Below are 72,089 nucleotides of genomic sequence, written 5' to 3'. Positions count from 1 at the left end.
CCTTTGTTTCCTGTCTTTTAACCAGTTCATGATCCAGGAGAGGACTTTCCCTTTTATTCCATGACAGCATACTTTGTTTAAGAACCTTTGGTGAGGGACCTTGTCAAAGGCTTTTTGAAAGTAGTTGGACACCATCAAAACGATCACCGTTGTCCACATGTTTGTTGAGCCCCATCAAAGAATTCTAGTAGATTGGTGAGGCATGATTTCCCTTTACTAAAACCATGTTGTCTTTTCCCCAACAAATTGTGTTCATCTGTGTGTCTGATAATTCTGTTCTTTACTATAGTTTCAACCAATTTGCCTGGTACTGAAGTTAGGTTTACCGGCCTGTAATTGCCAGTATCACCTCTGGAGCCTTTTTTAAAAATTGCGTCACATTAGCTATCCTCCAGTCATCTGGTACAGAAGCTGATTTAAGTGCTAAGTTACATACCAGTTAGTAGTTCTGCAATTTCATATCTGATTTCCTTCAGAACTCTTGGGTGAATACCATCTGGTTCTGGTGACTTATTACTGTTTAATTTATCAATTTGTTCCAAAATCTCCTCTACTGACACCTCAGTCTGGGACAGTTCCTCAGATTTGGTACCGGAAACAAATGGCTCAGGTGTGGGAATCTCCCTCACATCCTCTTCAGTGAAGGCTGATGCAAAGAATTCATTTCACTTTTCCACAATGGCCTCATCGTCCTTCAGTTCTCATTTACCACCTCCGCTGTCCAGTGGCCCCACTAATTGTTTGGCGGACTTCCTACTGCTCAATGAAATTTGCTGATAGTTTTTGAGTCTTTGGCTAATTTCTCTTCCAATCCTTTTTCGGCCTGTCTAATTATAATTTTACACGTGATTTGCCAGAGTAGCAGGGGGAACTGTGGGTAGAGAGTGAGGGGCATTGGCCACTGTCAGAAGACAGGATACTGGGCTAGATGGACCCAATGGTCTGCCCTAGTATGGCCCCTCTTATGTTCTTACAGAGCTGGAACAGAGCTAGTAAGCCCCATCCTGACACTCTCCCAGGAGCCAATGCACAATCCCTCCCCAGGGTTCATTATCCAGGGTTTGTCCAGGCTAGATTGAAATATCCCAAGCGATGGTGCTCTCACCCATCCCATGGGAGAGATGATTCACCAGATCTCACTGTCAGGGAGTTAACCTGATAATCAGCCTCTATTTCCCCTTCTTTAACACTTTCACTTCACAGTTGGTTATGTCCCCTCATTCCACCCTAAACAATTCCTCTCCCTTCTTGTTTACAACCTTCCAAGGCCAGGGCTCTTATCCTGTCTCACATCTCCTGAGGCGCCCCTTGGTCAAGCTAGACGGGTTTCCTGGAGCTCTTTTCATCTCCCCTGATGACTCAGTCCCTCTATTTCTGTTCCCCTTCTCTGGCCAGCCTCCAGTTTGCCCTGATCTTTCTCTCTGCCTAGCCCTGGGCTCAATAATTCAGGTGCTATAAACCCAGGCTCTTGTACCAAGGCCCTGCATATTTCAGAGCAAGCCGGAGCTGATTTCCCCCCAGTCCCAGGCACTCAAGTGCAGCAGATGGAAGTGCATTTTAATTAAAAAAGCAGCAGCTTGAGGAATTCAATCTGATAATGACTAATACAATCAGTACAGTAGCTCCCTTTGCAATTCGTTCTGCAGTAAATTCCTTTCTGGGGGAAACTGAAATAGTTCAGCCAAAAACTGAACACTTTGGGGTTTTGGACATTTGGATTTTTGATGAAATATCGAAATTGGCTGCAAAATGCAGACACTTTTCTCACACACAAAAAAACTGTTCCGTCAAAAACTCAATTTTCCATCGAAAACCAACTTGGAGGGGAAATTTCTAACCTGTCCTAGCTTTCCCTTTGAGTTATCAGCTTGTATTTACAACCTGGACTCCATCTTAGTGCATTTGTTGTTTGGGGCTGGGAATTTCCTTAGTTCTTTGCTACAGACGTCAGGGAAAAAGCCTGGTTCCCACGCTGAGTCTGGCGCTCCTCTCTCCACTCCTCCGCTGATCTGTCACGGGGGTGGGAGGGACAGAGCACTCCTGCTACACACAGCAACACTTGGGGGAATTGGCCTCTCTTGACCCCTCAGAGGTCTCAAAACTGGAGAGGAGTCCGATATTGTGGTTCTACCCTGGCCTGGCAAGCCTCTCTGCCCCCTGTACTGCTTGCCATAGTCCTCAGCCTGTTCTTTCCTCTGTTGAAGATGCTAGCAGACATTTGCCTTTCTTGGGTTTGGCTGCAGAAGGAGAGCCAATTGACAACAATATTTCTTGCATTTCTTCCGTTTGCTCCTCTAATCTTTACCCCTTGCAATCCTGAAGATGCTGCTTCTGCGAGAACAGAAACGGACGGTTTCTAACGCTGAAAAGGTAGATTTGGCATCCATGCGATGCCAAATTTGTTTGTTTGTTCTTTCTCTCACTCCCAATTCTGTCAATCCGCAGAGGGAACGATTTCATGGCTGGTCGAGGGATGGCAGCTAAGCCATTTCGCCTTCCTGCTCCTTTCACCAAGATGTAAGTTACAAAGTACACGTTGGCTTGATGGTTAGACTCATAGATTTTAAGGTCAGAAAGGACCATCGTGATCACCTGGTCTGACCTAGTTCTTTTCCTGCTGGTAGATAGAACCCTCTGTTGTAATAACTGGGTCTACGAATTTACCCTGAATGTAAGCTCAACTGTAAAAGTTTATAAAATGTTACCATAACCCACAACAATAAATGTTAATGGAAAAAGGTACAAAAGGAAAACAAACAAACGAAAAAAGAGCTACTTATATAATTCAAGAACTGTGTTAAAATCATGTTAAAATCATGCCTGGTGAACAAGGGACATATGAGAGCAGAAATCAATGGACCAAAATTGGTGTGGCAAAAATGAAGCTTAATTGGTAAACCAAATAATAAGTTGATTCCATCCATCACTCCCTTCTGGGGTCCTTAAAAGAAAAGACGTTGGGGGAAAAACGAGGAGGGAAGTGAACGCAACAACTGCTGACGGAAAGAAGGGAAGGAATGAGATTAGCCATTATGGCTGCCACGCCCACCCCCCCACCCCCGGGTCCTGGGTTCTACTGTAACACCACTGGCCTTTGATCCCAAAAAATGTCCTGACCAGGCCAGGCCAAAAAAAGGGACTCAGATGACATCGCTACCTCCACCTGCTTTGACTAAATCCCAACCATCACCTGGGATGTAACATTTTGTCACCTACAGCCTCTCCTTTTTCCTTCTGTCTAATCAGAATCTGGCTTAGCCGGCCAAGACTGCCTCTCTGGTCACAGGCTTACAAGAGTGTTGCAAAATATGCAAAGAAAAGTAATGACCAAATCAACCTGATGCTAGTACAAGGTTGCCAGGTCTTGGAATGGCTGATAAGAAGGCCTGCTCTGCCTGTTTTTTTCCAACACTGAGGTTGCAAGTAAAAGTCAGCAAGAGACACAGAAGCTGCATTTTCTATCTTTGCAGTTCTTTTCTCTCCTCTCTTGTGTATGTATTGTTCTCCCTTCTAGAAAATGGGATCAGACTTTAACAGCAGCAGCAAGAATGACAGCTCCAGTCTAGTTCAACCAAAAATGTTCTTTTCCACAAAAAAACACAGTTTTTACCATTCCTAGTACCATCTAAAAGACTGTCAAATGGGGCAGGGGGGGTTCCTTTTAAAAATTTTCTCTAGCTAAAGGGAAAGGGAACAAGAGATGTTGTTAAAACACTCAAATCTCACTTAATACTTTACATTTCAAATGCTTTAACTATTTTCCTTCATTTCTGTTTCTTTCATAAAAGGTTAAAAAACAATAATGTGTTTGCCATGGTATTAAGCAGGCTGAGGTCTCTGAATACCAAACCCTGAACCTTGCATAAATCTGTTTAATGTTGGATAGTTTCAGGGTCATTTTAACACTCTTGGGGCCCATTTATTCCATTTAAATTAAAACACCACCACTACCCCTTTCAAATTGTCTCACTGCAATTTTGGCATATCCTACCCCTTGAAACAGTTCAAGAGCTAAAGGTTTTTTCCCCCATTTTTGTCTGCTTTTATTTCCCTAATCTTTTTTGTTGTATTCTTGTACAGCCCCTAGCACAATGGGGTGTTGGGACTCTAGGCGCCACTGTAATAAACATTAAAACTGCTCCATTGTCTTTATTAAAGATTATGATCCTGGAAAACTTTGGGGGAAATACTTTTTAAAAACAAAAACCTAGATTGCTTAAGCAGCAGCTTTCCCAGAATTCTTATGACATCAGAAAAACTAGAGTCAAACTCATGTGTCCCTGATTATCTAACTAGAATTCTTGAAATCCCCCCAGGAATAATAATTTGAAACAAACCAAACTATTTGCCTGTTTCCTCAGGCATATTTATGTCACAGTTTGGTTAGTTACAATGTTATCAGCCGCCACACAAACTAGACTACCCAAATACGACTATTATCTAACTCACTCCCGGAGTTTGAGCTTCACAGAATTCTAAGCCTCTTAGTGAGTCTTTGAATGGGGTCTTTATGAACACAAGGCCGGTTATTACCTTAGCTGCACTGGATATTAAGTAAACAGGAAGATTTGCAAGAATAGCCATTTTCATTCATCGACCTTGCATCTACGCAGCTTCAGGTTCATGTATAAACACAAATGACGGATCCCTAGACACGTGAGCACAATTCCCATGGACTTTAAGCATGCAATAGGAGCTGTATACATACAGGAGAAGGTAAAGTTGGGCATTATGAAATAAGCCTAAGGCCATGGACACTTCTATAAGATGATTGACAACCCTCAGGAGCAGAACTGAGCTCTCAGAGACTTAAAAATCAAGTAAAAGTTGCCAAAGACTTGGTGACTGCAGAGGGATTACAAAGATGCCTGAATTTGAACTCTCTACCAATAGAGTACAGAGCGTACAGTCATACCCCTTACTTCAAATGCCCTTCCTGAACAGATTCATGACAAAAAACATTTTTTGATACATTTCTTTTCCATCTTAAGGATGCATTTAATGCAACCTGTTTATTGTACATGTAGCCCTCCTGGCATAGGCTGAAAAGAATCAGGTCAGTAGTTTGAAAGTTAGGAACACACGAGTTCTCCCATCATGTGTATTTAGAATTGGGATAACTTTAGTAAACCGTGCAGTCTTATTACTGAAATTCTTGTTCTTCCTCTCCCCTTCCCCTAGGGTCTATGTATATTCCTCATTTGCGGTCATCTCTGAGTTTGGACGGCAATCTCTTTGGGCAGGGTCTGTAACTTTAAGTGATCAAAACTGACACCTAATAATAATATTCATAATAAAACTAGACAGAAAAAATTCTACCGCACAAGTGCCAAACTTGCCTATTTACTGATTATAGCTTTCAAACTACTTGGCTGATTTAATTCACTCTTTGCTTGAACCTTAGATCTTAATGAGAGCTACAAGACAAGGTGGACATATCTGGCTTCATTCATGTTTTAGCTGTGGGCCAAACTGAGCTCTAGTTCTAAATCCTGAGTAAGGGCTGGCATATTGTCATGCCAAGCTGGGAGGAGTCCAGAAAAGGAATAGCATAATAATAGTACCCAGCTATTATCGAATGCTTTTCCATCAGCAGATCTCAAAGTGCTTCATTTTACAGATGGGGAAACTGATGTACAGAGGGAAAGTGACATGCCCAAGGACACCCAGAGGCAGAGCCAGAAACAGAATCCATGGCTCCTGTGCCCCAGGCTAGTGCTCTGTCCGCTAGCCACATTCCTCCCAAGAGTCACTATGCTCTCCTCCTGGCAGCTTAATGCTCTCCCTCCACTAATGCTGCTGGCTCAGCTCTGCCAGCCAACACTTGGGGGTGGAGCAAGTTCTGCTCACAACCTACCCTTCTCTCTCTGTCTCACCTTGCCCATCTGTTTGGTAAAGTAGTGCAGAGGCAGCCGTTGCTGTTCCCTTTGTATCTGAACTGGGATGCAGGGAGCCCTAACATGGACAACTGCTTTACGGCCAGTCCCTCTCTTGCGCTGCATGAGCACAAATGTCCACTCAAAACATGGGGGGCAGAGGAGGCTTTATTTCTGCTTGAATAACTCCAAAATGGCTGCGCCAACTTGGCCCAAACTTTTTTAAAAACTCAACTTTGGGCTGAGTCTGAGTATAGAAAATGTCAGCCCAAGAGGTCTTTGTTCAAGAAAGTCACAGGCACCTGAAAGAAATGTGTGTGTGTGTGGGGGGAACACAATAGGAGTTGAAATTCAGCCTCAACTGCAGCATGCACCACTCACCATCTGTTAGAATTTCACTGGAAAATAAAGGGTAAGCAGAATGTGCATGATTTCTGGCCCCAGCCAGAGAGCCCAGAGATAAGGGAATGTGGCTCATCTTGGGGTGTTTCTTAATAAAGAAATGATAAATACATTTTCCCACACTCACAGCCACATGCACTGCTCCAGCTCATCCTACTCCCTCTTTCCTTGGCAAGCAGGGATTCAGATTGGCAAGCAGGGCTCAGAGCAAGGAGGCTCTGTTCCCATTGCTAAAGTAACGTGTTTAATAAATATAGGAAGCAGACAAAAGGGAGTGGGAACTGCCTCATTTCCCTAGCTCTGATCCTGCTGGCATGATGAAGAAACTTGAAGCTGGTTGTAACTGAACCAAAGCACTGCTAGGATGAAATTCTATCACTTAGACAAAGACCCCTCCTGCCTCTCTCTTTCTCTTGCATATTTTCCTAACCTTGCACAAGTTTTGAACAGTGGCATCTTTGACCTACTGCAGCAATAACTTAGGAATCTATCATCTGACTTCAACTTCAGTGGATTGGCACCTGATCACCATACCAGCAAAACAACCAATGGGAGAAGCGATTTGGCCTCCACACCCACCACCCACCCCCTCCAGAAGGGAGCTCTATCAGCAATGTCTGTGCTATTGCATTGCATTTTGAAAGCAGTGTCTGGCTGGAGGATTAGATAACTGGCAGGCAGTATCTGCAGCATGATTATTAATTAGAGCACAGTTACCAACACCGCAGTGTAAGCTATTTTAAACCCAAAGCCTGCAGTTTACTGGTGCAGGGGAGAGTTTCTCTCTATTGTCCAACTCTATTTGCTTGAATAAACAAGAGGATCCCGTTTAGCATTAAAAATAAGGTGTGTGTGTGGGGGGGGGGGGCAGGGCAGAGTGAAGTGAAACCGTTGCAGGTATTTATTGGTGACAATCACAGACAGGATGTGGGCTGCAATGGGAGACTACAAAAGGAGAAACACCGCACTGTAGCACAGTAGTAATTTGAACAATACATAATTTGAGTTTTACAGCAGCTATTTACTAAGGGCCAGATCACTCATGCAGGAAAATAATGGGACAAAAGGAGCCACGTTACTCCTGTGAGATTGTTCCCCATACTGCAGGTAGCAGTACGAGTATAAGGGGGAAAATAGATTCCTGGACTGCTACTGCCCCTATTGACAAGTGGGCAGGGAGTGGCTCTGCCCCTCATTACATGCCAGTCATCCCAATTTAGCTAGAATTTAGGATAAGTCGTGTGTGTTAGGAAAAGGGCTGGTGCAGATTACTTTCCCCATGGATCAAGGAGAGAGCTAAAGGACCACATGGATGGAATGATAATATAGTCCCTTCCTTTGCTCCTGGGGCAGGCCGAAAATGTGTTGCTCCTTACTCAGGGCAGATCACAAGGTTACAGTCCCTCTTTCCTTGGCAAGCAGGACCCAGAGCCAGGAGGCTCTGTTCTAAGAAATAGAATTTGTATGATGCTGCTGAAGTAAAACAAATTTGGTACAGAACTAGGGACTAGGCTGGTAAAAATCTTTTAGACAAACAATGGGATTTCATAAAAAAAAAGAAACATTTCAGGAAAAAAATCAATTTTAATAAAAAATTTGTTTCTGAACAAATTTCAAAAGGAAGATTTTTGATTTTTTTAAATTTAAACATTTGTCTTCAAATAGTGGGGGGAAAATTCCACTTTCTCTCCATTTTTTTTAAACTACCCCCCATCCCCCAGTGGACAAAAAGGAAAAAAGCTGGAGAAAGTGAAGAAAAACACATCTTCTCATTCATTTACTTTTTTTCTCATTAGAAAAAGTTGGGGAAAAGTTTTGTTAAAAAGTGAGAGAACGTGTGTGTATGAATGGGTGGTGGGGGTAACACATTATGACACTTTCAAAATATTTCCCCTAGAAAAGTGTGAAAATATTAAAAAGTGAGAGTGTTACTTTTTCTCAATTTCTTAAACTTCACCTTGTTAGTGTCACTGCTATCTCAGAGTACAAATGAAATATTTGAATCTGATTCTCCCCTCAGTTGCCATTGGAGTTAATGTACTTATGCCAAAGTGAGGGGTGAATACAACCCTTTTGTCTTTGGGAACCATGACATTTCTGCTGGCTTGTTTTGATGTTAACCTTCTACATTGTCTTTTGGTGCAATTAACAGCATAATTTTGCAACTCCAGTGTCTGATAAATTCCATTCCACTAGACTTTTTTTTCTTGTTAGCAATAATATTGTCTATATTTTGGAGAACTTTATTACCTTCCACCCATTTCTACATTTGCCAGTACTATAAATCAGTTTGTGTTTTATTGATTTAACTATGCTTTCCCCCATAACATTATTTACTTTAAGAGGTTCCAAGATTCAAATCTAAATAATAGTTGGACTGAGTATATTTAGATCTACATATGAAGATTCTTCTCAATCTGATGACAATTATCTGCAGCCGAAAGGAAAACTTGGAAGTACTGGGAAATGTACACATTGAGAACAGCACAACTGCAAACCATTTAGAGTTAAGGGATTCATTCTTCCTTTATCATGTCCCACATATCTCAGATTTTCTTGTAATTGGAGACTCATTTGTTCTAGTTACAAGAAGCTGGTATTCTTCCCCCTTGAATTTCACAAGCAGGAGGGGATTTTGTATAGCATTTGAGAGTCTGCATCCTCCTAAAAAAGGGCCGGGGCAGTTTGAGGGGCGACATCCTACCCTGTGCAGCTGGTATTTACAAGATGTGCAAGTGAGTGAGTGCACAAACCAGAGAGCCCCAGTACTAATTCTGTTCTGGAGATTGCTGCTTGTCTGTACAACACTTGCTGATGGTCTATAAAGAGCTGGCTCATTATGCGGTACTGGCTCCGCCTCCTCATTTCTATTTGCTAAATCATATTAAAAGGCAGCTAAAATATATTAAACACCTTCCTTTACAACACAAGTAATTGCTGGAGTCATAGATGTGAGAAGAGGTAGGTGTCCATCAGACAAGCTCTCTATTCTAGATGGAGCTGGTAGTACCACCTATGTGATGGCTGCCTGACGTTTTCCATTAGAACAACTTGTTTTAAATTCCTTATCATTTTGCTAAGCTTTACCATTTGGGCTGAAATTTTCTATGCCAGATGTCTGCCTCAGGCTGATGTTTTTTGGGGGGAAAGTTGTATCTAAAACAGTTCAGCTCTTTGCAAGAATTAGATGAGGGACAAATATATTGGTTTGCCCATATTACAAAAAACAAAAAATCTTACGATTGTTTTGCAGAGAAGCTCTAGCACCTCCTTGCCTTACAGCAGGGACTTGAAATTTGGCAGAGTGGTCACTCTGGTGCCAGGGATGTGCCTTTTGCTGTTCCTATTAAATGCCACTCAAATTTGGCCACGTTATATAAGCCTTTGAAAAATCTCAGTTCGCACATACTCAGTAGAGACTATTTAGAGTTTAACAGCTAAATTCTCAAAGACTCTGTCCACAATGAGCATGCTCCAGCCGAGGACTGCAGGGGCTGAGCAGGATTTTCCTTGCAATCGCTGTTGCAGGCTGCTGTAGTGCCAGGCACTGGAACGGAGAGCAGGGAGACTGTCTCTCCTGTGTTCTCAGGGCTCCCCCTTGGAGGAGAACCCTCATTCATTGCAGAGGGGGCAAGGAATGGAGGCAAGAAAGGGACATAGGTGCTGGAACTAGGAGAGCACCCCCTGGATTGAAGTGGTTTCCATTATATGCAGTGTTTACAGTTTGGTTCAGTGGCTCTCAGCCCCCCCACTATACAAATTGAAAGGGATGCAGACGTATCACCAGGAAAGGGGAGCAGCTTGACTGAAATGCTGAGGGGACAAGAGCTGGACCAAGAAGAGGGGACAGAGGGAGTAGATTGAGACAAGGAGCCGTAAGGGAAGACTGGTACTGGGAGCCAGGGATGGGGGTGAGACTGGAATGAGGAGCTGGAGGAGACATGGACAGAAATTTGCCAGGCTTCAAGAAAAAGAGTCTGTGTTCATGAGAGAACACTCTCCTCTGGAACCCAAAATGGAACCCAAGATTCCTGAGTCCCAGCAGTCCTCTTCTGTCAGCAAATATCTCTTGAAATGCACTGGCAAAGCGTGTCACTTTCCCCTCTGGTGCCTGGCCCACACAGAGGGTGACAACCTACCACTACCAGGGGCAGCTCCAGGCACCAGCGCAAGCGCGTGCCTGGGGCGGCAAGCCGCAGGGGGGGGCGTGCCGGTCGCTGTGAGGGTGGCAGTGAGGCAGCCTTCGGCGGCATGCCTGCGGGAGGTCCGCTGGTCCCGTGGCTTCGGCAGCAATTCGGCGGCGGGTACGGCGAAGGCGCGGGACCGGCAGATCACCCGCAGAAATGCCGCCGAATCCGCGTGAGCAGTGGACCGCCCGCAGGCATGCCGCCGAAGGTTGCCTGACTGTCGTGCTTGGGGCAGCAAAAAACATAGAGCCGCCTCTGACTACTACAATCACTCTATTAGCTCAAGGGGCAGAGGATCTAAAGATTCCAATCCTGCTGGTGGGCCAAGTGGGTATCAAAATGGTCCCACATGATGGGACTTCTGTTTTCCCAGTTTGTTTTTTAAACCTAGGAAATTACATACAGAACCCCTACATTTAAGGTTGCAAACTCAAGCACTCAGAAGTTAGAAAATGCCAGCATTGGCCTTCACTCATACTCAGAGCACGGTCCAGTCCGTGCATTGAATGAGTTAGGCATCTTGGGGGAAAACACAGTATGTGATCACGTAATTAAAGATTGTATTATAATGCACACACACAAGGAGGCTGAATAATGGTTTCACAGGCAACCTCAATTTTAACATTTCCTAACTTATGAGTCCTTGACTTTGCATCCTTAATGTTGTTTTCATGCAGTTTTGTGTGTATAAGGGCTTACCTACACATGGAGTAATTCAGGGATAGCTATTTGAAAAAGCTTTGGAAGTGGATTAAGCTAAACAGGAACAAGACACTCTTTTTCCAGAATAAGAATGTCCACATACGGCATTAATCAGGCATTATTAATCCAAATTAACTCAAGTGTAGACAAGCCCTAATTCTATATAGATTCTTATGCTGTACTGAGTGCTTTCCAGAAGCGCATGCCTGAGTTTGAGGATCCTTCTGAAAAGGTTTTTAAAACTGGGCTCTCCAGCTGACAGAAGAGCTCAATTTTACAAAATAAATGTGCCCGGGGAGTAATCACCAGTCACTACTCCTCATGCAGGAAACTCCCCAGCAAACTGCTTAAGCAAACGCATAGCAAACTGCAGCTGAACTCTCGCCTGCAAGAAGATGGGAAGCATTGAGTGTGGTTACAGAGCTAGAGGCTGAGTGCTGGTATTTGGAACTGAGCATGGGGCCCCTCCTCCGCCCTCACTTATGATTTTATAGCCAATAGGTGGTGAGGGTTATTTGCATATTTCCATTCACATAAGGAGCCTGAAGCAGTGACAGAAAGGGGTTTCTCCTACTCCAGGAGACCTGCTGGCACTTTTTGTCCTTAACTTTAGGGAAACTTTGCACTGAGCTGCAGGCTGCACAAACTGCACTCACTTGATCTCCTCTGGACACTGGAAAAGGGAGACATCTCCAGTGATGGCAAGGGGAGCACTGCTGGCAGCCCTGGGCCTGTGGATCCACTACCTCGCTGCTCTCTGCACAGCTACTGCCACGACACAAGCCACTGTCCCAAGTAAGTCTGAGTCCTTGGCGTGGGAGAAACACTGGAAGCTGCAAGACAGTATCACTTTTGCAAACATCAACTGAACTTCTGTTTGTGACTTTATACTAAAGGGAGGGGGGGGTGCTGGGGATGTGCACAGAGGAAAGGGGGGGTGCTGGGGACATGCACAGGTGAGTATCAGAGCATGCACGGGGAAGACAAGATTGAGGTGCAGGGGGCATGTACAGGTGGCTGTTGGGGATGTGCATGTCAGAAAGAGAGGAGGTGTTGGGGGCATGCATGGTGGTGCCCAAGGATATCACTAGTGAGATGCAGGGGGATGTTGGGTGCATGCACAATCATCGGGGCATGCACAGGGGAGGATGTGAGGTGGACAGGAGGGGGTGTTTGGGGCAGGCGCAGGAGGAGGCTGCGGGGGAGGCTGCGGGGCATGGGCAGGAGGAGGCTGCGGGGGAGGCTGTGGGGCATGGGCAGGGGGAGGCTGTGGGGCAGGCAGGAGGAGGCTGTGGGGGAGGCTGTGGGGCATGGGCAGGGGGAGGCTGTGGGGCATGGGCAGGGGGAGGCAGGAGGAGGCTGTGGGGCAGGCAGGAGGTTGTTTGGAGGAGAGGTGTGGGGCATGCACTGGAGAGGTTGTAGGGCAGGCCGGGCCACGCACGGGGGGAGCAGAAGAGGCGGCCTGGGCGGGCTGTGAGGCCGGCCGGCGGGCGGGCGAGGGGCGCGCCGGGGGAGTGTGCGGGGCGGGGCGGGGCGGGAGGCCCGGATGGGGACCGCGCGGCGCGGGCGCTGGAATGCCTGGCACGCGGGCCAAGGTCACCCTGGGGCGGCGCGCGGGGAAGCCCCTGCGGCTGGGCTTCTCCCCGGGCGTGGCTGTGGCCGGGGGCTGCTGGGCTGGCCGGGCGCGCGGGCCCTTTGCCCGGGGTGCCGGAGCCGCGCGGGCGAGCCAGGCCAGCAGTTGTGCGCCTCATGCCCGGGGCTGCACACACCCGGAAGGGAGACACTGGCCCCTGCCCCAAACTGCTACAGCCCCCAGCCCGGGGTCTCTTGCACCGCTGTCACTGCCCTGAGCCGCTGGAGTCCCTCCTGCTCTGCCCCAGGGAGACGAGAACCAGGCCCCTAGGCAGGGCACCTGGTTACTGGCCCCTAGTGTCTTCTCCATCATTGACATGCGGGTACTGACTGCAACGAGATGCTTCCAGTGAACAAGCAGGGGACTGGGTTATTTATCTGATTGCCCCCTGTCAGTGATACTGGCATCTCCTGTGTGCTGCTGTCAGACTACTGGCTGGCAGGAGGTGCTCAACAGGACCTCACAAGAGCTGGGCCCTAGTGTGTATTATTTATTAAGTGGGTCAAGTGGCCCGTCCAGTTGCACCACAGACACAGCTGGAACATCTTGAGCATGGTTTAAAACCAAAAACTAGTTGCAACATGTAGTAATAATGCACTGGTGGTGTAACTAATGCCTTTAAAGAAGATGAAGCAATTAGAGTAAAGTTTGAAGAGGAATATTATAATCACACAGTGGATATACATATATAGCACACAGAGAACATGGAATGGAAGAATATATCATCTAGAGAATAGTAGAATTTCACTAATTTTCACTTTGCTAATCCACAAAACTAATACACTTTCAACAAAGAAACTTTCAACCGACTTTTCATCAAAGGTGGGAGAGAGACTAATACATTTTAAAAATCTAAGCAGTTAGAAAAAAGTTTGGACATATCTGTTGCAAACCACCAAGTGAAACTAAGATAGTAACTAACTATGGCCTAGAGCCTCAGCAGTACTTAGATGCCTAACTGCCTTTGAGGATCTGGGGCTACATTTTTCTCATTGTTGACATTTCATAGGGAAACATTAAAAAGAAAATGAATGGAGTGTTAGGGTCACCAGTTAGGTGACTATATTTCCCAAAGGGAATCGCTGGCCTGAGCCCTCCCACACATCTCCTGGCCGCCAATCAAGTTGGCAAGAGCAAACGGGACGAATGTCCACTTTTGCCAAAAAAGTCGGGACGGCTGCGACAGGGCTTAAAAAAGGGACTGTCCTGGCCGAAACATGACGTATAGTCACCCTAGGCCACGGTGAAAAGGAATATATTCTGACCTTGAAGCTAATCTTATTCTATTGATGGTAATTCTAGGGCACCCATCACAATAATGGCTTAGGGGCATAAAATGAGAATTCTCTTCCCTCCCAGAGCAAACTTATAAACATCGTTTTCGTTCCTATAGCTACTTCCTTGCTTTGAAGCCTTTCTGCTTAATATGTTAGTTCTCCCTAATAATAGATGATGTGGGAACCACTTGTGAGAACATCTCAGATCTAGCCATGCCATGAGCCTGATGTAGCATTCCTTTAAACTCTCACTGAAGTCAATGGGTGTTTTAGGAGCAGGGGAACACAGGATCTGGGCCGCAGGAAATATAACGTCTGAATCCGTAAGAAACAGTACACAGAGATGTTCAAAGGAAGATTATATTTACAGAGCTAAATTCTGATCTCAGTTTAACCAGTGTAAATCTGGAATAATTCCATCTAAATCAAAGGAGTTACACCAGTTTACATTAATGTAAATGATTAAAAAAATTGGCCCCCAGCTTTTAATATTACTTATAAATGCTGCTGTATGAACTTTCCAACAGAATCTTTGGCACTTCTGAGGGGGCATATTGGAGAACTAACTGCATAGTGCAGTCATAGGATCCTGTTAGATTTATTATGTATGAGAAAAGCTCGTATTTGGGAAACTGGCCTGTACGTATACTCCCTTGGCCATCATTATAAAAAGGGCCCTTGTATTTATTATTGTAGAAGTCTGCCCACAGCTGCACTTTATCATCTTAACACTGTTTTAAAGAGTGATTCTTTACAGTGTTTTAGAATGCTAGGACCACTGAGCTTTGTGGACAGTCCTAAAATGTAGGAGAGATGCTCCAGTGTGTCTAAAGGATGGGAAAGTACTCCCAGTGTATCATTTTACAAGCATACCAAATGCACTTGAGGGACGCTGTCATTCCACAGGGAATGACAGGCTCTAAGCCAGCATGTGTTCAGACATTTGTGCCCACATGGAGTCCTGCTGAGTCCTATGGAGCTCTGTGCAAGTGCAGTAGTTAGCCCACGTAATATTTATTGCAGGATTAAGGCCACGGAGTTCTTTCCTCACGTGTGGGATAAATAAACGAAGTTGAAGCTCTTGAACAGTGTAGTTAAACAATAGCCTGCTTTATGGGTTGTTTTGTGGAGTTGTAACAAACAGTGTGATTTTATTGTATTGTTTAAACTACTCAGATCAAATCAAGCATGATTATTTCTGTAATTTAGTCCTTGCAAAAGCATTTCACTTGTCTGAGTTACAAATCTTTACTTTGTTAGTAAACATGGGCTAATATAAGAAGCTTGGTGGGTATTCAAGGTGACTGATACGTGATGTTCTATTGCGCTTCATCAGCTGTAGGACTAGTTATCTCAACAGAACTCTCACTGGTGTTTGTGTAAATATTTCAGCATGTGTGTGTTGATTTCAATGGAGCTGTGCCAGCCGAGGATCTAACCCATGATGTTTTTATGTATCTAACAATTTGAATTTCCACATCTGTGTACGTAACATGACAAATGATGAAATTCTTGTTTATCCAAGATTCCTTCCTTAATCCACAATTCAAATCCATTGATCCATAGTGAATAATTATTTAGATCTTATGATACTTTATATCCTACACCTAGATGGGGTAGTTCAACTTGCTCAAAATTCAGTTCTCAACCCACCCGACAATAGGATCAATTCAATGAAGGGCATAGTCTTGTTGCCATTGAAGTCAATGGTAATTTTGCCATTGACTTCAGTGGAATCAGGATCGGGTCCATAATGCTTGATTCTCCTCTTATTGGTACTATCCTTCCACTTGAGTCATTTCAATGTCTATAGAAGTCAATGGGAGTCTTTCCGTTGGCCTCAGTGGGCAACAGATCAGGCCATAATATCAGTGGAGTTACTGCTGATTTCATGGCTGCAGTACTGCTAACCTCACGTGGTCAAAAATCACAAGTGAAGCCTCAAAAAATCATGAGCTTGACTTAAAAATCACAAGGATTTTTTAAAAAACAATAAATATTTAATTTGCTTATGGGTGCTTATGGGCACACTTGTTTCACTTGTAGGCTCACACCCCCCCCCCCCAACCAAGAGGGCTAGAAAAGTATCCTTTTTAACAAAAGGAAAGTTAAGATTCTCTTGTAGCCTCCTGATTCCAGCACCAGGGCTTTAAGAAAAACACCAAATATTGTGAGACTTGGGCTAAAATCACGAGAATGGGCAACATTGCTAGGGCAGTATCAGAAAAGCAAGCTCTTTCTGTGCAGAGACTGTACTTGGCTTGTTATTCACAACACTTCTGCTTCCTTCAATTACAAAAATAAAATAAGAAACAAAACATTGTAGATTACGTTATTTTGACTGGCTCCCGGACAAATATTATGGTTAAAATGTGTACAGTAAAAAGCCCAGAGTGAATTTTATGGCAAGAAAATTGAGTTTCTTTATAGTGCATCATCCCTACACACATAACAAAGGCCAGAAAATTATACTTTGTATTTAAAAATATGCATCTGAAAGGTACTGCAACACTGACTACAATGATATTATTCATATCCTTAAAGCAACATACATGCTTTCATACCTTGCTGAACCAGGACCATAGCAAATATTAATTTTTAAAAAGGAATAATTTTGCTTTTAAAGAGCACTTAAGTCACCATTCCCTATAAGGCCTCGTCTAAACACAAAGTTGCACCATCTTACCTAAAATTGATTGAAAACCTTTGTGTGGATACTTTTCATTTGACTGAAACCTGACTTCTATCAATTTTAGCTTACGTCCATTCTGTGCAAAATTCAGCTAAATTAATATAAGCCATTTTAAACCAATAAAAGATTGGAGGGGCGATGCATTAGTTTCACTAAATTGTTTTTAAAACCCACTGTTAGTTAAACTGACGTGAGTTTGTGTATAGACAACCCTACATTTCTTTGGCTCTGTGTAAGAACTCAGTGGTTAAAACCCTGCATCAGAAGTCCCTTGCAGCTAGTTTACAAATATTAAACTAAAGTTGTGTGATGAGATTTTCTTCTCTTTATGGCCCCTACATCATTATGCCTTCAAGAAAAGGTATTATTATTCTTCAAACTAATTTGTGCTGGTACGACAAGACATTGCTTTTATCCTTTGAACAGGGGCACAAATTGATCTGGCAAATTTTAGTTTTCTGAGTGGCTGTACATGGCTGTTTAATAATGTGTCTTAGCTGGGCCTACTTTTAGCCCATAGTCCCTCTTTGTTATTTTAAAGCAGTATGTAGTCCATATGTATGTAAGCACTGTTCAGCAAGGGAGATTTAGGTTAGATATTAGAAAAGATTTTCCTAACTATAAGGATAGTCAAGCACTGGAATAGGTCACCAAGGAAGGTTGGAGAATTCCTCTTCATTGGAAGTTTTTAAGGATAGGTTAGAGCAGTGGTTCTCAAACTTTTGTCCTGGTGACCCATTTCACACAGCAAGCCTCTGAATGTGCCCCCCCCCCTTATAAAATAAAAATATTTTTATATATTTAACACGATTATAAATGCTGGAGGCAAAGCGGGGTTTGGGGTGGAGGCTGACAGCTCGTGATCCCCCCCATGTAATAACCTCATGACCCCTAGTTTGAGAACCCCTGGGTTAGACAAACACTTGTCAGATGACCTCTTGAGGTCCTTTGCAGCCTATATTCAGTGTGTGTGTGTGGTGTATATGAATGAATATGTGTACACACACACGTATGCACACTGAAATTGCAGATTCTAAATGGTCAGAAGGGGGAAAGAATTGTAATGAATTCTAGTTTTAAGATGTGAGATGCAGCCAAATCATCTTATGCTGTGATCGAATCAGATTTTGCATGCCAAACAAAGGGAGGTCAGGACAGTACTTGAGGAAGACCTCCAATGAACACCTCAGAACAGCAGGAAGTAATTATTGGTGACTTGCACATACATAATGTACTCTGAGTAAGTAATTACCTGGTGTACTTTGCTGCTGGAGATGCTGCCCTTCAGCTGAGTCCCTGACCATTTGTGGCCACTGAAGAGTCCATTGCAATTATTGCAAGTACAGGGTTGCTAATCCTGGCAGTCTAGATGAATCGCTATTCACCTGCAATTTCAGCTGGACACAGTAACCACCTTCACCTCCTCTAACCAATGGCACGTGGCTTTGCATGGTTTCATGGTTGATGTGGTCGCAGAGGTGACTGCATTTCAGTGGTGGATGAAATAGTCCCTATATATAAAGGTGTTTTATGAGGCTGAATTAATGAATATTGGTAAAGCACTTCGAGCTCCTCCAATGCAAGGTGCTATAGAAATGCAAGCTCTTCTCGTTAATAATCACATACATGTCAACGTAAGAGCATTCCTGGGAGTTAAATGTATTACAAACTAGAGGGTCTATTCCATGCAGTGTGGTAGCTGTGTCAGCCCCAGGATATTAGAGAGAAGGTGGATGAGGTAATATCTTTCTTTTAGAGGGGATACTCTCAGCTACTCCGAAATAATAGTCTATGTATTGGAATGGACACACTATTAAGCAGATGCTAGTTTAGTCTATATTTTGGATGATTATCAAATAGTCTTAATGCAGTGGGGAATTGCCATGTAGTACCTAAATACAAAGAAAATAGTATAAAGGGAATGCAGGTGGAGTATTCTTGTTTGCCTTCCTGTATGAAACAGGAACTTACACATGCAAAGTCTTTATGAGGTTCTGTGCATTTCATAGTTGAAAGCTGCTTTTATTCCTTTTTAAGACTTTATTGAGTCATCACTGCATGGAAAGTTAAACAGTTTGATGTTTAACTAAGAACTATTCAGCCTTCAGGGCTTTCTCTTTCTGGGTTGAAGAAAAATGATCCTAGTTACTCTAAGGCCGTTTTTAAGGAGAGAGGGTAATGGATTGAAGAGATAATTAACATTTGTGGTGAGAGGGAGAAGTTCTGAATGGGCTGTAGATGCAAAAAAAAAAAAAAAAAAAAAATCCCCAAAGCGGGCAATGTATAAGGAATAGATAAAGCCAGGTCTACACTAGAAACTTTTACTGGTATTGCAATGTCATTTAGGGGGTGTGACTTTTATTTCTTTATTTATTGCCAGTATAGAAATATCAAGTGCCCTAATGTAGACAGTTCTGCTGGCATGAAAGTGCTTTTGCCCGTATAGCTAATATTGCTGTATCACTGTTTATTTGTGATGCTGGATGCTAACACCCACAGTAACAGTAATGTTTTGTTTGCAGGACTTCAGGGCACATGCAAATACTAACAGTTTAGGCCTCAGTTCAAGAAGGTAATTTAAGCATGGGTATAACTTTAAGCACGTGAGGAATCCCATTAACTTCAGTGCATCTACTCAAGTGCTTAAAGTTAGGCACTTGCTTAATTACCTTGCTGAATAAGGCAATTTAACTGAACACAAAAGGTTGGGTTTTAAATCAATAAAGCATATATAATACATGGAATTACATCTATAATACATGAAATTTACAGAATGAAAATACTGAAAAATATAGATACCAGGCAGGAAATATTCTCATACTCTTAACATCTTTCTTCCAGAAAATCAACTTTCTGTCATGGAAAAAAATCAAGCAAAAATGGCCATTATTTGTGTGTGTCTTGCAAAATGCCATACTTTGTATCTTTGTGTTCCCTGCTCTGGGTCTGAGCATTTAATGATTATATTCCCAGAACTCTGTGAAATCGTGCTGCAAATGGCGCCAATAAACAAACCAGTAAACAGAACTGAGCTTTTGCTGGGTTGAGAAGAGGAGAAATCAATATTTGCTAAAAGGAAATCTGCCAACTAAGGCCCCAGTTCAGCAAAGCATTTATGCACATGTCTAGATACATCTCTGTTCAGCAAAGCCTGTAGTTAATCACAAGCTGAAGTGCTTTGCTGAGAATAAGGATGGCCTGGATACATCAGGGCCTAAAAAGGGGCAGAAATATTGGTTTCCAGTTTTTAGGAGAGTATTCCAAACAACAGAGGAAATACTATTATAAAAGTGTATGATTTTTATACTGCACTGAGTGTGAAATCCAAATAGCACTCACTTTCCTCCTTCCTCTTGTCATAAAAATGAAAAGCAATTTATATTTTTATTCTGAAAGCAGAGGAATTTCTCCAAGAAAGAACTGCTCATTGCAGGCATAGCATACCACATGCTGTGTCATTACTAATATGCCCTTTCTCCTTCCCTAGGATGGATAGAAAGCAGCTTTTCTTAGAAAGTTGGTTATCAGATTGTTTGAAACATGGGCTTTTGTTTTGTTAGCTCAGTTTTAATCCCCAAGGCTGCCTTTTGACCTTCCCACTTTTTTAGTCAGAACAAACCCAGACACCCACATTGAATAAAAGCATGGATGAGTTTGCTGCTACTAATTAATTACTGAATAATCAGTTTGTTATTGCTTAAGTGATTTTCATTAAAGCTGAAATTATGGGGAAGACACATCATCAATACTATGAAGCTTATTAGGAAATCAGTGATTTCTCCCTCTTCCCCCACCCCACAATTTGAAACCCGTGGGCATTTCTCCACAATGAAGTGCTAATTGCTTTTCAGATGCACCAGTTTTATATCTTTTCCATTACCGGATTAAAATAAAACCCTAAAATAAACACATACTCCTATAATTGGCCAGTTTCTACTGTCCTTGTTCTGGCAGGGAAATGGGCCTTAGAATAGGGTGAAATTGATTTTACCTTGTCTTCTGACATCTTTAGATCTGTGACGATCAAAATGTTTGTTTGTTTTATTATGCATCTTCCTAAACCTGTTTTAATACCTGTTTCCAATATGCTGTCTCTATTATAGGAAGCACCATAGAAACAAAGAGAGACTTTGAGGGGATCGAGAGCAAATTTTCTTTAAGGACAGCTGACGAACCTGATGATGACATCTGCTACTTGGTCCCTGGTCAAGAAGACACCGTGGCACGCTGCAACTTCAACCATACCAGTAAAACCTTTGTGGTGATCCATGGATGGACGGTAAGAGGAAACTTCTGGAGCTGAGCTACAGTCAAAACTTCTACTGATGTCAGTGGGAGCTCCACACACACAGAGCAATTGCAGTGTCAGGCCCTGTAGTGAGTTACTTGCATTACTGAAACTTTAGTCCGTGACAAAAGTATGTTTACAGTAAAAAAAGGTTTTACTTTCCCCATTGTACGTCTCCTTCAGCATTTGGGGGCGGCGACTCTCTCTCACTATGTGTATGTGCAGCATCTAACCCAGTGAGGCGCCAATCCCAGCTGAGGCTTCTGGGTGCTACTGCGATACAAATAATAATGTGAAATCTCTTTTCAGGTAACTGGAATGTACGAGAGCTGGGTCCCAAAGCTGGTGGACGCTCTGTATAAGAGAGAACCCGACTCTAATGTTGTCGTTGTAGATTGGCTAAGTCGTGCCCAGCAGCATTATCCAGTATCTGCTGCCTACACTAAACTGGTTGGAAAGGATGTAGCTGTATTTATTGACTGGATGGAGGTAAGCACTTGTACAGAGGGCTAGATCACATGGATTGTGTAGGTGCTAGGAGTTAGACTAGTTTAACGGTACAGTTTAGTTTGTTCTATCTCCATTCTAGATTTCTTTCAAGAGGAATTTCAGGCCATTCAGAAAGGGGGTGTGATTTTTCTAGCCAAAGATTTAATAATAGAGGCAAAACTAGGTACATGTTCTATGTGGCACGCGCACACACGTCTGAACTGCTTTGGAGAGATCACAACTGTAAGAGTGTGTGTTCATTTGTAGTCGTTTCAATAGTAGAAAGATTCTGATGAACCAGAGGGAATTCAGAGAGGAATGGAAAGGGATGGAGGGGTTGAATTATCAGGAAAAGTTAAAAGAATTGAAGTATAGCTTTCCTAGAAGACAATGAAGGCAGGGCACATGGTAAGAGGAACTGACATTGGAGCAGACCAATGGTCTAAAGGCAGGCGCCTAAATCTATACTTAGGACTGATTTCATAGTTGCTGAGCAACCCCAATACACAATGAAGTCCACAAAGTGCGACTGGGGCAAGAAGGAGAATGCCGTCCCTCGGGGGGTGCGGGGCCCGGGACAAGTCAGCCTCCCCACTAGTCTCCTCAGCGTTCGTCCGGCACGCCCCCACCATCTGCCACTCTCTTCCTCGCCGTCTGCCCGCCTCCTCACCCCCTCCCTCCTGCTCGCCTCCCCGTTCGCCTCCTCATCCCGCTTGTCCTCCCGCCTCCCCTCGCCGCCCGCCTCCTCACCCTCTCCCGCCTGCTCACCTCCCCGTTCGCCTCCTCATCCCGCTTGCCCTCCCGCCTCCCCTCGCCGCCCGCCTCCTCACCCTCTCCCGCCTGCTCACCTCCCCGTTCGCCTCCTCATCCCGCTTGCCCTCCCGCCTCCCCTCGCCGCCCGCTTCCTCGCCTGAATATCAGGACAAATATCGGGACCGATCGTACATTGGTCGGAACGCGGGACAAAGGGCTAGATATTGGGACAGTCCTGATTTTTATCGAAGCACGGGGCCTGCCAAAGCCCAGGGCAGCCGCCCCGATTTGCCCTACCCAAGGGACGGCTCTGAATGGGGCATATTGATTCCCTGAGCAATACTGAGCTACGGCCCAGCATCTTGTTTGATGGAGGCCAATACCACATGTCTCGGGAGAAGTTGCAAGAAACCCCATAGTTGGATAATTAAGAAATAACATGCCCTTAGGAAAATCTCTTCCTAAGTCCCATCTGTCAGTGATGAGCTTATGTCCTGAAGCATAAGTGTTTATATACATAAAATGTCTTAATCCTCTTTGCAACTTTGGACGTTCTCATTATCTATCTGTCTAAGGCCATGGCTTCACTGGGGAAAAGGGGTGTTCTTAAATCACGTTCACTAACACAAGATAAAATCCTAGTAAAAAGGCAGTTCGGAGTCTTCACACGAGTTAGCAGGTCAGGTTCAGAACCCCGCTACCCCGTAGGCTAATTCCACTCCTTGGGGGAGGGGTTTCAGAAGCACTCAGTGCTCAAAAGCTGGCCTGCTCTCCTCCCATTGATGTTGTGGCCAATGCCGAGTGCTTTTGAAAATCCCCCCCCTACACCTTTTTTAAACCCCATTCAGATCTTTAGACTCGGCAATCCATTGTTCTTGTATTATAACAATAGTCTACCAATATCGGAATGGCAGAAGGAGGGGGGAGGGGGTTTATTGTAGGGTGCTACTAGGGGACAAGGCTAAGAAAAGGAAGATCTAGGATAAATAGCAGGAGACATTTCTTAGTGGTGAAATCTCTTAAACGGTGGAATAGCCTCCCAAGTGCCAAGTGGAAACCCCTCACCTGGGAGAGGTTAAACTAGACTGGACAAAGCACCAGAAAATATAGCATAGGGAACAATGCTGCTATGGTAGCAGGGTAGTGCTGTGATTCGTATGAAACTCAGTTATGGGATATGTGCACAGCTCACCCCTCTCTGAGCTGGGCAGTGATGAGAGCAGCATATATGTGGTCAGGCTTGCTTGACATTAATTTTCTTTAGGAGAAGATTTTCAAAAGCACAAATGGGAGTGAAGTGCCCAACTCCCAATGGCTTTCAGTGGGAGTCTATCTGCCCTTTGTGCCTTTGAACTATAGAACCACAGGGTTAGGAGGGACCGCAAGGGTCATCTTGTCTAGCCCCCCAAATCTGCCCTTAATCTTTTACATGGCACCTAATCCTGTCCCCACTGAAATAAACATCAAACCATATTGTCTTCAGTCAGGGACTGAGTAGGTTTACAGTAAATTGCAATTTTTCAGATACTTTTTCTGTCTTAATTGTTTTGGTTTTGCACCCTTGGAATTTAAACTTTTTTTTTTTTAATCTTCCATAGGAACAATTCAATTACCCACTCGACAACCTCCATTTGCTGGGCTATAGTCTTGGTGCCCATGCTGCTGGGATTGCTGGAAGTCTGACCAAAAAGAAGATTAACAGGATCACTGGTAAGAAAAACCCTGCTGTTTATCGGTTTGTGTGCTCACAAAGAGAGAATGGGGGACCCTGTTTCTCCCCTGGCTTGAATATTACCTTCTTCTTGAAATGTGGTTTGCTTTTAGCTAGGGCTGTTGATTGATCACAGTTAACTCATGCGATTAACTCAAAAAATTAATCGTGATTAATCGCACTGTTAAACAATAGACTACCAATTGAAATTTATTAAATATTTTGGATGTTTTTCTACATTTTCATATGTATTGTATTCTGTGTTGAAAATGAAATCAGTGTATATTATTTTTGATTACAAATATTTGCACTGTAAAAAACAAAAGAAATAGTATTTTTCAATTCACCTCATATAAGTACTGTAGTGCAATCTCTTTGTCGTGAAAGTGCAATTTACAAATGTAGATTTTTTTTCTGTTACATAACTGCACTCAAAAACATAACAATGTAAAACTTCAAAGCCTACAAGTCCACTCAGTCCTACTTCTTGTTCAGCCAATTGCTCAGACAAACAAGTTTGTTTACATTTACAGGAGATAATACTGCCCTCTTCTTATTTACAATGTCATCAGAAAGTGAGAACAGGCATTTTCATGGCACTTTTGTAGCCGGTGTTGCAAGGTATTTATGTGCCAGATATGGTAAACATTTGTATGCCCCTTTATCCTTTGGCCACCATTCCAGAGGACATGCTTCCATGCTGATGACACTCGTTAAAAAATAATTTGTTAATTAAATTTGTGACTGAACTCCTCGTGGAAGAATTGTAAGTCTCCTGCTCTGTTTTACTCACATTCTGCTATATATTTCATGTTATAGCAGGCTCAGATGATGACCAGCACATGTTCATTTTAAGAACACTTTCACTGCAGATTTGACAAAATGCAAAGAAGGTACCAATGTGAGATTTCTAAAGATAGCTACAGAACCCAAACCACCAAAAAAAGAAAATCAACCTTCTGTTGGTAGCGTCTGACTCAGATAATGAAAATGAACATGCGTCAATCTGCACTGCTTGGGATTGTTATCGAGCAGAATCTGTCATCAGCATGGAGGCATGTCCCCTGGAATGGTGGTTGAAGCATGAAGTGACATATGACTCTTTAGGTCATCTGGCACGTAAATATTTTGCGACGCCGGCTACAACAGTGCCATGAGAACACCTGTTCTCACTTTCAGGTGACACTGTAAACAAGAAGCAGGCAGCATTATCTCCTGCAAAAGTAAACAAACTTGTTTGTCTGTCAAGTATCAAAGGGGTAGCCATGTTAGTCTGGATCTGTAAAAGCAGCAAAGAGTCCTGTGGCACCTTATAGACTAACAGACGTATTGGAGGATGAGCTTTCGTGGGTGAATACCCACTTCTTTGTATGAATACCCATGAAAGCTCATGCTCCAATATGTCTGTTAGTCTATAAGGTGCCACAGGACTCTTTGCTGCTTTGTCTGTGTGATTGGCTGAACAAGAAGTACGACTGAGTGAACTTGGAGGGTCTAAAATTTTACATTGTTTTATTTTCAAATGCAGTTATTTTTTGTATATAATTCTACATTTGTAAGTTCAACTTGCATGATAAAGAGACTGCATTACAGTACTTGTATTAGGTGACTTGAAAAATACTATTTCTTTTGTTTTTTACAGTGCAAATACTTGTAATCAAAAATAAATATAAATTGACCGCTGTACACTTTGTATTCTGTGTTGTAATTGAAGTCCATATATTTGAAACTGTAGAAAACATCCAAAAATATTTAAATAAATGTATTCTATTATTTAACACTGCGATTAATCACATGCTTAATTGTTTTAATCGCTCGATAGCCCTAGTTTTAGCGATAGTGATTGTGCCTACGTTTTATGCCTTTTATTGTTGAGTTGCTAGGCCTATAGTGATTATTGATTGTGTGATGATAGGCCTTACAGGCCTGAGCCCCACTGTGCTAGGCACGGTACTTTGACCTATACAGCCAGGAAAACCCCCAGTTTGTCTGTGGGTCTGTCTTCACTGCAGAGCTGTTACTCTGATATTGCCTCTAACCTCCTTCCTGTCCACCCGCAGAGTTTTGTGTTGCTTTAAACCCAGGTTGGTTGGCCCTGCTGGGGCTATTGGCTAGATCACAAGTGCTGCTTTGACTTGGGTTGGTAACCCATCCACTTTGCAGTGAGGACACAGGCTAACTCACTCGAGTGCTGATAGTCCTCCAGTGCCTTCCCACAATTCCATTCCCCTCCTCCCCCACTTATGCCTAGAAAGACAGAACACACGTCTCACAAGTCACTAGGAGAGAATTGTAGAGCAGCTCAATTCACTACAACACAAAGAATCATGGGATATGCCCCCAGAACCCCTAGTGCCCCCCCCCCCCCCAGGTGAGTGCAGCACTATACCGGTGAGGACACAGTAACTCGGGTAGGGAATTGCAGTGTTGATGCTCACACCAAGGTGAAGCTAACCCAGGTGTTCAGTCCCAGGTCCCCTGAGTTAAACTTAGAACTGTCCTAGCAAGGTTAACCATCTGTTTAAGACACGTTTGCTATTATGTTATGGGAATTTGCACAGTAAGGGAAGTGGATGTATGTTGTTTGTGTAAGTGTCACAATTGAGGCTTTTATTTACTGTTAGAGCAGGTCACTTTTTTGACTTTTGAAATTGATGCAATTTTAAAATTTCTTTAAAAATCAGGAACACTGACAATGATTTTTTTCATTATTCGTCCCCTCCCCCCATACACACCTGTTTTCGTACCAGCAGGTGAGCTGGTTGAAATATTTCAATTTTTTGGACATTTTGAATTTTTAAAACTTCAATTTTTCAAAATGTGGAAAAAATGTGAAAACATTTTGAGAAGTCATTATTTTTTTCACTAGCCATAAATACTGCAAACCTGTAAGAGTTAAACTGCCTTATTTCTTTACGCATCTTTTATATACACCATATTCTGTGTAATAATAATAATAATGAAGCTTTAATGTCTGTATTTAATACTTTAGCATACATGAATGTGTGCTTTCATTAATGTATTTAAGGAGCTGACAATGCAAACAAAACAACTTTTAAACTAAGGCTCCCCAAACTTGGGGACTGTAACACAGATTACATCAATTTCATCCATTGGTTTGGATTTTTTTACTCCCATGAAGGTTTAGATCCAGCTGGACCTAACTTTGAATATGCTGAAGCAACCACGCGCCTCTCCCCGGATGATGCTGATTTTGTTGATGTCCTACACACCTACACCAGGGGGTCTCCGGATCGCAGCATTGGGATACAGAAGCCCGTTGGGCATATTGACATCTACCCAAATGGAGGGGGCTTTCAGCCAGGCTGTAATCTAGGTGAAGCGCTGCGTCTGATTGCAGAAAAAGGCCTTGCAGGTAAGGCTAGTTTGGAAAGAGAAGGCTAACACTTGTCCAAGTGATCTTAGGGTGGGAGGAATTTTCAACAGCACCTAAGGGCCGGGCTACACTGCAGCTGGAAGTGTGAGTTCCAGCTCGGGTAGACATACGTATGCCAGCGTTGATTGAGCTAGCATGCTCAAAGTAGCCGTGTAGCCATGTCTATGTGGGCGCTGGGATGGTCTCGCTGGCCCAGGTAAGTACCTAGGGTCCTGGATGGGACTCGTCTGTCCCGCCACCTGTGCCGCTGCAGCTCTGCTCCTCTTTTTATTGAGCAAGCTTAATCAAAGCTAGCATGCTACATCTACCCGAGCTGCTAATTGCTCTTCCAGCTCCAGCCTAGATGGACCCTTCGCTACTTAGGAGCCTCAATCGTATTGAAAGTCAATGGGACTGGTGCTCCACAGGCACTTGTGACCATCCCCCCATAAGGCCCTCATCTCAAATAGATTGTTTTCTCACTGATAACTCTGACCGGGTAACCTGATTCTCTTCCTTCAAAGATGTGGATCAACTGGTGAAGTGCTCTCACGAACGCTCAATCCACCTCTTCATCGACTCCCTCTTGTACGAAGACAAGCCAAGCCTGGCCTACCGCTGCAACACCAAGGAGACCTTTGAGAAGGGTCTGTGTCTGAGCTGCAGGAAGAACCGCTGCAACAATCTGGGCTATACGGTCAGCAAAGTGAGAGCCAAGAGAAACAGCAAAATGTATTTGAAGACTCGCTCTCAGATGCCCTATAAAGGTAGGTGGCAGCCATTTCATTGTGGGGAAAAGTGATTTTTGTTCACGCTGCGTTGTGTGGGAGGAGAATGATGATCTTGCTTCTTTGCAAACTGACATCAGGATACGCTGAGCTATTGAAGCTCTTAGAGTTTTTCCCTTAAGGAGAAGAGGGTGGGGAAGTTAATGTAACACAATGTTAAGGGATCCAAAGGGAAAAGGACCTGTCTTGTCCAGTGTAGTCAGTAACTCTGCTTGGAACAGTCTGACTCTCTGAATTTTTCCATCGCTTTCTTTTCCAAACCAATTCTTACTGTTGCTGGAAAAACTAAAAGCAAACCAAAGCGTGGCGAGTGACTTATTCTGAGACGTGCAGACATCAAACTCAAACGCTATATAGTAATGCCTGTGCCAAAGCCTGCCACTGCAAGACATACACTTTTTTTTTTTTCTGATTGCCACAGTGGCTGGTCTAAAATGGAAATTGCTGGAAAGAATCGGAAAGCTTTCAGCTACGGGGGGAACTAGCTAGGTCAGCCTTGTAGCATTGACAGTAACATATGAAGGACCCAAGTATGGCTGTGCCACAAGCACTGAGTAAGGAGCAGCAAGAAGCTCACTACTCCAGAAGTAAACCAAGGGCAAGCGGTACTCCGAGTTTCTCTGGTGCTGCCAGTGTTGGAACAGTGGCCGGACTGGAATTTGTGGGTGTTTACAGTGTAGTGGTGATTCGCTGAACCAGTTACAACAAACTTCATAGGGCCTTTTTGCACGAGAAAGAACTACTCCTTTGAGTCTGGGTGTGCAGGGTTAGCCCAGCACTGAGACACATGAACCTTCCCCATGAAACGACACCAAGCCAGTACTGAAGCCCCAGCGAACAGTTTATATAGCCATTCCAATGCCAAGCGGTAAATAACCCTGAAGTAGTTGATTCTGCCATCCGTGCTCCTGTTAAGTAATCCTTAACACAAGAAAGTCCTCTTGATGCCTGTGGAACTACTCACATAACAAAGGGCTAGTCAGCTTGAGCAAGGGTAGCAGATCCACACCAGGGTTTGGCCAAGTTGTCAGGTTTGCTAGTCTCTCTCTCTCTCTCTCTCTCTCTGCCTCTGCAGGCTGTTTTTAACGATGAATTTTCCTTTCCTGTTCCTTCCTCCACCCAGTCTTTCATTACCAGGTCAAGGTCCATTTTTTTGGAAAGGAGAATGTGACCAAGACAAATCAGCCGTTCCTGGTCTCTTTGTATGGCACTGCCGATGAGAGCAAGAACATTGCTTTGATACTGTGAGTATCAACGGAAATCCAGACAAGCACAAGTACAACCCACTGCTCAGGCTGTCTCCTGCTAGGCCTGAACCACAGAGGGTATGACTCTATTGCAGCCCCAACTAAAGAACCTGGCTCTCTAGCACAAGCAGTAGAGACTTATGCTTTGAGCTCTTGTGGTTCAGATCTGGCTCAGATAGCAGCTGTCAGCCATGCAGTACTGAGGCTTAGCATATAGTCTCCATAAGGGCCACTTTGATCAGAGATTTGAAAAAGAAACGTCAAGTCAGGCTTGTGGCTCGTCATAATCAAAAATTCTCCAAGCCAAAGAAATTCAAGACCTTATTGTGTCATCAGTCTTCAAGCAGAGCTCCCTGTTGAAAGCAGTGGAGAGTTCTGCTTACACTACACTAGCTTGGATTTGCTGTTACGCAAGAGTGGTCCCCTCCCCCCCCCCCCCGTAGAGCCTTAATGTCATGTTCCCACTGAGTTAAAGGCAAAGACTTACATGTAACTTAACACAGTTTTGTTGTCCAACATGGGTCTGCCACAAGCCGCACAGATGGGGGTGCGTAGGAGCTGACCAGCAACAGATTGACTCAGAGATGGGAGCTAGGGTGGGTTGTAAGGGCCTGAGCTGAAGTCAGTGGAAAGATGCCCATTGACTACAGAGCACATTGGATCAGGCCCAAAGTGAGACAGCGCACACTTGCCCATCTCTGAAAATACACAAAGGCCTACTCACAGATTGTAACTTATTTTTTTCCACAGACCTGAAATTTCCACAAACAAGACCTACTCCTTCCTGGTTTACACCGAGGTCAGTATTGGAGACCTCCTCATGCTGACATTGCAGTGGGAGAAGGAATCCATTTTCAGTTGGTCGGACTGGTGGACCGCCTACGCTTTTGACATCCAGAGGGTCAGAGTGAAGGCAGGAGAAACTCAGAAAAAGTAATTACAGTAAAAATTGAATATTGGATTTAATTGCCAGTGTGTCAGGACTCTCAAGATACCTGGTGGGGGTAGAAAGAGATTAGGAGCATTTGTTTGAATAAAAGCCAGGGGTCAGATTCACAGGTACAGATGTTGTTTTTTGTGCTGCAACCTGGCTCAAGCAGCTAATTAGGTTAGGTTTACAGATGTTTCACATCACTGTAGCAGCTAGAGCATCTCAGTTATTCTGGTCCCATAAATTCCACTCCGCACCATTCAGCCATGCACTTAAGTATGTGGCTAACATTAAGGATATGAGTAATCATGTGGACTTCAATGGAACTATTCATGTGCTTAAGAACCTTGCTGAATCAGCGACTTTGATGGTATTTGCAGACCATCTCACCTGCCTCCTTCTGAGCATTTGTGTAAATAACACTTTCATCACAAAGAAGGGAGGGACTCCTGAACACCCTTCCACATTTGTATTCCCACAGGAAGTGTGTGTGTGTGTGTGCGTGTGTGTGTGTGGCCATCTTGGAAACGCTTTATTCGCTTGGGAATCCTTCAATCAGGAGGGCAGCAACAACAGCATGTGACTTTGTTGTGAATGAATACCGCATACCCAAAGCAGCACTCATGAGTAGTTCCGAAGCAGAAATACATTCACATAAACCAAATTTTGAACAGTGACCATATTCATAAAGCTTGAAATCTGTTGGCAGAAAATCTGAACTGAAAAAGGGACTTAAATGTGTCCAATTGTTTGTAGTGTAATACATCCAGCTCTGAATTTTGTACAGTAGTAAGTTTTTCAAAATACACAGTAATGAGAGCTGGAGAAATATGGAAAAAATAATCAACAAGTAGCTTTGGCCAATAAAAGCAGCTGCTGGGTTTGGGTGAAATTGGCAACATACTTCATTCACAAAGGTTCAGGGGAGCAAGGTTTTTAACCAAGAATGTTCAGAGAAAGCAAAAGTCACATGAATATTAATGTGTGTAAACTCCTGGGCCAGAATTTGCACGGAAGTGAGGTTCTTACAGCCATTTAAAAACATTGCACAGAGTTTCACCCTTTGTGATTAATGACGAGGGCCTGCAAAAAGTCCAATTTACCTCCTTTCCCAAATTTGTTTCTGCATGTATAGAAGTGCTTTCCTGAATCAGGTCCCAAGAGCCGGATTGCTCAGCACCTTGCACTGACCCTTTAGGAGTTGAGGTCATTCAGCACTTTGCAGAATTGGGCCAATAAATGACACAATTTGGCTGCATGCAGTTTTCACTCTAAGTGGAGTAGCCATTTGTCCATAACAATGCATTGAAACAAGTCAGTGTCTTTTTAAAATCTCTTACCAATGAAGTTTCATTGTACCTAAGTTCACTAGAAACTGCCTGTGCTGTTTGAAATTGTACAGAATTTTTACAAATGACATTACTGGAATGTTTAAAAACAAATATTGTTTTTATTTTTCAAATAGGATATCTTAATGTTATTTTTAGCACCGTGTAAATAGATTTTTTTGGTTTGTTGGCATTTTTAAAGTTTTTTAATTTGGACAAAAATGTTTTGTCTTGGTAAAATAGTTTGTTTAGACTTTTTTAAATGTTTTTGGATTAAGTAAAATTTAAAGGAAATTTTGAAATGGAAAGTCGTTGCAAACCAAAATTTAAACATTTTGTTAAGAAAGTGTCAAAATAAATTTTCAGTGGTTTTGGCGGGGGGAGATAGAGGGGAGAGTAGGGTTGAAACTAAAAACTTGGCAAAATTGGCACAAATTGGTGAAATGTTTGTGTTGCCAAATCTACCGTACTCTTTTTGCTGAAAAAATTTTCAGCTGAAAAATTTCTCCCAGTTCTAGCCATTCCTTAACCGATTGCTCATGCATTTAAGAAACAAATGATCCCATCCTTGACAAAGGCACATTGTTTCTGGACATTGGTTGCATTTTAAGAGCTAAAAGGGTTGTCTCTGCTCAGCTGTGTGAAAACTCTTATGTTTGATCTGCAGGATGGTGTTCTGCTCTCGCGATGGCATCTCTCACCTCAAAAAAGGGAAGGAGGCTGTGGTATTTGTGAAATGCGCTTATAAGCCCAACAACACAGATACAGGGTAAGAGCTCTACTGCAACATATGATGCCACACAGACAAATCAATGAATGTAGAACATTACTTTAAGGATGTTCTCAGTATTGGCTGAAACCAGGCAGTGCCGAAAGTCTTGTGAGAAAACAGTCTCATGAGATTGCCACATTGACTTCCATGGTAACGCTGGTCAGTGCTAGATGAGCTTTGGGGAAGCATCTGAACTTTCCCGAGGTTATCAAAACTTAAGTGACTGAATATTTGGTCCTGGTTCTCTGCTATCCTGTATAGCCATAGACCCCTATGCAAAGGGAAGACACAGGGGGTGTAAAGCCCTACTAGGCTTACATCCACGCTTTGCACAGGAGGGGCCAAGTAGGGTATAAGGTGATGCCTTCTAACTCAGCAGGAAACAAGCACACTTTTGTCTTCAGGACCATTTGTGGTTTCTTTTAAAACATGTCCATCTTCGTTTGGGCTTTACAGCTAGGTTTCAGGCTGTCAGTGGTGGGGCAGTGTTTGATACAGTAGCTATTTTTAGGTCTCATGGGTGCACCTGCCTATTCAGGTCTCAGTTCTCCATAACGATGCACTAGACTCTCGCTCCAGGGCTAAGTCCCATTGAAGTCAATACGAACTGCTGGCGCTCAGCACTCCTCTAAAAATCAGGTGTGTGTCATAATTAGTGACCAACAACCATCAAAGAGTTGAGCAGCTAACGTATTGTCACACAAAACAATTGTTTAGACTTGAAAAAATCCTACAAATAAGGCTAAGGTAGGTTATAAACTGCTCCTATTTCTCTTTTAGAGACCAGTCAAGACCTTAAAGAAAGATCAGCTCTTGAATTTTCTGAAGAATGAAGTGGATGAAACATTTCTGCTTTGGATGGAAAAATAATCCCCATTATGTTGGGTGTTGAGAAATGAATGTATTGAAATATTTAGCAGCTGTAATACTGCTGGCCTTTTAGTCTGCTATTCCTAGTTATTCTAGTAGACTCTTTTGTACGGAGTCTCAGAACACACAAAGTGGTTACTTAACTATAAAGAACATATTAGCCAAGTAGTTTAAAATACATCTACAGAAAGTGTAACATCTTGATTACCGGGAAGAATTAAGAGTTATTTTGCCTCAAAATACCACCTTGTAACAAGGTTTCTTGATATAATGTACTGTATAGCAAATTCTTAGTATTTATTGAAAAGTCTCATTTCTGGGCCTGTATTTTGGCTTTTTAAACTTGATTTGTTACTTTTAAAGATTTTTCTAAAACTGGACAGATGTCTGTTTTTGTGGTTGGGCAACATCCATTCAGCTAATTAATGAGTTTAAAGACCCTTCGCTGACCCTTGCTCAAGGTGGTCAAATATATATTTAGCATTCGGGAAAGCATACACCTGCTCTTGCTAAGGCTGGTACTCAAAAGATGCCCAGAACTGAATGAATATGGAAAGAGAAAATTCTGGATAATAATGCATTGTACTTGAGGTAAACTCCAGTGCTAGGAGTACTGATTTATCCTTAGGGTGACCTGTTAATCTCTACTCTGTTAAATAGTTCATCCTGCAATAAATTTCCAATCATAGGAGATGCTAGCATTTTCATTGTCCTATGATGATATTTTAACATTAATGGGTAACATCTTTTTCAAATAAAGCCATCTAAACTCTCACATTGCTCTAAGTTAGGGGCTTTGAAAGAAGCAACAAACTGGAAACTGCAGGAAATTTATTTTCATCACCTGTTTACGACACCAATGCAAAATGAGGTGAAAACCAGGCCATTCTGCTCTGACACTTAAGTTTCAGTCATTCGAGCCACAGCTGTGCTAGCCTTGTGTTCTCCTGTATTTTCCAGACATGAAAATGGACAGGCTGCATGATCATCCTTCCCTTTGCTGATATTCTTGTTTCCAAAGACTACTCTCTATTTATTTCTTGCCTATGACATAGGGGTAGAAGCTGTGAGCTGCAAGATTGTCTGAAATGTCACAAATTTCAGTAAGGTGCAGGATCTAGGCCATTCAAGGAGCCTGAGTGTATTGTTCACATAACACAATGCTCTGAGATCACTTGAATTAAAAGTGCCACAAACAAACACACAAGTACTGTAAAACTGAAGGGTTGGGTTTTTTTAATAATAAATAATGTATATTTATTCGAATGCCATGAAAAATTCAGTAGCCTTCTTTTATTAAACCATAAATCAAAAATTGGGGAGGAAATACGAGCTAGAATATGATTACATATCCGTTTTTTGTAATCCTTGCATTTATTACAAAGCATATGGTGAAGGTGGCATTTATGCTAAGTCACCCAGAACAAAAACCGACGCCTGTCTGTATGTTATTTTTCAATCAACGTACCATTAGCAGATCAGGTGAACAAAGAGCTAACCCAGTGCAATATGTTGGAATGCCAACAACTCAAAAGGTGCTAAAAATTTGATGTCTTAACCCAATGAATTATGGCTGAGAGAGGATGAGAGTGTTGCTTGGGTATTGGAGCATGTCACTCAAGGCCTCTAAAAGTGATAAAACAAAGTGATTCATGTTTCCGGTTGACATTGCTTTTACTTGCATTTTCCTGAAAGATGAGCTCTTTGGAAAGAAGACATGTGAGGACTTTTAATACAGGATCTAATAAAACACCTACATACTTGAATGCTCAATGGTGAAAGGTTTCTATACGTGTGGACACATGATTTAGCTTGAAATGTTATTTATTACCTGTAAATATATATATTTTATGTGTGTAAAGGTAGTTTGTATATATTGCTGAGATTATCAAGACTATCTTCATTTATACAGTTATGTGCTATTAATCCTGTATATAGCTTTCAAAAAGCTACTTAACCATGCTTATGAAATAATGCAGTGTAATGCGCATTTTCTAAAGAAAGCATCTCAATTTTGTACAGAATGGAAACCTGAGGTTTTAATAAAATTGTCAAATTAATTCCCTAGCTAGACTAGTTTTGTTTTGCAGAAATAAGCATTGAAACATTAGTGGTATTTTAAAACTGACAAAATTTGCTGGACTCTGGGAACAGATAGAGGGAGACATTTTCAAAAGTGACCAGTGCTTTCAGTTTTGGTTGTCCTGCTTGAGATGCCTTAAAGGGGCCTGATTTTAAGAAAATGGTGGAAAAAATCAGACCCTTCTAAGATACTTCAAGGTGGGCACCCCCAAATCAAGGCACCACAAATTACTAGCCACTCCTGAAAATCTTGGCCCCAAGGAAAAAAGTAGTTAATCGAATGTTGGGCCTTCCAAACTTGACACTGTCCATTGCTATAATGTTGAAAGTCTTGTTTCTTTTTTTTTTTGCATATGGCATAATTACATTTCTAGGGCTACCAAACACATGACTAGAAACTTGCTCATGGCTGAGGTGTGCTTGGTGCAGCCAGAGGGATGGGCGGCTGAGTGGAGGACAAAGATAGATGTAATCCACTTCACATTTATATCACTACCCCCTGCTTTTGGGGTCATTCTGCACCATAATAATTCACCCGGCACAAGCTAGAGCAGTCCACAGGCTGCTGTAATTTATGACATATTGTACCACAATAGACAGGGATAACTCAGAAAGCAGAGGAGCCCTGGCCCCACTTGCCAAGTGAAGACCGAAGGGGTGATCTAGGAGCCATTAAAGCAGCCCTGGTTTAGCTGAGGCTCTCCTTGCACAGGGCAAGGCTTGAGTGACTGCTGAGCTGGGACACTGGTGAGGAATGAAGCTAGGCTTATGGCTGTAGAGGTAGGTGAACTTTTTCACCAATAGTTTATTCAATTAAAAATGCAGTTTTGGTGTAACTGAAGCTATTTGTGAATTCAGGTCAAATTCAGGCCTTGTCTACACCTGTAGGTTGGAGCACATTAAATCAGCCCCGGGCGCCCTAACTCCTGAGGTGTCCACACTGGCAAGGCACGTAGAGCGCCCGGACTCCGCGGCTGGAGCGTTCCTGGTACTCCACCTCCACGAGAAGCATAACGCTTGCTGCGCCCTGGCTGGAGCACCGCGGCGCCAGTGTGGACGCCCTGGTCTGTTAATGCACTCTGATCAGCCTCCAGGAGTGTCCCACAATGCCTGTTCTAGCTACTCTGGTCATCAGTTTGAACTCTACTGCCCTGCCCTCGGGTGACCAACCGTCAGACCCGCCCTTTAAATTCTCTCAGAATTTTGAAATTCCCCTTCCTGTTTGCTCAGCCAGGCGTGGAGTGCTCTCAGCGCATCTTTCCAGGTGACCATTCCTCCACCCGCCAGGCGATCCCCAGTATGGAGCAATGGCAAGGTGCTGGACCTCATCAGTGGGGAGGAAGCTGTCAAGTCCCAGCTGCGCTCCAGCCGTAGGAATTACGATACCTACGGGCAGATATCAAGGGACATGATGGAAAGGGGCCATGACCGGGACGCAGTGCAGAGCAGGGTTAAAGTGAAGGAGCTGCGGAACGCCTACCACAAAGCATGGGAGGCAAACCACCGCTCCAGTGCTGCCCCCACAACCTGCCGGTTCTACAAAGAGCTGGATGTGATACTGGGGGGCGACCCCACCTCCACTCCGAGTACCACCATGGACACTTCAGAGGCTGTAGCAGCCCAGAGTGCAACAAGGCAGGAGGAGGAAAGTGGGAGCAAGGGTGCTGAGGAGGAGGGGGGCCCAGAGCCAGAGGACAGCCCGGCATCCCTAGACGCATGCAGCCAGGAGCTATTCTCAAGCCAGGATGAAGGTAGCCAGTCGCAGCGGACGGTGCTTGGGGAAGAACAAACAGCAGAGGAGGTGCCCAGTAAGCGGCTTTTATTTTGGGAAGGGAGTTGTTCTGTGCGGGCTGTTGGAGCGAGGAGGGTTGCAGAAAGAAAGGTTAGGGCTGCATTCATGCCTAGATGCGGAATAGGGCGTTGATGTGCTCTCTCACATTGCGGTAATTGGCCTCAGTGATCTCATGGAAGGTCTCATGCAGAAGTTGGGAAATCTGCTTGCGCAGGTTCCTTGGCAGAGCTACTGTGCTCCTTGTCCCAGTCAGACTAACATGTCCGCGCCACTGTGCCGTGAGGGGCGGGGGGACCATTGCTGCACACAGGCAAGCCGCATATGGGCCAGGGCGGAAGCCGCATTGTTGCAGAAGACCCTTCCTTGCTTCCCAGGTCACCCTCAGCAGCGAGATATCTTCCAGGACGAACCCATCCTGTAGAAAATGTGGGGACAGTATTGAGTATAGGGGCCCCTTGCAGCTATTGGCTCTCCCCAAGGCACAGGACCCCAGAGGACAGTACAGTCCAGGAACAATCAGTCCCCCACATCCCTGTGGTTACTCAAAATTTTGGGGCTCTTGTGGGTTATGTGCACTCTCCTTGGGACAGGCTGTTTGTGCTATTGTGTGCACTGTGCTTGTCTTTAAGTTCGGCCGAATCATTGCTCTGTCTGGGGTGAACAATGCTACCCCTGTTAAATGTTGCATTTTGGCTTTACAGATGCAACCTTGAAATCCCAGCCGTCCTTGTTATCAACGGCCGAAAGGCTGCAAAGACTCAGGAAGTGGCCGCGAAAAAGCAAGGAGGACCTTCTGCGTGATGTCATGCAGCAGTCCCTTACTGAAAATCAAAAAGTACAGGAGTGGTGGGAGACTGAAAGGAGGCTCCGCCAGCAGAGTGCGGATCACCGGCAACAAGCCACGGAGCAGCTCCTAAGCATCATGGAGCGCCAAGCGGACTCGATGCAGGTGCTCATAGCACTGCATACGGAGCAGATCCGCGCCCGCCTCCCCCCACAGCCCTTGTCCCAAAACTCTTTCCCTTGCGCCTCCTTGTCACTACCAACCCACCTTACCCACTGCATTCAACCCCCATCACCATGCATTTTAGCCAGCCTGAAGTGCAGCACTCATTGTGTGGCACTCCAGCCAGGAAGGCTGAATATGATAACAGGACATACGCACATCTGTGATTGTCCCGTTCCCCACCCTGCCCCCTTCCCTCCTCCCACACAGCACAGATGTGTCATGCCACGTCTATTTCTCCAGCAGTTCTGTTTCTTTTAAATAAATGAGTTTTTTGGTTTTGGAAACATTCTTTATTGCATTAAGTAAAAGATAGCATAGCCCAGGAAAGCAACAGGCACTACTAGTCAATGCATCATATGTAGCAAACACAGATGCCTACTAGCATTGGAACCACTGCACTTCACTCCCATGCAGGGCACCAAACATTACTGGTGGCTTTTGGCATCAAATTGCTCCCTCAAGGCATCCCTAATCCTTACAGTCTGGGCCCCTCTAATAGCCCTGGTCTCTGGCTGTTCAAATTCAGCCTCCAGGCGTTGAACCTCCGAGGTCCACACCTGAGTGAAGCTTTCACCCTTCCCTTCACAAATGTTATGGAGGGTACAGCACGCAGCTATAACCGTGGGGATGTTGTCATCGGCCAGGCCCAGCTTCCCATACAGAGAGCGCCAGCGGCCCTTTAAACGGCCAAAACCACACTCAACAGTCATTCTGCACCGACTCAGCCTGTTGTTGAACTGCTCCTTGCTGCTGTCAAGGCTCCCTGTGTAGGGTTTCATGAGCCATGGCATGAAAGGGTAAGCGGGGTCTCCAAGGATCACAATGGGCATTTTGACTTCCCCTATGGTGATCTTCTGGTCCGGGAAGAAAGTCCCAGCTTGCAGCTTCCTGAACAGGCCAGTTTTCCGAAAGATGCGTGTGTCGTGCACCTTTCCAGACCAGCCTGTGTTAATGCCCATGAAATGCTCACAGTGATCCACAAGCGCCTGGAGAACCATAAAGAAATACCCCTTCCGATTTATGTACTTGGAGGCTAGGTGGGCTGGTGCCAGAATTGGAATATGCGTCCCATCTATCGCCCCTCTGCAGTTAGGGAAACCCATTTGTGCAAAGCCATCCACAATGTCACGCACGTTGCCCAGAGTCATGGTTCTTCTGAGCAGGATGCGATTAATGGCCCTGCACACGTGCATCAACACAATTCCAACGGTCGACTTTCCCACTCCAAAGTGGTTCGCAACCGATCAGTAGCTGTCTGGAGTTGCCAGCTTCCAGATTGCAATAGCCACCCGCTTCTCCACCAGCAGGGCAGCTCTCAATCTCATGTCCTTGTGCTTCAGGGTGGGGGCGAGCTCCTCACACAGTCCCATGAATGTGGCTTTCCTCATCCGAAAGTTCTGCAGCCACTGCTCATCATCCCAGACTCGCATGACAATGTGATCCCACCACTCAGTGCTTGTTTCCCAAGCCCAAAAGAGGCGTTCCACGGTGGTGAGCATGTCCGTGAATGCCACAAGCAATCTCGTGTCGTATGCATTATGTGAGTCGACATCATCGTCGGACTCATCGCTGTCACTTTGTAGCATAAGGAATAACTCGACTGCAATTTGTGACGTGCTGGTGAGACCCATCAACATATTCCTCAGCACTTCGGGATCCATTCCCACAGACCAAAAAGGAAGACAGAGCGCGCAGTACAAAAACCGTTGAAAGATGGCGCCAAATGTGGACGGAAGCACAGGGATTGCTGGGATGCGAAGCGATGCATCACGGGGCATTGGGACAGGATGCAGGATGCCCTGCGCCCTCCCTACCCCTTCCCACAAGCCACAGTGCCAGAATGGGAAGAGGTGCTCTGTGGGATAGCTGCCCATAATGCACCGCTCCAAAAGCCACAAATGTGGCCATGCCAGTGCGCTTGCAACTGACAGTGTGAACACACGGCAGGGCTTTCTCTGCTGTGGTCTCCGAGGGCTGGTTTAACATCTGCAAGTGTAGCCAAGCCCTCAGTGAATAGTTTCAGCCACATGCACAAGGGGGAAAAAAATCAAAAGTTTAAATCAATGTCAACTTTCCATTTTGAAACAATATTTCATTCTGAAATTTAGCTAGATTTGTTTAAAAAAATTAAGGGCGAAAATCCCCTGAAAATATGACAACTCTCCACAACAAAACTTCAAGTCGAACAAAATGTTTTGTTCAAACCAAAACTATATTTTTTTTCAGTTTGGCCAGTGAAGTGAAAAAACAATTATTCTCTCAACTCTAGATGGATGGTCAGAGGCACAAATTTAGGAACCAGGTCTGGAGTCCTGAGATGAGCCATAAGAGAGGTTTGGTTTGAGGGATGGGATAAAGCTGACCTCACTCTTATTGTAGCTGACCCAGTTCTCCTTTCTTTATATGGAAGAGGCTGCGTTGGCTGTTCTTATCGAACTTTTGCCATTTCATAGGAAAGTTACAGCAGGGCATGTCTCCCTAATCATAGAATCATAGAAGATTAGGGTTGGAAGAGACCTCAGGAGGTCATCTAGTCCAACCCCCTACTCAAAGCAGGACCAACCCCAACTAATCCCACAGAAATGCTTATCTGACCCTGTAATGCTCTCCAGAATATTGCAAGAACGAAAGGAGACAAGAGATTTCCAAAGAAAAGGGTGGAAGGGAAGATGAGAGAGGGTGGGTCAGCTGGGAAAGTGAAATGGGAGGTAGAGGAGGGGCAGGAGAGAAGGAGCATTTGATGTGAATATAGGATGCAAGAGGAAGGGTGACCTCTACATTTTTGTTGTAGTCCCTCTGTTGGATGTTTGTTTTTCCACCAGCACTAAGAGAATCTCACCAAATAAGAGCCAGGGGAGATTCTCCTGCCCATGTGTCATACTTCTCCTCTCCCCCATTGAAGGAACTCAGAGCTGCCAGCTTTCACTATAATTATGTAACCCTTCTGCCCATCTAAGTTGGCAGCAACAAGGGCCGGGTTCTGTATCTAGGGGTTCCGTTTCAATAACGCAATGCAAAACCGGCTCGAGCCCCCACCCAGTGACCTGGGACAATTACATACCACCCCCTGGGCGCCTCTAAGAGGCAATACTTCCCCTCTCGCAAGCACAGAGTCTGAGTGTAGTAGAAAATGTTTAATAACATGAGGTAAACGACATCAGCATTAAATTGGAAAAACACCACAAACAGGATTCATAACACAAACCATCAGCAAAAGACCCACCCAGCAAATTGGGCCGTGTCCTTTCCCTTTGGTTCTTGAATCCAGCAACCCCCAAATCACCCAGAGTCCCCAAAGTCCAACACCCCCACAGTCTCTTGGGTCCAACAACCCCCAAAGTCTCTGTCCCTGGTCAGTGCAGCCCCAAAGTAAAAGGGGGGCATGCAGGATGTTAAGGGGCACCTTACGTGATCCGAGGCCGACCGGCCGTCTCTCCGTGGGGTTCCGCCGCAGCCTTCACCACGACCCAGTCCACTTCCTGCCATCCCACAAACTGCTCTGCTCTACGAGCTGCTCCGCTCCACTCACCGACCTGTGAGCCACTCCAGCCGTCCCCGCAAATGGCTCCGCTCGCCATTCCTTGGGCCGCTCCAACCATCCCCGCAAGGATCCGCACCGCTCGCTGCTCCTCCAGCCGTCCCCGCAAACCGCTCCACCAGCCGCTTAGCAATATAGCTTCAGGCTCCCCCACTAGTTAACACAGCACTCAGTGATCACAGCTCTTAATAACTTTAGCTCTTTTGTGATTTCAGCTCATAGTAGGGGAGCCCCAGGGCTGACGCACCATTGACCCAAAGTGAATTCAGCTCAGCAGCCTGTAACTAGACTCCTAATGGAATCAAAGTTAGCTCTAACATTCAACAGCAGAGAGAGAAGATGGTGCAATTGGTGTTTCAAGCCCTCAAAGGGGGCCCATCCTATCAGGCACAAATAGCTGCCCCCATCCTCTCTCAATTCACTGGGCGGTGGAACCCATGTCCCTTGTCTAGCGAGTGCTACTTAGGTGATGGTGAGACCCTCTGTCATAAAACAGTTTCATTGTCCTTGATTCACATAATCAGGGTAACAACACTTTATTCCTCCTGCCCCAATAACAGAGAAACTGGGGATCCCACCCCATCCAAAGTAACCACTATCAGTTGCTGTTGTCTCATGCCAGGCGGGTGGGTGTGCCTATGCAAACTAGATCAGCCCCTGGAGTTCTTTTCCACACTCTCCATAATTCACCACCAGATGTCAGGGTAGAGCTCATCCTGACTCTGCTTACATCTACATGAAGTCTCACAATATTTGGTGTAGTCTTAAAGCACCCAGGTCCTGGAGTAATGGATTAAGTGAGGCTCTGATACCAAAATTAGTATGTAGCCCTCAGTGTTGCAGAGAAAAGCTCGTGAACGTGACACTGAAAGACTTAAAATCCCAAACCCACAATTTTTAAAAAATGCACAATTTTAAGCCAATTTCATGAATTTTTGAGGTTCTCACTCTTGATTTCTGAATGTTTGGGACAGGCAATACTGAGAACTGAAATACCAGGAAAACCACAGGGCCAAATTCTGCCCTCTGATCCTATCCCTCTAGCATCTGAGCACTTCACTGTAGCACGAGTGGAAATGGATTTCAACCAACTTGGAGAAATAGTAGACAAGGTCCCACGGAGAGACCAATTAGAAAGAAAAGGAGTCAAAGGGGGCTGGCAGTTCCTAAAAGATGTAATACTAGAGGCTCAAAAATCAATCTATTCCGATGCAGAAGAAAGATAAGAGCTGCCACGGGAGACCAATGGGGCTGCATGAGGAGCTTTTTAGCCATCTAAAACCCAAAAGGAATACATAGAGGAAATGGAAGGAGGGGCATGTCACTAAGGAAATATACATGGAAACAGCACGAGCGTGTAGCGACAAAGTCAGGAAAGTCAAGGCAAGGAATGAGTTACAACTGGCAAGAAATGTTAGAAACAAAAAGAAGGGGTTCTACAAATATGTCAGACAAAAAAGAAAGATCAAGGACGGTGCGGGTCCGCTGCTCAATGGAGAAGATGAGCTGATAACGAAAGATAAGAAGGCAGAGCTGCTCAATGCCCACTTTGCTTCAGTCTACGCACAAAAAATAACATGTGACCGGATGACTAGTGAGTTTATAGACAAAGGGGAGGGATGCAGATGAGGATAAATAGAGAAAATGTCAGAGATCTTGTGACTAATTTGAATGAATTCAAATCAGCGGGGCCTGATGCTAATTCACCAAAGGATACTGAAGGAATTAGCTGTAGAAATCTCAGAGCCACCGGCAATAATATTTGCAAACTCATGGATGACAGGAGAAGTCCTAGAAGACTGGAGAAGGGCTAACGTAGTGATCATCTTTACAAAGGGGCAAAAAGGAGAAAAAAGCAACATATAAAATATTCAATTTGCAAATACCTGGGAGGATGAAGGGGTAATCACTAGCAGCCAAGAATTTACCAAGAACAAGTCATGCCAAACCAGCACCCTTCTTTGACAGGGTAACCGGTTGGTGGATGGGGGAGTGCAGTGGATATAATATACCTGGACTTGAGCAAGGCTTTTGACACAGTCCTACATGACAGTCTTATAAGTAAGCTGGAGAAATGCAGGCTCGGTAGAACTATCATTAAGTGGATACATAATTGGTCTTGTGAAATACTGCAGGCATTCTGCTGCTTTGGGTGAATGAGGCATCATCTGAACGGTATTGTTTCTGTAGACATGGATGCCATCCAAAAATGTGGTCCAAATGTATTTTTAATAAAAAGAAAGACTGAAGAATGAAGATTAAATAAAATATTTATGCTTTTACATTTTAAATAGAGACACCTCTCCGAGGCTTTAGATGCCCTAACATCATTAATTAACTAAACTAAACCTCAGCAGCATTAAAAATCATCGCTGCTACAGGAACTCAGCCAGCCACCTACATCTTCATCCTCTAGGAAGCTCGCCCACAGCCCTCTTCCCAAAACCCTCCAAACAGATGCCTTTTGCAGCATGCCCAGAAAGTCACAAATAAATGAAGGAGGGATTTGAGTTCACAAGGTGCACAAAGGGAACATGGGATTGGGAAGTGGCAGGGGAGGGAGAATGACTTTTGGCAGGGTGCAGTTCAGCAATGCACTCAAGAACATGCTTAACTTTGAGAACGTGCTTCTCACTATTCAGCAAAGCTCACTTCCCTGAACGGAGGTGCTTTCAAAGTTAACCCAGCTAGAACAATGTGTACAAATCAGGAGAGCAGATGCTCCAGGACTGGATACAAACTGTGTCAGCTCCTTTAGATAATATAATCCAAAAGTCATTTGTGTCACATAAACTCTGTGTTCTTAGTCACAGGAACTTCTCATGTAACATGCAATTGTAACTTGACACCTTTTTCTTCCTTTACTCAGATTTACTTTGGATCAATTATCATCACTAGGGCCCTATCAAATTCACGGTCCATTTTGGTCAATTTCATGGCCATAGGATTTTAAAAATAATAAATTTCACGATTTCAGATATTTAAATCGGAAATTTCACAGTGTTGTAACCATGAGGTTCCTGACCCAAAAGGGAATCCTGGCAGGGTTTGTGGTATTGCCACCCTTAATTCTGCACTGCTGCTGGTGGCAGTGCTGTCTTCAGAGCTGGGCTCCTAGCCAGCAGCTGCGGAACTACCTGCAGCTGGGGGAAGTTACCGAAGATGGGTCTGACATGGAGTGCCCCTTGCAGGCGAAGAGGAAGTCCCGTCCCTCCCCAGCCCAGCTGGGACTAGCATCTGGAGACTGACGCATGGTAAGAGCCCCCAGCGCTGCCCCTTCCCTACACTAGCCAGATTTCATGGATGAGACCAGATTTCATGGTCCGTGACACGTTTTTCATCGCTGTGAATTTGGTTGGGCCCTAACTATCACCAATCCACCAAATCAGACCTGTAGCTGAGCAGCGAGGCAGCCTGGCTGGCATGTGTGGCCATTCTCAACAAGCCACAGGATGTCAGGAAGCAGCACCCCTGCTAAAGATATTTACCCACAATTATCCTAGAACACGAAACGCTCTAAATAGGGGAGCTATGAAAACCACAAATGACGTTGCTTAATGACAACCTTATTTCTACAAATGCAACCTGCCCAGAAGCTTCTAACGAGATTTAACTAACTGGAAAGCATTAAAAAGGCTAACGCAGTCCTGGGGTGCATCAGGTGAGGTATTTCCAGTAGAGACAGGGAAGTGTTAGTACCATTGTACATGGCATGGGTGAGACCTCATCTGGAATACTGTGTGCAGTTCTGGCCTCCCACGTTTAACAAAGATGAACTCAAACTGGAACTAGTGCAGAGAGGAGATACTAGGATGGAATGGAGGAATGGAGAACCTGCATTAAGGAGCTTGGTTTGTTCACCTTAACCAAACAAAGGCTGAGAGGAGATAGGATTGCTCTCTATAAATACATCAGGAGGATAAACAGCAGGGAGGGAGAGGAGGTCGTTACGGACCAATGCTGGCCCAAGAACAAACAGATATAAATTGGCCATCAACAAGTTTAGGCTTGAAATTAGATAAAGGTTTCTAACCATCAGAGGAGTGAAGTTGTTGAACAGCCTTCCAAGGGGAGCAGTGGGGGCAAAAAGCCTAACTGGTTTCAAGACTGAACTTGATCATTTTCTGGAGGGGATGGGATGAGGCCATATTTTAGGCAATCCGCAACTGCTATTGGCAAATATCTCCAATGGCCGGTGATGGGACACAGATGGGGAGAGCTCTGAGTTACTACAGAGAATTCTATCCCAAGTGTCTGGCTGGTGGGTCTTGTACACATGCTTGGGGTCTAATGATTGCCATATTTGGGGTCGGAAAGGAATTTCCCCCAGGTCAGATCGCCAAAGACTTGGGGAGGGGGTTTCACCTTCCCCTGCAGCATTGGGCACAGGTCACTTGCTGGTTTGAACTGGAGAATAAATAGTCGATTCTCTGTAACTTGAAATCTTTAAATCAAGCTTTGAGGACTTCTGTAACTCAGCCAGAGGTTATGGATAAGGCTCCGAGTTTGTGGATAAGACTCCGAGTTTCCGTGACTTTCCGTGACCTCCGTGACTTCTGCAGCAGCCCGTGCAGCTGGCCCCAGAGCCGCCTGAGCAGCTCAGGCAACCCCTGGGTCTGTCACACCAGCTGCTGCTGGAGCAGTATTGGGTCCCCCTGGCCCCCAGCAGCAGGAGTTTGGGTGTCGGGGGGCTCAGGGCTAGGGATTGGGGTGCAGGGCAGTGCTTACCTGGCAGCGGGGGAGGGGTGTCGCCGGAAGGGCAACAGGAACTCCCCTCCCTCAGCTTCTAGCTCCACATGCTGGCTCCACTCTCAGGCACCACCCCCGCAGCTCCCATTGGCCAGTGGGAGCTGCAGAACCAGGGCTTGGGGCGGAGTGGAGGCAGCACATGGCGCTAGGAGCTGGAGGTTGCCGCTTCCCAGAAGCCGGGTAGGGAACCTGCCCCAGCCCCGCCAATCCTCTCCCCCCCAGCACCCAGGGTACACCCCCTTGGGCCGCAACCCCCCCAAGCACCCAGGGCGCCCCCCAAGCACCCGCAACCCCCCCGAGCACCCGTGGCACCCCCGGGCCGCCCCTCCCCCCGCACCTCCGGGCCATTCCCACCCCCTAGGGTTTAGTCAGGTATATATATTAAAAGACATGGACAAGTCACGAGCCATGAATTTTTGTTTACTGCCCATGACCTGTCCATGACTTTTACTAAAAATACCCATGACTGAAATGTAGCCTTAGTTATGGGCCTACTACAGAAGTGGGTGGGTGAAGTTCTGCAGCCTGCGATGTATAGAAGGTCAGACTAGATCAGTGGTTCCCAAACTTTAACAACCTGTGAACCCCTTGTGATGTTGCATTCCATAAGGTCTCTTGTAAGGTATCATTACAAAGCTTATAATCTACTGAGTGTGGTCATCCTATTTGTATAAATGTATCATTCTTGTATCTGAAACTAGAAATATGAAATATAACTCTGAGGTCCTATTGTAATTATGCAAAGTGTGGGCCATTAATGGTGATTTGGACTCTCGATAGCTCCCATTAACCAGGACAATTGACTGTAGATGGCTCTGTTTATGCATCCGAAGAAGTGGGCTGTAGCCCACGAAAGCTTATGCTCTAATAAATTTGTTAGTCTCTAAGGTGCCACAAGTACTCCTGTTCTGTTTACTTGTAAACTTTCCTGTGAGTCAGGCTGGGAAGAATGAATGCTTGGGGTCTCACAGGACATGTGACTATGTCACCTGGTACTGGAATCCATCTTAAACCTGGTGCTTTTCCATTCAGAAGGAGAGGTGGGGACCCAGAGAGACAAAAGATTCCCACCTTATGCCAAAGCTATAAAAGGGGGTGGAACAGAACAAAGGAGGCAGCAGTCATGAGAAATCCCCTAGTTACCACCTGAGCTGGAACAAGGGCTGTACCAGGGGAAAGGATTGGGCCCAGATGAGGAAGGAGTCTAGTCTGTGAAGGAAGCTTATTGGAACATCTCTGAGGGTGAGATTTCATCTGTAATCAGTTTCTTAATGTATTAAGCTTAGATTTACATGTTTTTGTTTTATTTTGCTTGGTAATTTACTTTTTTCTGTCTGTTATTACTTGGAGCCACTTAAATCCTACTTTTTATATTTAATAAAATCACCTTTTGCTTATAAATTAACCCAGAGTAAATAAGTAATACCTGGGGGAGCAAATAGCTGTGCATATCTCTCTATCAGTGTTACAGAGGGCAGACAATTTATGAGTTTACCCTGCATAAGCTTTATACAGAGTAAAACGGATTCATTTGGGGTTTGGATCCCACTGGAAACTGGGTACCTGGGTGCTAGAGACAGGAGCACTTTCTAAGCCGTTTTCAGTTAAGTCTGCAGTTTTGGGGGACATGGTTCAGACCCTGGGTCTGTGTTGGAGCAGACTGGCGTGTCTGGCTCAACAAGGCAGAGTTCTGAAGTCCCAACCTGCCAGGGAAAATGGGCTCAGAGGTAGTCTCAGCACATCAGGTGACAGTCCCAAGGGGGTCTCTGTGACCCAACCCGTCACACCCCTTTCACTAAAATGTCAAGTTTCATGAACCCCCTCCTAAAAATGAATATTTCAAGGGATTTTCTCCTTTACCTGAGTATAAATTATAAAAGCCGTGACCTTGGAAATATAAAATTTGTTTTTATGACATGCTTATTCCACACTATTTATTAATTATTTATAATTACAGTATTTTTATTAAATTATGAAAACGGCAACACTCATCCAAGATCTCACTTTCGTAGCTTGTATCACTTTGAATAAGCCTGTTATAAGACAAGGCTCCTATGTTTCATCAAGGAGTATCAGATGTGAAACAGCATGAAAGTATTTAAGAAGCCAACTCAAAGAGTTCCTCCTACACAAGCATTCAGGTCTTGAGCAGTCCAGGCAAACAACGCACGTTACAACAAAGCTTAAACTTGTTCTTCACAATAATTTTAAAAACAACACTAGCAGCCTATTTAATTTTAAAAATAGCAAAAAATATCCACCTCCCTTTCCATTTCTTATAAGGGAGTCTTGAAGTTTAAATCTCCTCAGTGTGATAGATATGCTTGCTTTGATCTGCTTAGCTCTTGGAAGTCCAGGGGCTCTGGGCTGCTGGCCCCGTACTGCCTGGTGTCCCTAGGGACAGCTCTGTCTGCCATTAGGGAATTTTTTCCCGAGAACCCCCTGTAACATTTCACGAACCCCCAGGCGTTCACAAATCCCAGTTTGGGAACCACTGGACTAGATGATCCTGATGCTCACTTCCGGCCTTAAAGTCTAGGAGCCTATTTCAGAACTAGTAATGAGCTATTTTGGAGCTAGAGAGAGCCCTGAAGAAATGTTAAGAGAACCCATCCATTTTTAAAAGAAGCAATTTTAATTCTTTAGAGCTCCTAGATATTTTGAAGTATTTCCTTGTAACTTTCCCCGAAATTCCATCTCTACCCTACCAGTGAACATGTGAATTTCTATTAGGCTGGGAGGTGGGGGGATTCCTTACTGAGGAGGTCAGTGGGAGTCTTTCCATTGATTTCAATGGATCAGGCCATAACAGAGAACGATACCCCACTTCAACAGGAAAACTCAACTCACCCTTACCTATGGCAGAAAAAAGGAGGCAGCTACTGAATTTGCTTCTCTCACGTACAGGTGTATTTTAGCCGACTCACTGCAGGAAGTGGTTGTGAATGCTGTGGGACACCCACCCCTTAGGGCCTAGATTCACAAATGTATTTAGGCACCAAACTCCCATTCAGAGGCCATGGAGCTGGGGACTACCTGGGCCATGGACTGATCACTTTTTGGCCGGGTCAAACCTGAGTGGCATTACAACCTCGTGTGCCAAGTTGCAATGCCACTCACTCAGATTTGGAGGGGGTGGGTGTAGGGGGAGGGCTGATGGGGGGGGGGGGGGGGATGCCTGAGAGGGGGAAGAGGAGGGTCAGGCGGGGGGGGAGAAAATCTATAGTGCCCCTCTTTAAATGGTGCTCTGCAGCCCCCAGTCCCATTTAAAGTCAAGGAAGTTAACTTTAAACACATGCTTAAGTTCCACTGACTTCAATGGTATTTAAGTCCACACTTAAACCCATGCTTAAGTGCTTTGCCAGATGGGGCCATATTGTGGTGAATTTTATTAAAAATTGCAAAGCAAATAAATATAAATAAATACTAAGGAAAAGTGATGAGTCAAACTATTGTATAAAGATCATCCAGATTACACAATAACAGAGTAAAATACACATCAGATAGAAATACAGAATAAATGAGTAGAGGCTACATTTGCAGTTGGTTAATTATTACGTGTGTGAAATGTAGGTATGGGAAAGTAGAGAAGGAGTGTTTTGGATGAAATATTTTGCTAAGCAGAACACCCACCCACATATTTTGGAATTTAATCACAATTATTGTTTATAGATCCACTAATTTTTAAAAAATAATATTTAGAGGCCAGACACAAAATTAAGCCAGATTTCCTCATTAATTTTGGCAAAGTTCTGCTTACAGTTTAAAGGAGTTTGGCTTATTTTCTTTGCCTGGCAATCTTAATTTCTTTGAAAAAGAGGACACAGGCCAAAGCTGGGCCCAGGAAAAGCATGGCCCCATATCAATCCTATTTTAAGTTTTCAGAGCAGAGAGAAGTCATGGAATATGGTGGATGTAAAAATGTAAGCACAATGACTTGCTCAGGACTTGGGAGATGGCTTGCTTTTTCATTACGCAACTTGGGCTGTATTTCTTTGTTTCTCTTTTTAACTTCAGCACCTTAAAAGACCCACTGACACCTCATGAAGAACTTTGAAAAGATTTTACATAACATTTTTATATATTAATCATTTCAATTTAAATTTGAAAAAAGGGAGACTTTTTTGAAGCTGGCATTTAAAGAAGCTCTGCACCCAAATCCCACTGAAATTCAATAAAAGTTGAGGGCCTGCTCTTTAGAAAACCCCACTCTGAATTTCCACGATGTACTTCAGAACTGTTAGGTGATACTCCTTTCTCACCAAGGTTTAACTAGTGTGGTGCACACCCTCATGTCCAGTATAGGATGACTACTATGTGAAAAAGTTCCTCCTTTTTCATTATATTTTTGTTGTCTGAGCAAATAGGAGATACCTTGTAGTCAGAATCTTTTCTGCATTATTGGATGGCATTTTCAGCAACTTTGACACAATGAATGTCCTGTGGTTTTCTTGTCTGACATCTTACTTAATGCTATTGAGTGTAACACATTTTCCCCTGTATAGATGTATGCAGCTATTATTGGGTCATGTCTCTTATCTGACCAACCATCATAATCAGGGTAGATACTTTTAGTTCTTCCTTAAATTTTTCCTCTCTTCCTTCATTTTTACCACCTAGAAATGGGCTTGTGAGATAGGCTATGTCCCTCCAGACAGATTCAGAGTGCTTCAATTGTTCCTTTAAATCACTCAGTGTGTGCTACATTGAAGGTAAGGTTGTTTGCAGAACAGAAGATTGCAATTTGTTCATCAAGTTCATGTCTCCCTTTCCGTTGTTTTCATGGTTTCATTGCAGACTGGTTGTTGCCATTTTTTGGATGTTGAAGATGAATGGACTGTTTCCAAATGAAAATGATATGGAAGAGCAACTAGATGGCCTGGAACAGGGATTTAAGTCATCATGGCTTGATTAGATGATGATTGAAAATATCTCACTAACAGCATACTAGTCATCAGACTTATCAGTATTCTGCTCCTTCCATTTCAATGGACAAGGCTTCATTCAATGGCACATTTGATCTTGAAGAACCCAAAGAAATCAATTTTCTACATAAATCCTTTGCATATCATTGCTTAAATACATTTCACTTCAGAGGAATTATCTACTTTCATTTCTCCAGACCCTTTGAGTTTGTCTCCTACCACTTCCTTCAGTGTCAGCTATGTTGGGTCTCAGGTTCACACACCGAGTGTCAGTGATCTGTAAATATTAATCACCCATTTGCAGTATTTATTAATCACACATTTGTGGTATTTATCATCAGCTTTTACAGAAAAGAAGGAGGTAAAAAAGCCTCCTAGTGAATTCAACATTCTGAAGATTGAAACCTAAACATAAGCTAGTCATCTTCAAATATAACCAGGATATCACATGTCCTACTCACTTTCTAGGGACGATTCCACAGTCTAGCCAATCAAGTCCTATTTATCACTTCATGACTCCACCCACTCTCCTCTCCAACTACCAATGACAGTTCATACCACCTACCAGCCACACCCTTCTCTCCAATCACCAGCGTCTCCAACCATTCCCCTTCCCCTCTAGGCTTCCAGAACCGTCTCATTTCCTCACAGGCCTGAAGGGAATAACAAGAACCTCAGTGGTCTCATCCTCTCCTGTTTAACTTTTCAGTTTTCATTCACAAACTGAAATCCTTGTTTCATTCACAAACTGAAATCCGAGCTGAATGTTTCTAGCCTCGGAAACTTTTCATCTCTTCGTTGAAGTTCATTGTGAATACTACAGAACAACTTGGGAACTAAAAATTGAACAGACCTGGAAAAATCCTAAAATATCTTTAAAAAAATACAAAATACGATGTTGTTTTCTGTTCTGGAAAAAAGAAAAAAAACAGGCAGAGGGCAAGAGGTCATTTCACAACCCTGATTGCAACTGTGAGTGAGCCATCCTAAAAGACAACCTGTTAAGTAAGAGCTGGGAGGTGGTGAAACACACTGGCTCTTACCCACAGTACAGAGAGGACAACCCTTCTTAGAAATCAGGAAAGCTGGCACTCACTCTTTCTTCCCTCCCTATTCATTTGAGGGGAAATCTTGATTTATAGATTGCAGGCTCATAGCCTTTTGCTGACCATCCTGTATGCAGGGACTAGCTTTACAGGTTTGCCCACTGCATCTCTACTGATTTTATTATAATTATTATTTTCTACCAGCTGTTTAATAGCAGTCTACACATTCTGCTGCAGCCCGAGCTCTGGGACCCTCCCACCTTGCAGGGTCCTACAGCCTGGTCTCCAACCCGAGTGTCTACACTGCAATTAAACAGCCCCATAGCCCTGCAAGCCTGAGTCAGCTGGCATGAGCCAGCCGTGGGTTTTTAATCACAGGATAGACTGAGGGGGCTAATGGAGTGACCCAGGAGCCTTTGGTTGGTTTTGAGGGACGGCGTGGCTTCCTCCTATATTGTTCACATGGAGCAAAGCAGGCTTTGAGTGGCCCTGTTATTTTCACCGGCAGGGTGTGGGGAGAGGAACAGCACCTCAGGCTGCTAGGCATCATGCCCGACCCCACCAGATGTTAAACATGCAGTGGCTCTGCTCCCATCTCCAGAACGCACTGCAGCTCCTAGGCCACAGACAGCTGGGTGGCTGAGGGCCTTCTGGGAACCCTGAGGAGATCCGGGACGGGACAGCAGCGAAGAAGCCCTGCAATGGTACAGCCAATAGTAAACGATTTGAGGGGAGAAGGCATTTACTGTAACTTTGGGGGGTGGGGGGAGAGCAGCATACATTGCATTTTTGGGGGGAGGGGGAGCATTTTAACCTTTTCGTAAAAATTTTAGATGACTTCTTCCACAACCACCTCTGGTGGAACAGGGCTACTGCGCTGCGTGGTACATTCCTATACATGTCTGAGGTCCCCATTTCTGCCAGCCTCAAATGTTCAAAATCAATGAGTCAGCTGCCTGCCTCCCCCCGCCCTCATGACATTTTAAGTAGTAATACATTGTTGTTTGCTTCTAGTTCCAGAGCCTTTAGGATGCCAGCAGGCAGGGAGGCAGGGGCAGGGAGTGAGTGGAATTTTGATTCCAGGGCTTAATTGGTAATGAAAGAGGTGCCAGGGCTCAGGCAATGTTTTTACTTTCATAACTGACGCAGCAAGCCCAGGGGTGCCAGGGCTGTGAGCTGCCAAGCCTAGAGGTGCCGGGACTCAGCCCTGGCAAGCCCTGGAACAAATTAAGTACTGCTTGACTCCATCTTTCCAGTCCATTAGCCAGTGGAGCTGAGCGGCTGTAAAAGGGGATGCAGATTACATCCCACTGGAACAAGGTGGGAGAACTGGGAAATGAACTCTCAGTGCCCCAACTCATTCCTTGCCCTCTCTGTGCCACCCCTGTGATAAATCACAAACTAGCCCTTTAACTTTCCAAGGCTGCAGCGTGGAGAGCAATCCCATTTCCAGGGGAGCTTTCACAAAACAGAGGGCATGGTCAGGGGCGTGCACAAGGGGGGAAGCAGGGGCACACATCCCAATAATCAGTGCAGGCACAGAGCTCCTCCGGCCCTAGGGCTGTGGAGGAGGCACAGAACGTGCCCCTCCAAAAGCAGTGAGATTTAAATTCCTGCACACGCCCCTGGGCATGGTAAATAGCAGAGAGAGGTATATGAAAGTGTACACCAAGGAACCCCATTCAAGTCAACTCCGTAAAGAAAATTAAGGCTTCTGCTGCCTTAAGGAGAAATCTGTGGCTGGTTAGTGTGAAGCACTATTGATTTCTGAAAAAGGAATAAAATAAACTTCCCTTACAAAAATAAATTAAGTTGTGTTGAAATACTGAGTTCCTTTTCCTACTTGATTTTCACTCGGGAATGGTCTGTCCTGACAGCTCACCGTGATGTTAACTTTGAGAACTACATTAAAACAATCCGACTGCTTCAGGGAAGAGAGGTTACTATCGGGCAAATTCCTGCTGAGGCTGCAGGACTGTTACTCCCATGTGACTATTGCTGGCATGGGAACAAACATAAGGTCTGACATTCGGAAGGACTCTGTGTACTTCTTTTTGCTATTTTCTTTAAAGTGCACAGAGCCAGAAGTGCAGTGGATAGGCATAAAGAGTAGACATCTTGAAAGACTGAATGACTGAGATCTGAAACTATTTTGTCTCCAAGAAAATACCAACAAGCATGGCTTAGAACTGGCACACTTAAAAAAACCATGATTATTATCTAGGTATTACATGGCACTTATCACCTGGCAGTCACTCATGGGTGGTGGCTTGAGAACACACTGTGAGGTAAGGGATATTATTCATGCTCTTTTTCCCTCCTTAAGGGCTTCATACTTTCAGCCTAATTAAGTGCAGACGGGAGCCTGGTGGATCAAGGTGCAACGAAATTATGCCCTTCTCATAATGAGAGAGCAAGCACATGATCTAACAATTCATTAAGCAAGTATATTCCCAACTACACAGCCACCACAAACTAGAGTCCTGAGCCACAGATTAGCAAAGGCTGAGATCCTCAGTCCCTGGGTTGGAGCCTTAGTGACACAGGCCCAGATCTTCAAAGGTATTTAGGCACCCAACTCCCATTGATAGAGGTGCCTAAATGCCTTTGAGAATGTGGGCCACAGTCCATTGGCGCATGAACTTTGGAGGTCCAGTGCACATCCTGAAGCTGCAGCTGGGCCCTTCCAGTGAGAGCCCGACATCTTGAGGCACCAGACTGGTCTGCTAGACCTGTGATCAGCGCTATAAAGCAGAACAGGTAGTTAGACTACTCCTTGCTCATGCCTGGCGTTCCTCCATACGGGATTCTGAGCCTTCTAGACTGCTAGGCTAATGGGAGAGCCAGGGCCGGCTCCAGGCACCAGCTTAACAAGCAGGTGCTTGGGGCGGCCAAGGGAGAGGGGCGGCACCTGCGGCAATTCGGGGGCGGCAGGTCCCTCACTCCCTCTAGGAGCGAAGGACCTGCCGCCGAACTGCCGCCGCCGATCGCGGCTTTCCCCCCCCCCCCCCCTAATTTCCGCCGCCGGTCGCGATTGTGATCGCGGCTTTTTTTTTTTTTTTTGCTTGGGGCGGCAGAAATGCTGGAGCCGGCCCTGGGTAGAGCTCACTGACACCAACCCTGTGGGGGATGGCTTTCCCAGCCTTTCCCTGGCCCATGTGGGGCGCTCAGCTTCTAACTCCGGCCAAGGTGGGGAGAGCAGGGGCTGCTCACTCATGTGCCCAAGTGGGTAGGGATGGGGCACAGAGAGGAGGGGAGCCCAGGCTCTAAAGCTAAATTGGTCTCATCATCCCGGGATGGGGATATGAGAGACAGATGCTTTCTAAGGGCTTTGGAATGCCTCGGTAGTCACAGCAATGTGACGTAAAATGAAGATCCTGAGGTTTCACGGCTTGCGCCTGAGTGGGAGGACTTTGCCAGCGTGTCTGTCTGCGTCAGGCTTGGAGAGGATGCCATGAGAAATGTCAATTGCTCCTGAGGCAAATCCAACTTTGCATGAAAGCCTGGAAATAGCTGGCAAAGAAGAAGTGGGTTGTAGCCCACGAAAGCTTATGCTCTAATAAATTTGTTAGTCTCTAAGGTGCCACAAGTACTCCTGTTATTTTTTAAAGAAAAAAAAAATACTTCCAGAGCCAAATGATAGGTGCTGTAACGGGAAAGGAGCCACCAACTTTGGGGGCTAGATTATAGAGTTGCCAATAGTCCCGAGTAAAGGCCAGTATATAGCTATGCTAGCCCAGCCGCAGGTCAGGGACTGAACTGTGCCCTGGCTCCCGAGGGGCAGTAATCTGTACCAAAGCTTTTCCCAGGTGCAGATTGCTGCCGGTGACCGGACATATCCGATGCATGCACAGACAGCTTGGAGACGCACTGCTTGTAAACCCCAGGGTGACAGCATTCCCCCCTCACCGTCACAGCATTGCTCAGCACCTTGCTGACAATGACAGCACAGAGTTCCTCAGCCCTGTGTACCCAGGATGGGAGGGGGAGGAGATTTCTCATGGCTCTGGCTCACAAAGCCTGGTTCGCTCTCTCTACCCCCCTTCCACTTCCTTCCTTCTACTCCCTGCCTCACGGGCTAATTAGTGCTTCCATGCTGCCCAGGCCCTTCTAATCTGCCCACTAGGCCCAGCTTTGTCCCACAGCTATTTAGTTGGCCATACAGAGTGCTGGTACAGCTGCTGATGCCCGGCATCCTGGCCCCGTAGCTAATGCATTGTGTGGGTGAGGAGTCAAGGCTGCCCCCACTCCTCACCCACCTGTGCGGGATGGAGAGTGGCAGCCCTGCAGAGAGCACTCTCTCCTGGATTGTGACTCATGATATGGGTAGCCGGATAAGAGGGCACCCAACACCCCCCCTCTCCCCTGAACGGGCACGCAGGCCAAGCCGCAGTCTTGTCCATAATTAGCAACTATAGTGTGGAGTGCTGCTTGCTGCTATCCCAGAGGGGGCACGTTAGTGCAAGCACATACCAGCAAATGCTGGCAGGGGTGCAAAGGCTACACCCACGTGGGGGGGGGGCAGCCAGAGGCACCGCTTAGTGTGCTCCCCCTAAGGCCCTTGGAGACATCACCTGGGTACTTCAGCTACTCCCTGCAAGCGTTCCAGAGAGGCTGCATTTGCAGAAGCCAGAGAAAGCTGTCATAGAGCAAGTCAGAGAAAAGCTGCATGTTACTACATGGTTAACAGGGTTAAGGGAGCTGCCTGGGGAGGGAATTGCACCACCTCCTCCTGCAGGGTGAGTTAGATTTCTAATGTACTCATTAGCCTTTCAGCCAGTGCTGCGCTTTGAGAGTTATACGCTGCAGGGACCCAATTCTGGCCCCTGCCAATCAGGAGTCACTCCACTGAAATCAATGGAGTTCCAGCTAGGGTCAATAAGAGGAGAACCAGGCACCCTCATACCAGATCCACAAATGCCTCAGGGGAACCAAACAGTGGAAGTGAATAGGAATATGTCTCAGACGACATTAGGGATGAGAGACTTGGGCTGTATATGCACGTCATAAAAGCCACCGTGATGACCTCCAACAAGCTGCTGCTTGTTCAAGTCATCTGGTCAAAGGTCCCTGGGTTCAGAGCAGTCCCGATGATTACTACTGTTACGTGTGTGACTGTGTACAAAAGAGGAGCGTGGGCACTTTGTTTTCTTTTTGCTCTCTCATACGTTTCTCTTGGTGAGTTTTCGGATGTTTTTCCTTCCAATGGGTAAGGTGGTAAACGAGAAATTACTGCCTCTGGCAAAACTAATATAAGAGCTGACAAGGAGAGAAAGCGGTGGCTTATATGTCCTTTTCTGTCTGGCTCCAGCAACCACATTCTGAACTAATGTTTTCTCAGTGCAGTGATGCTATGGCAGATGAGTGACCATATCAGCAAATATTTGCTTTGCTGATTGCAGGATCCTGGAACTGATTTGCAACAGAAGGCCAAGTAGGAGCAATGGTGATCTGCGAGAAAAACAGACAGATTGCTTTGTCAGCCATCTGCTTTAGACTCAGACAGTCCCTTTCTTATCGTTTCTATCTCATTAGACGCTGACCTGGATCACTATTTGTCCATAACGGTTGTTGCCTCTTTCCCACTGTGTCAGATGCTGCACCATTATTTCATTCCTCCCTGACCTCAGGCTGCCCTCTCTCATTGGCTGCGATTTCAAGACATCTATGAAATGGGTGAAGACTCGGTTCGTTGTCTGAACACGGCCTGTGAGCAGAGCGAACCGCAGCGTCACAGCCTCTCTGAGCAGAAGCCCGGAAGAATGCGAGGGCGACTGGTGGTTTGTACCCCACCCACCTCAGAGGTTTGGCTGCGAGAGGTCACTAATCCTTCGGACAGTTCGGAGCAGAGAAGCTGGGAGATGGAGGCCGCCTGCGTCGCTCCCGATCTGCAGATTCCAGCCCGTAAAATCGGTTCGCGGGCCAGTGGCACTGAGACAGCAAAGGGGGAAAGAGTCAGCGACGCCTTGACGCTTTTCTATTGCCAATCTAATCACTGTGGCAGGTGCTCAAAGCTCTGAGGGCCAGATTGTGAGGCCCTTCCTTCTTACTCCAGGGGCACGCTCCTTGACCTGAATGGGGCTAGCTGTGGTGCGGTGCCGCTTGCTGGCAGTTCGGCTCCGAATCAAACAGAGGCTGACAGCACACTCAGGGGTAGTCTGTAGTCCCCTCTCCCCACCCTCCACTCAGTCTTCAGCACGTTTTCCCTTGGCTGCTGGTCCCATCACACAGAGAGCAGCCCTGGAAACAGGAGCCCTCCGTGGCTGCCAGCAGGGGTAGTTTCCATGCCAAATGCGGACGAGGGATGGCTGGTGTTAACCCAGCTCGCTGCGCCCTCCCAAGCATGCCCACACAGACCTCCCAGAGACCTGGGTCCGTGGGGAGGGGACAGAAGGACCCATGGGGAAAGGTGAGGCTCTTGCCAAGTGACGCTAATGCCCCCAAAGCGCTTTCCATGCAGCAGGGGCGGGCTGTGCCAGCTTTCTGTCTGTCAGAATGGGTTGAAATGCGTCCCTCCCGCACCCAGGCAGAGCGATTTGAACAGCACCGTCAGTCAGAGTTCCCGCTAGCGGAGCAGAGGCACAAGTTCCCTAGTCCGGCCAGAGCCGTGGTTCGGCACGGCTGACAGCAGCGCACGGGACGAGGCACAAGCGCTAACGGCCGGGCGGGGCGGCACGTGGAGCGGGGACGCCGTTGGAGTCCCTCAGCAGCGGCGGTACAAAGTAATACCTCTCGGCAAAAGGAGAAACAGAACATGATCCTTCAATTAGCACAATCCACATACTGTACTGATTATTAATAGCACAGCTGAGATCATGACATCATTGCATTAGGCACTGTACAGACACAGGGAGAGGCAGGCCCTCCCACAAAGCGTTTACCATCTAAATAGCCAGAGGCTGGGAGTGGAAACAGAGGCACGCAGAGGTGAAGTGACTTGCCTAGGGTCACACAGCAGGTCAGTGGCATGAACAGAACCCAGGTATGCCAGGGACCAGTCCAGTCCAGTATCCACTAGCCAAGTGTCAAGTGTCAATGTATAAAGAGGTGTATGCTACTATGTAAAGGCTGGAATACTATAAAATGCCTCTTATTTACTCACTTCTCCCTCAGATTCCTAACTCCGATGGAAAGCTCTGACAGCAGAAGGTCTGTCATTCCTGCTGACAAGCACGAATGTTGCCTGTCTCAGGAATAGGTGTCAAGAAATCTCGACTCCCTAAACCAAAGGATTAAAATTGTCTGTAAAAACGCACATGCACAAATACAGTGGGGACACTGAGCACACTAATAGACTAGGTAGGGGGACCTAGAGGGCAATCAATACAAGAATGGGAGGAGAAGGAATATTCCTAAAGGAATTTAACGTTGTGACAGACTGGTTTACACAAAAACTGGGATTTAAAGAGCCCAAGGGAGTTAGGTGCCAAAATCCCATTTAGTGCCTTTGAAAATTTCAGCCTTTTTTTAAAGCAAGTTAAACTTCAGAGTCTTCCCCCATGTGAAAATACCTGAAGTATAATAACTTCCATTCACATAGTGCTTTTCACACACCTCCCCAAATATAGCACTTTAAAAATATGGGTAAACGTTATGGGGAAACTGAGGCAAAAAGAGATGAAGGGTAACATTGTCAAAAGTGCTGAAAGCACTTCACTGCTTTCAAAGATTTCACTCTTAGTAACTTGCCCAGGGCCAAACAACATATCCAGGGCAGATCTGGGACTAGAATGCTATTGTGTTTGTATGATAAAGAAATGTTAATACATACACAGTATAGAGAAAAAGAGACCCACCAAAAAGAGAACTTCTGTTTCAGAACTTAAACAAAAAAGTCAGTGGAAAATGTGAGACTTCACAGGAAGCTCTTGAAGGATGATATTCAGGAATCCCTGGGAATGAAATAAGTAATGTTTTCCAATTCCAGACAACTTATGACATTAAATATTAAATGCTAAGATCATAATTTAAAATAAATTTATAAAAGTTAGCAACATTATAAATGTTTAGCTAATCGTTCTAGGTCTGCCTCTTGAAGTAAAGTGTCTGCTAGTTCTATATTGCCACTACTGGCATGGCAGAGTCTTTTGTAGTACTTCTTTATTCCCACCACTGGACAAAAAAGAGAATGAATAGGAGTGGGGAAGGCAGGGTTCAGAAACATTCAGCACTGGCCTAACTCTGCTCCCATTGAAGCCAATGGTAAAACTCCCATTGACTTCAAACTATGATCTCCATATATACCGTTGCTGTACAAAATTGTGCTATATCTGCAGGAAAAATTGGGATATCAGCTATGATTCACTGAAAAGGATGGCTCTGGGAGCTTTCAACACATCACTCTACTAGAAGATCCAGCCGCATGTAGAGCCCAGATGACCTTTCAGTCTGTTTATCAAAGTGCTTCCAGCTCCCTTGTCAAGGCAGGTGAAACAATAATAGATATGAAAGTGAAGACAGCTCAGCTGCACCCAGAACACTTTGTTACATTAAAAACACTCTCAAAAGGTCAACATGGACCTGATGGCTCTTGTTAACTCTTATTTGTTGTGGCTGTGAGTGCAGAACAGTGATAACCAATTCATGAATTAAGATAAGACGTTACAGTAACACCAGAACCTGCCCCATCCAATCTGGGTTTTGGTGAATCAGTTCTAAGTGGTATTTAATTCCCTTACATAGAAAAGGAAAATATAAGGCAAGGTTGATCCTGACAATGAAAAGAGGATGAGAAAGCTGGTTAAGACCCTGGTCTGGGCCTTATGAGATCTAGGTTCAGCTTTCTGCTCTGCTACAGACACTCCTTATGACCTTGGGCAAACCTTTGAATTTCTCTGTGCCTCAGGAAAAACAGGGTCAAATCTTGCCCCACTGGAGTGTGGTGAGGGTAAATTAATTCCTGGGAGGTGCTCAGATGTAATGACAACAGGGGCAATATAAAATCTAGCTAGAGAGAAAAGCCAAATACTGTGATTCTAAGCACAAAAAGGCCTCAGAAAAAAATGAATGCAAAATTATAACATCGGGCCAACTTCTTAGCTGATGTAAATGGTGTAGCTCCACTAACTTCAGTGGTGCACTGTCTAGTTACACCAGGTGAGGATCTGGCCCACTCTTTTCCTCTTGCTCAATACTATTACCTCTATAGAATATATTTCATACTAGGCCAATTTACTGTTAAATTAGACAGTGAAGATCTTAAGAGATAATAATATTTGCAACAAAGCCCACCCCTGTCTTACTCTAATACATCAAATTTATATTGTACATGCCAAAGAAATCCTTCCTGTCTGGAGTACTCTAGTATTGTGAGCCTATGCACAAAATTAGGATGTTGCTAAGAAACCTGTTACTTTAGCAACATTATCCCTAGAATGATGGGAAAATGGCTAATTGTGAGAAACAAACATGTTTCAGTCTATTGTATGTGGTTGAATTATTACTGTTGGATTGATCGGTTAGACTAATCGTGGAAAATACTTAATATTTCATATTGTTTCACTGTATTTGTCTACTTCTCCATGATTTCTTCCATGCTCCCCCTTATACATGAGAAAAGCTCCCCATCAAAGTAGCCACTTTATGTTTTAAATCCATCCTTAAAGCCTACTTCTGCCTTGACTTCTGTCTGGTATTTGTTAGGCAAGTGGTGAATTCTGATTTCTGCTTTTATGTGAAATATGTTTTTGCATTACATCCTTCTGCTAACATTCCACCTCTGTTTCTCTATTTTTTCCTCCTGTTGCATTCTGTCTAAAACCTATATTGTGATCTCTCTGGGGCAGGGGCTGTCATCTTTGTTACTTGTTTGTACAGCACCTACCACAATGGGGCTCAGATCCTTAGTTTGGGTTCCTACATGCTACCCTAATAAACAGTTATTTATCGTTATTGCCCCTTCTTTCAATGCCAGAGCTCTGTTATGACGTCAGCGATGCTTGTGTCCAGGGCCTTTGCAAGTAACCTCCCAGTGTGGGAGAAATCAGTGAGGTGGGGTCTAAGTATGCTCTAAGTTTAACTTGTTTTACTTACATGTGTTCACTAGACCTGGAGAGAAGGGCAATCCCTTCTCTCAGGAACCTCAGTGCAACACCAATGGTGGGTCCCAGCAGGGAGCAACTCTGCCTCAAGAACTGACTCCAATCAGAGCCCAAGGCAGAGAGCAAACCCTCCTGTTGCTTGCACAACTCCCTTTCAAGGACCACTGCCTCTACCAGAATACATCAAAACTCACAACACAGCATGTCTTCCCTAGGCTCAACATTTGCTGGCATGCCACGAATTTGGAAGATGCTGTAGCAGCACCACCTGGCAATGCCTGTCATAATGTATTGAATGCCTGTCATAACTAAATGATTTTTTTTTTTGCATCGGTCTTCACTGCAGAGGATGTGAGGGAGATTCCCACATCTGAGCCATTCTTTTTAGGTGACAGATCTGAGGAATTATCCCAGATTGAGGTGTCAAGAGAGGAGGTTTTGGAACAAATTGATAAACTAAACAGTAATAAGTCACCAGGACCAGATGGTATTCACCTAAGAGTTCTGAAGGAACTCAAATGTGATATTGCAGAACTACTAACTGTGGTAGGTAACCTATCATTTAAATCAGCTTCTGTACCAGATGATTGGAGGATAGCTAATGTGACACCAGTTGTTTTTAAAAGGCCCCAGAGGTGATCCTGGCAATTACAGGCCAGTGAGCCTAACTTGAGTACCGGGCAAATTGGTTGAAACGATCATAAATAATAGAATTCTCAGACACAGATGAACACTATTTGTTGGGAGAAGAGTCAACATGGCTTTTGTAAAGGAAATCATGCCTCACCAATCTACTAGAATTCCTTGAGGGGGACAACAAACGTGAACAAGGGTGATCCGGTGGATATAGTGTACTTGGACTTTCAGAAAGCCTTTGATGATGTCCCTCACCAAAAGCTCTTAAGCAAAGTAAGCAATCATGGGATAAGAGGGAAGGTCTTCTCATGGATCAGTAACTGGTTAAAAGATAGGAAACAAAGGACAAGAATAAACGGTCAGTTTTAAGAGAGAGGTAAATAGTGGAGTCCCCCAGGGGTCTGTACTGGGACCAGTCCTATTCAACATATTCATACATGATCTGGAAAAAGGGGTACACATTGAGATGGCAAAATTTGCAGATGATACAAAACTATCCAAGATCGTTAAGTCCAAAGCAGACTGTGAAGAGTTACAAAAGGGATCTCACAAAATTAGGTGACAGGGCAACAAAATGCAGATGAAATTCAATTTTGATAAATGCAAAGTAATCCACATTGGAAAACATAATAGCAGCTACACATAGAAAATGATGGGATCTAAATTAGCTGTTACCTCTCAAGAAAGAGATCTTGGCTTTATTATGGATAGTACTCTGAAAATATCCACTCTATGGGTAGTGAAAGTAAAAAAAATCTTACAATGTTAGGAACCATTAGGAAAAGGATAGATAACAAGACAGAAAATATCAAAATGCCACTATATAAATCCATGGTACACCCACACCTTGAATACTGTGTGCAGTATACCCCATCTCAAAAAAATGTATTAGAATTGGAAAAAATACAGAGAAAGGCAACACAAATGATTAGGGGTATGGAACAACTTCCATATGAGGAGAGATTCCATATGACGTGGATATTTGCTCTTCGAAAAGAGATGACTTTGGGGGGATATGATAGAGGTCTATAAATCATGAATGGTGGGGAGAAAGTGAATAAGGAAGTGTTTATTTACTACTTCACATACCACAAGAACCAAGGGTCATCCAATGAAATTAATAGGCAGCAGATTTAAAACAAAACAAAATGAAGTATTACTTCACACAACACACAGTCAACCTGTGGAACTCATTGCCAGGGAATGTTGTGAAGGCTAAAACTATAACTGGGTTCAAAAAAGGATAGGAGAATAGCTCCATCAATGGCTATTAGCCAAGATGGTCAGGGATGCAACCCCATGCTCTGAGTGTCCCTAGTCTCGGACAGCTATTAGTGGACAACAGGGGATGGATCCCTTAACGATTGCCTGTTCATTCCCTTTGAAGCATCTGCATTGGTCACTGTTGGAAGACAGGATACTGAGCTACATGGACCATTGGTCTGACCCAGTGTGGCCGTTCTCATGTTCTTATTATTATATTTACATAAAAAAAGATACCTATACAAGAGCTCCAGGAGCCTTGACATAACAAGAGGGGAGTGAGGACTGAGCTGTGCGGATTTCACAAGTGTGTGAGAGCCTGTGTATGAAAAGGAACTGCCTGTTCGAAGTGCCACAGAGTTCGAAGCTTTCCGAACGCGGCAAGAGCCCCAAACTGGGCAGGACTCGGAGGACATATATCTGAAGACTCTCCAGTGAGTAATGTGAGAGTGTCAAGGGAGACTGAATCAGCAGGAAGTGGGATGATGGGGGGCTGGGGAAAGGATGAGATTTGCTGGACAGTAAACAAAACAAAGCGAAAAACAAGTACTGTAGAACTTCAGACTTACGAACACCTCAGGAATGGAGCTTGTTCGTAACTCTGAACAAAACAATTACGGTTGTTCTTTCAAAAAAGTTTACAACTGAACTTAATACAGCTTTGAAACTTTACTATGCAGAAGAAAAATGCTGCTTTTAACCATCTTAACTGAAATGAAACAAGCACAGACACAGTTTCCTTACCTTGACAAATCTTTTTTTTTAACCTTCACCCCTTGTTTTAGTAGTTTACATTTAACACAGTACTGTACTGGATTTACTTTTCCCCCCTTCATCTCTGCTGCTGCCTGATTGTGCACTTCCGATTCTAAATGAGGTGTGTGGTTGACCGGTCAGTTCATAACTCTGGTGTTCGTAACTCTGAGGTTCTACTGTATCCTGCTCTCCAACAAAGCACATATGACCATGGAATAGCTTGCTTGGACATTTCCCAGAATTTTGGAGGTTTCCATTCTTAGACAATGACTTAACAAAAATTAGGTGAGGTGTTTTTGTTTTTAAGTTACAAAACTTAAGCATTGGGTCTTAACTACTTCCCAGGGTACCTCTTATTTACTGCAAACAATCATTTGAAATTGAATCAGCCTCTCCCCCCACCCCCTTTTCCAAGCACTATAAAAACGAATGATTAAAAGCATGTTGTAACAAGCTGTGCTGACGTCCTAGCTGACAAAGCTTGGTCCAGTCAGGTTTCTGCCGCCTGAGAAAGGAGAGACTGGAGAATCCTGAGGGATACTTCAGTTCAGCCCCCTCACTTAGTGCAAATGAGGTTTGGGTTCCTCTCCCAGCGTGTGCTGCAGAAGCCCCTTGGAGGCTGACTTATTGCTTCTCAGCCCCTTCTTCCACACTGTGGAATGATTCCCTCTTGCGGGCACATCCCACCTGCTTCTGGGCAATGGCAGTACCTTCTGGGCCGCCGGCCTCAGGCTTTGAGCAAGAGGCATGTGTCTAGCAGATAGAGGTTACTTGGCTACAGGAACCTTTTCCTCTGATTTCATTGATGCCACAAAAGCCACACTCTTACCCGTAGCCCTGGGGCCATTTTGGAAGCAGTAGATGGCCACAAGGGAAGGCGCACTGAAGGCTTCTTGTTTGGCAGCCATTACTTTGGCCTTGGCAGTAGCTCCTCTTATAATACAATCCCCAGGCAAGGTGTTTTTTACACCTCACCCCAAATCCCTGTGTCACCTTTTCATCTCAAAGTGAGAACCAGGCTGTTTAAGAAAGTCCAGCATGCTATTTTGGGAGAAACATGGAGAGGTCAAGCCAGCTCATCTCACAAACTCAAGACCAGGTCCTCAGCTGGTTAAATTGACGGAACTGTGTTAGAGTCAACAGGGGAGCGCAGCCCCTGCGGCTTGTTCTCACCAGCCGAATGGGTGGCTATAAGAGCATGCATCCAGTCCAGTTATGAACTACTGATATTCCTGTGGCTGAACGCCTCTCAGAAAGGGTGTAACGGTAGCCTCTAAGGCCTATTTCTGCACTACACCAGTATCTGGAATCCGTAGGGACGTTTAGTGGCGCTCCCCCTCACAAAGAAACCCTTACATTAGAAAGCAAGGAAACATCTTAAAAGAGAGAGAAAGAGAGAGAGAGCAGATGCAATGGCACAAAGGAGCCAGTAAGCTCAGAATACACACAGCCTATGAAACAATCCCCCCCGCCCCACCGTCCCCACCCTGTTTGTCCTACAGAAAGTCAGCCAGCGAGTCAGCTTTTCTTTTTTCAGTCTTTTCCCCATAAGCCCCCGCGGGGAGTGTTCTCTGCTACGAGGTCGCAGAGCAAAGAGTGCCCTTGATTCACTGCATTTCTAAAAGCAAGCCACATTTGCAGCTCCAGATTTGCTGTGTCGATATTCAGCCTTCATTCTGAATGCAAGCTTTCCAATCCTACACCCAGCTCACTTGCTGATATGACTCAGCCGCCATCCTGCTTCCAGGGAGAGGATTTTGCACTGAAGGGGTCCCTCAGAAAAAAACAATTCCTCCGGATGCGGAATCAATGGCACTGCATGCAGGGGCAGCAGCTTCCGGCCCTATGCATTGAGGTGCAGGATGGGGACCTTGCAAGGACAGAGAGCAATCATTCATTCATCGATAATTTGCCACTTTGGTATGGGTTTTGTAAAGCACCTAAGGTATAGATGAGGCATAATAAATGCCATGAGCTTGGTTCTCATTGACAATGTACAGGGGCCCTGAAATGTGTCTACATTTAATTCCTCTATGCATACATTTACACTCTCTTCAAGGGTCCTGTCCAGAGTGGGGTAAAGGGGCCTTAGCATCAACAACAATCAGACCTCACATCTTTTCCTCTTTTGAAATAAAGACCTGCATGTATATTTAATCCCAGGAATGCAAGGGAAGACATTCATGGTTTTTTTACAAGAGTTTTCTAGTCTTCGCTGTCAAGTTTCTCCTAACATAACCTTTTCCTGTGCTGGGCAGTGCAGAGGCATGCCCAGTCACCGCTAATGTTGAATTGCAGCAAGGAGCTGTGGGAATGCAAAGTTAAGGCCCACCAGCGCTTCCTCCAAAGAGGCACATGTTCAGAAGGGTGAAAAACTGGCACCCAAAACTGGAAAAAATAAGAAGCAAAATGGACAGGTTTTATTATTGAAATGCAAACGCCCAGTCTCACAACACGCCTTTGTACAGTGCTGTTTTCCGAGCAGAGCAGAGACCCCATTTACTATCATTTCACGACCAAGAAACTAGATTAATATTTGGCTCTAAGAGTGCTGATTTGGATAGATGTCAGTGCCTATTAAAGAACAGTGGAGGATTCTTATTTTAAACTACAATTTTTCAATAATTTGATCTCTTCTCTCTCATTCGCTCAAATCTACGGTGGCCTCGTGTCCGGTTTTCGACAAGAAAGTCCAGTCAAAAAGGGGGCCTGACAGTGTCTGGTCAGATTTAGTGACCGGACACCCAAAGTCCAGGTGGAGGAGGCAGAGAGGCGCTGGGTCATCATCACTTGCACCAGCCCCTAGTCAGCCTCCTACCTGTGCTGGGCGGCTGCAGCTCCAGCCCCGGCTCCGCAGGCAAGTCCCTCCTGAGCTGGGCAGGGGCAGTGGGGGTGGAGGGAGAAGGGAAAAAGCAGTGAGTGACAGGAGGCGGGGGAAGAGGTGGGGTTGGGGCGGGGAGGTTCCGGCACTCCTGCTGGAGTGTCCGTTTTTGAAATATTACAAAGTTGGCAACCCTAAAAATCCAGTGTATTAATTCTGATTTAAAACAAGTCCAGGAAGATATCTGAAGAATGTCTAGTGAAATCTTAATGGTTCCGCCCCTCACCAACCCAACTTCCAATCCAGACAATGCTGACCCTTACATTTCCTCAACATCAAGAATTTTCAGAAATAAAGAGAGCAGATTTTTCTTTTTATTATATGGATTTTAACATTAACACTTCAGTAACTTTTTTGTCAACAGTAGTAGTTTTGATTGTCCTGGCCACCAAGGCTGGGATTTTTCAAAGGCGTCTAAAGCAGTTAAGTGCCACAAATCTCACCCTGAATAGATATAATCTCTAATTACTTCTTGACCAGAAGCAAAAGAGAAATATAATTTGGTTCCTATGCTGCATTCGGATAGTTCCATTCCCCAAACTGTAATTCCCCCTAGATAGTAGAACACCCAGGTCACACTTTAAAACAAAATCTGATTTTGTTGCATTTATTGTTCAAAGATTGAAAAAAATCAACGTTTCCTGATCTTTTTTATTCTCTCGTGAATCTCACTGCATCTCACTTCTGCTTAATTCAAACCCTAATAAGTGGAAATTAACCAGGGCCAGGGCCCCGTTGTGCTAGGCACAGTATAAACACACAGTAAGAGAGTCCCTACCCCAAAGTGCTCACAATCTACAAAGATAAGACAGACAAAAGGTGTTAAGAGAAACAGTTGCACAATGAAGGGGAGTGAGTTGGTCAAGGTTACACAGTAGGTCAGTGGCAGAGGTAGGAACAAAATCCATGTCCCCTGAGCCATGCCTTATCCACTGGACCACACTGCCTCTGAAGAATTATAGCGCTAATGTGTGAGCTAAGCAATATCTAGGTTTTGACCACATGCAGTTTACACTCAATTATCTCTAATTTATCTCCAGATTAAGTTATCTTCCATTATGATTTTCATTTTGCAGACAAATCCAAACAAGCCTTGCCTTTTATCTGGGCTATGCTCACAGATTCTTCTTTGCTTCCAAGAAGAAAAACATTTTAATTTGAATATCCCATCAGAGAGAGAAAAAAAAAAGCTTTTAAGTATGTGAAAAACTAATGAAAAATTATGCTAATTTAAGAATCACACAATCTGATTCAGTAATATAAGGGATATTAACTCTTTAGAAATGTTTGATTCAAAATGCATGTTAGAGTAGTACAAAATCCTGTTGTGTTGGCAGGGTGTCTCTTGCTTGACACATAGAATCAAAGTCCTGTTCTCTTGAGTAACTGACAATGCAATAGCACTTTCTGTAAGAGGAAGGTTTGTTAGTCTGAGAGTCTTGCCAGGAGGAATAGGTAGTAGTAGTGCAGTAGTAAATGTAGTGGGTGCACAAGTTTACTAGGAGATTTATAGATTCATAAGGTGGCTACATGGCAGCTGGGAGTGTGCTGCCCAGCTGCTTGGGGAGACAGACACATAGCAGCTCTGGTCACCCAGCTATTCTTGTATTATGCTCTAGCTCAGCAGTTCTCAACCGGGGATCCCCCAGCCCTTTCAGGGAGACCGTGGAGCCCCACGGCTGAAACCCGGTGCCCCAAACCCCAGCACTGAAGCCGACAGCTCCCCCCCCAAGCCGGGAGTGGTGCGGGGCTGAAGCCGGGAGCCCCGGCGCCCCCCCTGAAGCTGGGAGCTGCACTGGGAGCCCCCCGTCCCTGCCCACACACAGCCCCTAGCTACCCCTCCCTGCACCCTGAGCTACCCCCTCCCTGCACCCTGAGCTACCCCCTGCCCATACACAGCCCTTAGTTATCCCCTGCCTGCACCCAGAGCTACCCCCTGCCTGCACACCGCCCCTAGCTACCCCTCTCTGCACCCTGAGCTACCCCCTGCCTGCACCCTGAGCTACCCCCTGCCTGTAAACAGCCCCTAGTTACCCCTCCCTGCACCCTGATCTACCCCCTGCCTGCACCCTGAGCTACCCCCTGCCTGTACACAGCCCCCAGCTACCCCTCCCTGCACCCTGAGCTATCCCCTGCCTGTACACTGCCCCTAGTTACCCCTCCCTGCACCCTGAGCTATCCCCTGCCTGCACCCTGAGCTATCCCCTGCCTGTAAACCGCCCCTAGTTACCCCTCCCTGCACCCTGAGCTATCCCCTGCCTGCACCCTGAGCTACCCCCTACCCATACACAGCCCTTAGCTATCCCCTGCCTGTACCCTGAGCTACCCCCTGCCTGCTCACAGCCCCTAGTTACCCCTCCCTGCACCCTGAGCTACCCCCTGCCCATACACAGCCCTTAGCTATCCCCTGCCTGCACCCTGAGCTACCCCCTGCCTGCACACAGCCCCTAGTTACCCCTCCCTGCACCCTGAGCTACCCCCTGCCTGCACACAGCCCCTAGTTACCCCTCCCTGCACCCTGAGCTACCCCCTGCCTGCACACAGCCCCTAGTTACCCCTCCCTGCTCCCTGTGCTACCCCCTGCCTGCACCCTGAGCAAACCCCTCTCTGTACACAGCCCCCAGCTACCCCAGCCCGCACCCTAAGCAGCCCCCTGCCTGTACACAGCCCCCAGCTACTCCCAGCCCGCACCCTGAGCTACCCCCTGCCCATACACAGCCCCTAACTACCCCTCCCTGCACCCTTAGCTACCCCTGCCTGCACACAGCCCCTAGCTACCTCCTCCCTGCACCCTGAGCTACCCCCTGCCCATACACAGCCCCTAGCTACCCCTCCCTGCTCCCTGTGCTACCCCCTGACTGCACACAGCCCCTAGCTACCCCTCCCTGCACCCTGAGCTACCCCCTGCCCGTACACAGCCCCTAGCTACCCCTCCCTGCTCCCTGTGCTACCCCCTGACTGCACACAGCCCCTAGCTACCCCTCCCTGCACCCTGAGCTACCCCCTGACTGTACATAGCCCCTAGCTACCTCTCTCTGCACCCTGAGCTACCCCCCTGCCTGCACACAGCCCCTAGTTACCCCTCCCTGCACCCTGAGCAACCCCCTGCCTGTACACAGCCCCCAGCTACCCCCAGCCCGCACCCTGAGCTACCCCCTGCCTCCACACAGCCCCTAGCTACCCCCTCCCTGCACCGTGAGCTACCTCCTGCCTGCACACAGCCCCTAGCTACCACCTGCCTGCACCCTGAGCTACCTCCTGCCTGCACACAGCCCCTAGCTACCCCCTCCCTGCACCCTGAGCTACCCCCTGCCTGCACCCTGAGCTACCCCCTGCCCATACACAGCCCCTAGCTACCCCTCCCTGCACCCTGAGCTACCCCCTGCCTGTACACAGCCCCTAGCTACCCCTCCCTGCACCCTGAGCTACCCCCTGCCTGTGCACAGCCCCTAGCTACCCCTCCCTGCACCCTGAGCTACCCCCTGCCTGTACACAGCCCCTAGCTACCTCTCTCTGCACCCTGAGCTACCCCCCTGCCTGCACCCTGAGCTACCCCCTGCCTGCACACAGCCCCTAGTTACCCCTCCCTGCACCCTGAGCAACCCCCTGCCTGTACACAGCCCCCAGCTACCCCCAGCCCGCACCCTGAGCTACCCCCTGCCTCCACACAGCCCCTAGCTACCCCCTCCCTGCACCCTGAGCTACCTCCTGCCTGCACACAGCCCCTAGCTACCACCTGCCTGCACCCTGAGCTACCTCCTGCCTGCACACAGCCCCTAGCTACCCCCTCCCTGCACCCTGAGCTACCCCCTGCCTGCACCCTGAGCTACCCCCTGCCCATACACAGCCCCTAGCTACCCCTCCCTGCACCCTGAGCTACCCCCTGCCTGTACACAGCCCCTAGCTACCCCTCCCTGCTCCGTGTGCTACCCCCTGACTGCACACAGCCCCTAGCTACCCCTCCCTGCACCCTGAGCTACCCCCTACCCTTACACAGCCCCTAGCTACCCCTCCCTGCTCCCTGTGCTACCCCCTGACTGCACACAGCCC

The 72,089-nt window shown here is 45.4% G+C and overlaps 1 protein-coding gene across 1 annotated transcript; it reads left to right on the top strand.

Annotated features, from left to right (window-relative positions):
• Positions 1 to 11,865: 11,865 nt before the first annotated feature.
• LPL (lipoprotein lipase) lies at positions 11,866 to 33,251 on the top strand. The gene is made up of 10 exons (XM_065406355.1): positions 11,866 to 11,962; positions 20,873 to 21,048; positions 21,367 to 21,546; positions 23,898 to 24,009; positions 27,153 to 27,386; positions 27,911 to 28,153; positions 29,298 to 29,418; positions 30,172 to 30,354; positions 32,348 to 32,449; positions 33,233 to 33,251. Exons 1-10 carry the CDS (start codon positions 11,866 to 11,868, stop codon positions 33,249 to 33,251), a joined length of 1,467 nt encoding a protein of 488 aa, XP_065262427.1.
• The last annotated feature ends 38,838 nt before the right edge of the window (positions 33,252 to 72,089 follow it).

The sequence above is a fragment of the Emys orbicularis genome, chromosome 6 (assembly GCF_028017835.1).
Source record: "Emys orbicularis isolate rEmyOrb1 chromosome 6, rEmyOrb1.hap1, whole genome shotgun sequence".
Classification (NCBI taxonomy): domain Eukaryota; kingdom Metazoa; phylum Chordata; order Testudines; family Emydidae; genus Emys; species Emys orbicularis.
The sequence above is the reverse complement of the archived record's forward strand: the minus strand, read 5'-3'. Positions and strand labels throughout refer to the sequence as shown.

Excerpts from the sequence above, each read along its gene's own strand:
- LPL (XM_065406355.1), top strand. The coding sequence starts at position 11,866 with ATGGCAAGGGGAGCACTGCTGGCAGCCCTGGGCCTGTGGATCCACTAC. Across the intron at positions 11,963-20,872 it reads GACACAAGCCACTGTCCCAA|GAAGCACCATAGAAACAAAG; the intron begins GTAAGTCTGAGT and ends TCTCTATTATAG. Across the intron at positions 30,355-32,347 it reads GCAGGAGAAACTCAGAAAAA|GATGGTGTTCTGCTCTCGCG; the intron begins GTAATTACAGTA and ends TTTGATCTGCAG.